Source organism: Liolophura sinensis, chromosome 12, assembly GCF_032854445.1.
Source record: "Liolophura sinensis isolate JHLJ2023 chromosome 12, CUHK_Ljap_v2, whole genome shotgun sequence".
NCBI classification, from domain to species: Eukaryota; Metazoa; Mollusca; class Polyplacophora; order Chitonida; family Chitonidae; genus Liolophura; species Liolophura sinensis.
The window spans coordinates 152,850-219,410 of NC_088306.1; the positions used below are offsets into that span (position 1 = coordinate 152,850).

The 66,561-nt window shown below is 41.7% G+C and overlaps 2 protein-coding genes across 2 annotated transcripts; both read right to left on the bottom strand.

Annotated features, from left to right (window-relative positions):
• Positions 1 to 666: 666 nt before the first annotated feature.
• On the bottom strand, positions 667 to 3,992 carry LOC135479252 (E3 ubiquitin-protein ligase MSL2-like). Its single transcript, XM_064759065.1, has one exon. It carries the CDS (start codon positions 3,890 to 3,892, stop codon positions 2,771 to 2,773), a length of 1,122 nt encoding a protein of 373 aa, XP_064615135.1. The 5' UTR covers positions 3,893 to 3,992; the 3' UTR covers positions 667 to 2,770.
• A 1,690-nt stretch (positions 3,993 to 5,682) lies between these two features.
• On the bottom strand, positions 5,683 to 36,316 carry LOC135479297 (ATP-binding cassette sub-family C member 5-like). Its single transcript, XM_064759118.1, has 30 exons — positions 35,940 to 36,316; positions 34,500 to 34,647; positions 32,707 to 32,854; positions 32,317 to 32,402; positions 31,409 to 31,579; positions 30,925 to 30,987; positions 30,419 to 30,503; positions 28,670 to 28,818; positions 26,303 to 26,410; positions 25,862 to 26,003; positions 24,608 to 24,735; positions 24,347 to 24,350; positions 24,105 to 24,193; positions 23,409 to 23,533; positions 23,178 to 23,250; positions 22,650 to 22,853; positions 21,652 to 21,847; positions 20,579 to 20,734; positions 19,490 to 19,683; positions 18,560 to 18,706; positions 18,146 to 18,275; positions 17,688 to 17,970; positions 17,081 to 17,267; positions 16,647 to 16,736; positions 14,720 to 14,909; positions 13,763 to 13,922; positions 13,194 to 13,272; positions 12,072 to 12,185; positions 11,556 to 11,720; positions 5,683 to 8,263 (listed from the first exon to the last, which is right to left on the bottom strand). The coding sequence occupies exons 1-30, from the start codon at positions 36,023 to 36,025 to the stop codon at positions 8,171 to 8,173; spliced, it is 3,993 nt and encodes a 1,330-aa protein (XP_064615188.1). The 5' UTR covers positions 36,026 to 36,316; the 3' UTR covers positions 5,683 to 8,170.
• Positions 36,317 to 66,561: the final 30,245 nt, after the last annotated feature.

A 66,561-nucleotide genomic window follows, 5' to 3' on the forward strand; every position in this document is an offset into this window, starting at 1 on the left:
GTAACCTCTCGGTGCTAAACGCCAAGTGAGGCAGCAACAAATGCTATTTTCAGTCTTTGGTATGACCTCTGACCTGGGCCATGAAAATGATATTGTAGTACCTGTCAAATATTCTTGACTACAGTGCTAAACACCTAAACACCAGTGAACTGCTAAACACCAGTTGATGGACTTACTGATGTATTTGTTTTCCATTCACCCTGGCGCGATCATGTGAATAAAACAGCTTGCTCTGAAAGCTAAGTGATAAAGTAATTCAGAAAAATCCAGAGTAGGGGGAGATAATCCATACTGCGCTACTTCTCAAGTGAGTGAGTGCTTGGTGTTTAACGTCGTAATTAACAATATTTCAGTCATATGACAACAGTGTATTTAATATGCCTCCTTGTTGCAGAACGGATGTCCACCGCTCTTTTGTCTAGTGGTACTTCACTGAGACGACTTAACAAAGGCAAGTAAGCCTCCCCGCCCGAGCCATTACACTGATACCATGAAGTTTCTATCATGTTGTCTTAGTGTCATAAATCGTGGCAGTCAGTGTAATTTGTGCCAGTAAAAATTAACGAATACAGTGAAGGACAAACATTAGATGGAAGTTAAGAGTTTATTTTCCACATGGGATAACTACAGAACAAGTAACCAACAATACAGAAAATATAACTCTGTATCTACAATAATGTACACATATCTTACAGCAAATGTAAACTGTCTGCACACAAGATATTTCAACAGATAACCATTCATATAATACACATATATACAGATTTACAGCAATCCTGTACAATATAAAAGTATAAGAGGCAGTTCTAACGATATCATATTTTCCAAAAATTTTAAAAATAAATTCATGGGATAAAAACTAAAAATCAGACATCAGCTAAAGCAGCAGAGGAATTTGAATTACTTGGTAGATTTGACATGTTTGGCCAGTAGCTTCACTCTGTACTTTGTCCTTGAATGTGTGACACCAGTAAAATGTTTTTCATCATAATCACACTTGATAATCAGTTTTCCATATTGCTAAAGACCATTATCATAATCCCACGCTGCTGTGGCAGACCAACATTCCCTGGCTTACTCTGATCTGGTTCTGTATCTAGGAGGTCACTTTATGGTACACCTACTGTATCTTTCTGTTTAATCAATGGATCTAAATTTAGACAGTATGACTGCAGGGTTTCTACCTTGTATAGGTTGTAAAAGATAGTCACAGATTCTAACAATCTTCAATTTAGGCTCTTTCATTATTCTACAATACACAGATAAATTTCAATACAAAAGGGTCTTGTATTTTAACATTCATACACTGAAAAAACTTGATCTGACTGCTAATTACTTACTGTTTACATCTGCCTTGGTTTGACACCACTGCCCTGCAAGGTTTCTATCAAATCATGTCATATATACTGATAAGTTAACACTTGTTTCAGACAGTTACAAAGCCAGCTCTCAGACTCCACTTCAACCCAGAGAGGCATAACAAAGACATACTATTTCCCTCAATCTTCAGAGAAATTTAAAACTAAGTCAATTGACAACCTTTTATACTACTTCTAATCATCCTTTAAAGCTATAAAGATCACTTCTCTTTTTCAACTTTCATTCTGCTCATAAATGGTTCTTTTTTTCCGGTAATCATCCCACCATGTTAATTACCTCCCCATCACGTTCTGATGGATCTGTCGTCCATTGCCTCCCTGAGAGGGACATAATTACCTCCCCATCACGTTCTGATGGATCTGTCGTCCATCGCCTCCCTGAGAGGGACATAATTATCTCCCCATCACGTTCTGATGGATCTGTCGTCCATCGCCTCCCTGAGAGGGACATAATTACCTCCCCATCACGTTCTGATGGATCTGTTGTCCATTGCCTCCCTGAGAGGGACATAATTACCTCCCGATCATGTCCCAAGAGTCTAATATGACTTAGCCAATAACACTTGATTCTCCACTTCCCGTTAGAATATATTGTAAAATTGGTGAAGGAGACAGAACAACTTTTATTTTGTATTGTTATTACTGTGGTAATTTTTGGCAAAAACACTGAACAATGACTTCTGATACAAGGATTAAAATAACATATGCATGTATGCTGGGTTTTAAGTCTTAACTATTTTTCAGACAAATGACAACGACGAGCCATTACGTGTGTGTACATATAATGTGTTGTCTTTTGGCAGGGCGATGCTGCCAAACTGCTACTGCCACTGAGACAAACTACAGACACCAGACATGACAACCCGAGTCCTACTTCCTTCATCTAACCTCTAAGTGTTGAGCGCCAAGCAATGCAGTAACAAATACCATTTTCAAAATCCTTAGTATGACATTACCCAGGTTTGATCCCAGGTTTCTCAACTTTGAGGCGGACCCTTTAACCATTAGGCCACCGTAAAATAACGCGTTGGGATGGTGGGAAACAATGAATCAAATGTGACATGCCTTATACTCATACAGTGAAAAGATAGGGACTTTGAACAGCCAAACCATGATTCTAAGCAAGAGAAAAAAATGTGCTCAAGTCAGATCATATCTAACTGAAAAAAAAATTCAACTTCAAAATAAATATTGTAGCACTTTTCAATTCACACTGGCAAAATTAAAAATTCTAAATAAGCCACTGAGACTAGTTCCATTTATGTGTATAGAGTGTATTGAAAATCTAGATCGTAAATTGTATGCTGAAGTTGTATATACATGCCCTTAACTAATATCAACGAACAGAAATTCTATATTAAAGAAAATTTCAAAACCGCACAAGCTAGCATTTAGGTTTCAACATTCACTTCCTGCAAAGTTGAACTGTCAGCTGGTACAGCGGGTTTCTTCTTGTTGTATGGGTTTCTACACCCTCGACACTTGCACCCAAAACACCCTTGGCGCTGACTGTAGCACGGACAACGTTGACAGTAACACGTCAGTTTGTTTGGGATGTTCGCTGTCCCACAACGGCAGCCTTTTCGCATTGGTTCTGAAGCGTGTTTCACTCGCTTGGTTTGATTATTTGAATTCTGAGCTTTTTTCATATGACTGTCACCCATTTTTGCATCTTCGCTTTCTAACACTACAACACTTTTGAATTCACTACTTGTAAGGGTATCATTTTCACTCGGTTCAGTAGGATTTTTCACTTTTTTAAGACAAAGATTTTGATTGGTTGAATCTGGGTCGTTCTTAAACAATCTTTGAGGAAAATCAGGAGCCGATACGCGCCGTGACTTGTGCACTGGTTCGCAGGAAACGTCTGATGTGGACAAAGAACTGGACACGTCCCTGTCTTCAGACTCACTTTGTTTGCTGTCTGCCAAATCAGACTCATTAACAGATGTTTCTGCATCTACCTGTTTCCCTGAGCAAACACTCGCACGATTTGAACTGCTGATGGTAGACGAACTAGTTGACAGGAATGTGAAATGAGGGAGTGGCCAATTTGATATGTTTGCAAATTTGTTTTTAGCAGGATACTTGTAGTCTTCAATATTCAACCCATCTTGGAGGATTGTGGAAATCTTGAACTTTTCTCCAAGATGCGATGTCGTTAATGCATTATATATAGGCGACTCTGACAGATGACTACACAGCTCCTTAAAACACTGGAGCAAAATTCGCAGCTGGATATTTTCCACGAATTGGTCCCATTCTTTACACCAGCTGCACGATGGTCGTACCTTCATCTTTCCACCGATACAGTTTTTACAGACATGATGCTGGCAAGATTTCACATTGACGGGGCTTGTGGGTTGTCGCAAAATCCCACCACACACACAGCACGTCAGTGCTTGGCGAAGATAAGGTAAAAACCGGTAAAGGTCGACCCAGCTATCTTCATCTTCTAGTCGCATCTGCATCACGTAACGGCAGGTGGACAGGTAGATGTTTAAAGCATTCATGGCGGACAGATTCGGAAGAAAAGAGCGACCGTCAACTGTCAAAATGACCCTGTTATCGATCGGTCGCCCAAGATTTCTTCCTCTTTTTCGCCATGTGTACACAAATACACAACAACTGATGACATCATCAGAACACGCGCCAGTATACAGCGGCCTCTACATTTTCTAGCGGAGGTAACTCTCAGCGCCAAATGACACGAGGCGAAATTAGGAATATTTTCTTCAATGCGCAAGTATTCATGTTTAGCAATCACTTCATTTACCTAACGTATCCGGTTTCCTCATAAGACTGACCGCCAACGTATAAGTGATACATTCCCAAATGAGTATGCCATTAAACAACATTGAGATAATTAAATTAAACTATTTCTTTTAGCCAGTCGCCTGTGTTCAGCTGTTTGTAAAATCCGCCACTGGCAATGGTTGTTTCTTACGTAGGCCTAGTGCAGTTATCGAGACTTTGCGCTTGTTCTGTCTGCTTGAGGTTTAATTTCGCTTTATTTCTGGCACATCGTTAACAGTAGCAGAATCTTCCCAGTGCTGACAGACACTTTTAAAGCCTAACTTTAACCACTTTACATTATATTAATGCAGAATACTATAAGGAAATAGCCTATTAATAGGAAGAGTTCGTGGGAAGGTCTACCAGCAACCTGCTGATGGTCGTGGGTTTCCTCTGGGCTCTCTTCGATTTCCTCCCAACATAATGCTGGCCGCCGTCGTATAAGTGAAATATTCTTGAGTACCGCATTAAACACCAAGCAAATAAATAAATAAACAATAGGAAATTGGAAAACTGCGAATCGAGCTAGGTCGAATCCATGTATGTTTCTGGCCTTAGGACGTGCATTTTCGCTGTTGTTGTTAGGGTCATGCTCAAGAGTGCTATGTAGGCTAGGCCTAGGCCTTGCACAAGTAACGTGTGTATAATTACGGGTGGAAGAAAACGGAGTGCTCTGGGTACCGGTATCGGTATACTGTGTAGGCCCTACAGAAGTAAGGCGGCCTGTGTGTAATTACGGGTGGAGGAAACCGGAATGCTCCCAGTACCGGCATCGGTATACTATCTAGGCCATACCTAAGTACAAGACGGCCTGTGTATAATTACGGGTGGAAGAAACTGGAGGGCTTCAGGTATCGGTATCGGATTACTGTGTAGGCCCTACAGAAGTAAGGCGGCCTGTGTATAATTACGGGCGGAAGAAACTGGAGTGCTCCGGGTACCGGTATCGATAAACTATGTAGGCCCCACATAAGTAAGGCGGCTTGTGTATAATTATGGGCGGAAGAAACCAGAGTCCTCCGAGTACCGGTATCTGCTTACTACGGAACTTTTCTACGTGTAACACGTGATTTTGCATGATGGAAGAAAAATGGTATTTAACGACCTTCAAGTTTGAGTACACGAGACAGCACACAAATGATTCGGTGCATCACTGACGTACGCATCATCATGATGCCGAGGACACCATACATGACACCCCACCCAGTCACGTTATGCTGACACCAGGTCATCCAGTTCTGTTTCCCTGCTCTAACCTCTGAGTGCCGAGTGCCATGCTAGGCAACAAGAAACATTTCCAAAGACTTTGATCGCAGGTCTCCCAACTTTGAGACGGAGGGTCCCACCATTAGGCACCTGATGTGGTCTTATTGCATGCTAAGCAATACCATATTTTCACCTCCTTCACTGATCAGGTGTTCACTCTGACTAGTGCACACAGCCGCACAATGATGAACCAGAAAAAATACCACATCTGTGTAGAAAATATTTTTTTCTTTTTGTCACAAGTAGTACAGATGTATAATACCATACTCATTACATACAGCCTAAAACTCATAAGACCTGTACAAAAAATCCATAGACCTTTTCCAAGGATGTAAAGGGTATAACTAAAATAGTCATTTATTTTCGGTAAAAAAAAAAAACGCTGCAAATAGCAGCTGAGGTACAGTACAAGGCTGTAAGATTCTCAAATTCCACCAAGAAAACACATATGTACTAAAATAGCCTATCATTTGAATTCAATGATCACCAAAGTTAAGGAGTCTCATCTGACATTTTACCTGTTTCAAACTTTCTTCTGAGCAAGCCATGAAAGATTACAAGCAGCTTGAGAATGTCTATTCCAACTGTTTTGATTAAAAATAATATTAAAATTTAAAAGACATGATGGATTGGAATGATTCTTTTGGTACCATGATCGGTGTCTTCTTGTCTACAGAGCTATCTACAATTTAGTTACACCTGAATGTAGTGTAGACTCAACGAAATATTACCCCTCACAACTGACACCTCATAAGATGCTGGATATGACACCTAGTCACTGATTAAAGATAATCTTAAATTTAAACGATGATGTGACTATGGTCGAGTTGAACAATTTTTGTTTACACCATCACTTCATCTTGTTCTTGTCAACAGAACTACTCGCACTTGACTGTTCTAATGAATCGCTGAAAAATTCTTCCACACAGAACACCTGACATTACAATGACCTGGCACCAGATTTAGTCACATCTGAATATTGTGCCGAATCAGTGAGGCATTATTCCTAATATGACACCCGATATGACATCCAACAGAACACCCGATATGACATCCAACAAAACACCAAACATGATACCAAGTCATGGCATAATGGCACAGCACCAAAAAGTCCTTCCATTTTCATAAAAATAAGAAATAAAAATTGAATAAATCATTTATCTAGCATTCGGTTTATGAATGCAGCCAGGAACAAAAATTAATACACTGTACAATCAGGAAAAATCACACAATATATGAGTTCTGGTTCTTGATTATTTTAAAACAGACCAATTGCACACCATAAGCTAAGACTGACTGAGGGGAGATCACTGACATGCGGTTTCATCAGTAGTTCCAGGACATTATCAAGTCAACCTTTGTAACAGTAACTCCTACAACAGGTGATATTACACCAACAATCTCCTGGAAATGTTACTATGGCACAAGTTTTATTACACCTGTAACAAGAATTCATGTACTAGTAACACATTCTCATTCTACTTCCAAGTAATGTTTTCAACTGTGAACAAATTCTGGCCTTTCCATTAATATAACAGAAAGCAGTGAACTATAAGATCTTTAGTTCAAATATAAGTGTGCAGACTACACGTATGTATGAGGAAACTCTGCTCAATTTAATTATTCCATTCATATTTCATTTCATTGTAATACACTGAAACTCCCATTCACTCCAATAAAATAACAAGAGGAGCCATTGCTTTACAGAGCTATATGAATGATCCTCGCCACACCTTATTACAGTGCTGTGAACACTCCACTGGTCATGTCTTTTCCGTATACACATCATGGCAAACCTCTGAACACATAGTATTGTATACATTATAGGAATCACAGCAATATCACTACATGATCACACAATTGTTTTCATTTGTTACAAAAAACTGGAATTTGTCATAAACTATGCATCTACATATTCCCGTGGGATGACATCTACAGTATGTACCTTTTAGGTACATCCAATATATATATATATATCAATTTTCTTTCTGCATTAAAACATCCAAAGTTTAAAATTAACTCACAGCAGGAAAAAAAGAAATAACATTAACATTTATTCACAGTACATGATACACAAAATATTATATTCATTCATCATATTGTGATAAAATTACAATCAATACAAGAATCTCAAAAATTTAGAACTATAACTACATTTTTATCATAGGGCAGGTACTCTTATTCAATACTAGGCAAGGAGGTTTATGGGGCCTTGCATTGAGAACAATACACTGATATTACTAAAAATATGTAAAGAAAAGATTTTTATATTTAACATAAAGACAGGTGTATCCTTACTGGAAGTTAACTATAGCCGTGCGGTTACTGGGCCACTGACGAACTGAACAGGTAGATTTATACATATTACTTTGCTCATTATTTCATGGCGTACTTAAAGAGTATTCTAACAGGTAGAGATGAGTGTTGACATATATATATGATTTGAAATGGAAGATACAGATGTTGAGAATTAAATGTTGACAAACATATTGTAGTGACAGAGATAAATGTGACTTCATACAGTATCTTTGAACAAGCAAAACTCACTACAGAGATCACAGAATGTAGTAAATATAATATTACATCTATGGTAAACTGTAAACTTTAATTAATGCTTAAATAATTAATTCCAATATTCCTTCCAATATTTCACTCAGAAGACTTTGTTTGCTCATAAACATCAAACTCCTGTACTTTTTCATCAGTTGTTCAGTCAAATTCAAGAAATTTTAACCCTCCGTGGACTCTGAAGCATCCATCATGTTTTTGAAAACGGAATCGGCTTTGGACAGCAGAATGGATGGTTTGTCAAACTCTGCCGCCTGTAAAATGAAAATAAATGGCACGGAGTTTTAAAATGGTTGCAACTTTATATGGTTAGTTATTCCTAACAACAATGAAGAACCTTCAGTTATGGAATGGCAGAATGGATTACTGGTGGAGGGAAGCAGAGTGACCTGGGTATATGGGCAGTTCTGTTGTAGCACAAGTATGTTACAGGATTGTTAGTGAGTGATCTCCACCCACAAAACTTACCATGCTGTCGTCCATGACCAGGATGCGGTCACATGTCACGACGGTGTTGAGACGGAATTACTGGTGGAGGGAAGCAGAGTGACCTGGGTATATGGGCAGTTCTGTTGTAGCACAAGTATGTTACAGGATTGTTAGTGAGTGATCTCCACCCACAAAACTTACCATGCCGTCGTCCATGACCAGGATGCGGTCACATGTCACGACGGTGTTGAGACGGGATTACTGGTGGAGGGAAGCAGAGTGACCTGGGTATATGGGCAGTTCTGTTGTAGCACAAGTATGTTACAGGATTGTTAGTGAGTGATCTCCACCCACAAAACTTACCATGCCGTCATCCATGACCAGGATGCGGTCACATGTCACGACGGTGTTGAGACGGGATTACTGGTGGAGGGAAGCAGAGTGACCTGGGTATATGGGCAGTTCTGTTATAGCACAAGTATGTTACAGGATTGTTAGTGAGTGATCTCCACCCACAAAACTTACCATGCTGTCGTCCATGACCAGGATGCGGTCACATGTCACGACGGTGTTGAGACGGGATTACTGGTGGAGGGAAGCAGAGTGCCCTGGGTATATGGGCAGTTCTGTTGTAGCACAAGTATGTTACAGGATTGTTAGTGAGTGATCTCCACCCACAAAACTTACTATGCCGTCGTCCACGACCAGGATGCGGTCACATGTCACGACGGTGTTGAGACGGGATTACTGGTGGAGGGAAGCAGAGTGACCTGGGTATATGGGCAGTTCTGTTATAGCACAAGTATGTTACAGGATTGTTAGTGAGTGATCTCCACCCACAAAACTTACCATGCTGTCGTCCATGACCAGGATGCGGTCACATGTCACGACGGTGTTGAGACGGAATTACTGGTGGAGGGAAGCAGAGTGACCTGGGTATATGGGCAGTTCTGTTATAGCACAAGTATGTTACAGGATTGTTAGTGAGTGATCTCCACCCACAAAACTTACCATGCCGTCATCCATGACCAGGATGCGGTCACATGTCACGACGGTGTTGAGACGGGATTACTGGTGGAGGGAAGCAGAGTGCCCTGGGTATATGGGCAGTTCTGTTATAGCACAAGTATGTTACAGGATTGTTAGTGAGTGATCTCCACCCACAAAACTTACCATGCCGTCGTCCATGACCAGGATGCGGTCACATGTCACGACGGTGTTGAGACGGGATTACTGGTGGAGGGAAGCAGAGTGCCCTGGGTATATGGGCAGTTCTGTTATAGCACAAGTATGTTACAGGATTGTTAGTGAGTGATCTCCACCCACAAAACTTACCATGCTGTCGTCCATGACCAGGATGCGGTCACATGTCACGACGGTGTTGAGACGGAATTACTGGTGGAGGGAAGCAGAGTGCCCTGGGTATATGGGCAGTTCTGTTGTAGCACAAGTATGTTACAGGATTGTTAGTGAGTGATCTCCACCCACAAAACTTACCATGCTGTCGTCCATGACCAGGATGCGGTCACATGTCACGACAGTGTTGAGACGGAATTACTGGTGGAGGGAAGCAGAGTGCCCTGGGTATATGGGCAGTTCTGTTGTAGCACAAGTATGTTACAGGATTGTTAGTGAGTGATCTCCACCCACAAAACTTACCATGCCGTCGTCCATGACCAGGATGCGGTCACATGTCACGACGGTGTTGAGACGGAATTACTGGTGGAGGGAAGCAGAGTGCCCTGGGTATATGGGCAGTTCTGTTGTAGCACAAGTATGTTACAGGATTGTTAGTGAGTGATCTCCACCCACAAAACTTACCATGCCGTCATCCATGACCAGGATGCGGTCACATGTCACGACGGTGTTGAGACGGAATTACTGGTGGAGGGAAGCAGAGTGCCCTGGGTATATGGGCAGTTCTGTTGTAGCACAAGTATGTTACAGGATTGTTAGTGAGTGATCTCCACCCACAAAACTTACCATGCCGTCGTCCATGACCAGGATGCGGTCACATGTCACGACGGTGTTGAGACGGGATTACTGGTGGAGGGAAGCAGAGTGCCCTGGGTATATGGGCAGTTCTGTTATAGCACAAGTATGTTACAGGATTGTTAGTGAGTGATCTCCACCCACAAAACTTACCATGCCGTCATCCATGACCAGGATGCGGTCACATGTCACGACGGTGTTGAGACGGAATTACTGGTGGAGGGAAGCAGAGTGCCCTGGGTATATGGGCAGTTCTGTTATAGCACAAGTATGTTACAGGATTGTTAGTGAGTGATCTCCACCCACAAAACTTACCATGCTGTCGTCCATGACCAGGATGCGGTCACATGTCACGACGGTGTTGAGACGGGATTACTGGTGGAGGGAAGCAGAGTGCCCTGGGTATATGGGCAGTTCTGTTGTAGCACAAGTATGTTACAGGATTGTTAGTGAGTGATCTCCACCCACAAAACTTACCATGCCGTCATCCATGACCAGGATGCGGTCACATGTCACGACGGTGTTGAGACGGGATTACTGGTGGAGGGAAGCAGAGTGCCCTGGGTATATGGGCAGTTCTGTTGTAGCACAAGTATGTTACAGGATTGTTAGTGAGTGATCTCCACCCACAAAACTTACCATGCTGTCGTCCATGACCAGGATGCGGTCACATGTCACGACGGTGTTGAGACGGGATTATTGGTGGAGGGAAGCAGAGTGCCCTGGGTATATGGGCAGTTCTGTTATAGCACAAGTATGTTACAGGATTGTTAGTGAGTGATCTCCACCCACAAAACTTACCATGCCGTCGTCCATGACCAGGATGCGGTCACATGTCACGACGGTGTTGAGACGGAATTACTGGTGGAGGGAAGCAGAGTGCCCTGGGTATATGGGCAGTTCTGTTGTAGCACAAGTATGTTACAGGATTTTTAGTGAGTGATCTCCACCCACAAAACTTACCATGCTGTCGTCCATGACCAGGACGCGGTCACATGTCACGACGGTGTTGAGACGGAATTACTGGTGGAGGGAAGCAGAGTGCCCTGGGTATATGGGCAGTTCTGTTATAGCACAAGTATGTTACAGGATTGTTAGTGAGTGATCTCCATCCACAAAACTTACCATGCCGTCATCCATGACCAGGATGCGGTCACATGTCACGACGGTGTTGAGACGGTGGGCTATTGTTAGCATGGTGCAGTCAGAGAAGGCGTCCTTAATCGTGGCCTGGATTAGAGAATCTGTCTCTGTATCAATGGCGGCTGTGGCTTCATCCAGCACAAGGATCTGCAAAGTGAAAGTTAGAGGTCAAGGTCACACAAATTAAAATGAAAGTGATTGTGAGAAATTTGGGCTGAATGGAGAAAGTATAGCTATATGACTTGTGCCAGAAATCATACAGCAAAGAGCACATAAATAAAAAAAGACTGTCACACAGAAAAGAAAGTGAAAGTCATTCACAGAAGCTAAAGATACGGAAATAAAATTTAAAGGGCACAGAATTGATGCTAATAATGAATCAATAATAAATCAATAATCAATAATAAATCAGTTCACATTACGTGATTATTCTTCACATTTCAATTTAAATTGAACACCTAAATTCTACATTTGAACTCCACAATGTTCTGTACTTGCCTTGCTATGTCTAAGGAGAGCTCTGGCCATACACAGAAGCTGCCTCTCCCCCACGGAGAAATTCTCTCCATTCTCCACGACAGGGGCAAGTAACTGCTGATCCAACGCCTGGATCTGAGAAAAAACAGCACAATTCATCGCTACCCTCACACTGCATACTCAACCATAACAACTGCAATAGTACAGCTTACAAGAGATACATGTAAGTCATGCACACTGCTGACCTGCTTATTTACTGTGGGTACATGTGTTTATGCGTATTTAGGCCATATCATGCCTGGGTATCCTTATGGAAGGCAAATCTCCATTTCAATAGATTCATTTATTTTATCTGCTTCTTGTTTCCCACATATACACTGGCATTCAGCATTACGGGTGGAGGAAATTGGAGTGCCTGGGGTAAGCCACTGGACAGTGAAAGTTAGCAGGTTTTACATAGTGCTGTCTGACTGGAAGGATATCCTGAAGACATGACACAGGAATGGAGGATGTTCTGTACACAGTACTGGGACTCAAGCTTTCTTCTTATGAGGTACATGCTCTGATCACCTGACCACTCCAGTTGTACATACAATGTAAAAGGGACTTGGATTTGGTATCGTTTAATGGCAACACCATTCATACAGTCTGTGATATCATGTATAAGTTTGTGATGAACAGGAATATATCTTCACTGAATTATTTCATTAAAACTATACACAGAGAATAAAGAGACTCGAGCCAGATAATTCCATCTTGGCCTTTACGTCCTAAACAAACTAAAACTTTGTCAAAATGATAAAGTACACATAATCTTGACAATGGATATGCTGAACAATCAAACTGAAAAAACTTTTACTGCATTACTATTAATTCAGAAGAACACAACAGAAAAATCAAAGATAACTAGAGCCTCACCACAGGTAAACTTCTGGCAGGCTAGTGGCTCATTACACGTAAACCGCTGGCAGGCTAGTGGCTCACCACAAGTAAACCGCTGGCAGGCTAGAGGTTCACCACAGGTAAACCGCTGGCAGGCTAGAGGCTCACCACAGGTAAACCGCTGACCTTGTAGGGTTTTCAGCACAGGCAATACATGCATGTTCAAAAAGAATGCACACGTTAATTGACTGGGTGACTTACCGTTGGTTTAACATGACATTTCTCTAATGCAGTCCACAGTTCCTCGTCATTGTGCTTCCCAAATGGATCCAAATTATACCTGTGTCAGATATATAAAGATATTTTAAATCAAATAATTAAGATTTTTCAGTGCTGAATAATTTATAAATTAACCCAGTATGGTGGTGGTTAAGAATGGCTAACAGATTTAAACAGTGGCTTAAACTCTAAGAACAATGTTATAAATACATAATTTTAACTTCGCTACTTCCTAGCTACATGATAGATATATTAAACTATAAGTGAGCAATATGCTCCAGGAGCAAACAGACTCATGGGATATATATAAATGAACATAATTAGAAAATGAAAGTAACAGTGCACAAACAAGCAAAGAAGCAGGTCCATGAATGTGTACATGCACCAAGAGTCGTGGCTGAGGTAGCTGACTTGAATACAGCTATTGTTTGCTCAGCTGTGGTCTTGATTTAGTCAGGAGATTTGTCAACAGCCTGACAACAGGCCACTGTTTATTCAGCCCCTCCACCCCTTAGCCTGACCACATTCATACACTCAGGTAAGCAAATCACCTGACAGTTCCGACAAAGAGCACAGGATCTTGTGGAATGATGGCAAGCTTTGAGCGGAGATCATCCAGGCCTATCTGTGTGATATCTGTGTCATCAATGAGTATTGTCCCAGAGTAAGGCTCTACCAGGCGAAACAAAGCCACAGCCAATGAGGACTTCCCTGAGAACACAAAAAAAAAGCTATCAGATTTATTTATTTCACTGGTTTTCATGCTAACCCTAAAGTTAGCGCTTCTACATATGATCTAATGAAAGCAATAACCTATCACAACTAACTGATAAACCGATAACCCATCACAAGTAACTGATAATCCGACAACCCATCACAAGTAACTGACAAACTCACAACCCATCAAAAGTAACTGACAATCTGATAACCCATCAGAAGTAACTAACAAACTGATAACCCATCACAAGTAACTGACAAACTGATAACCCATCACAAGTAACTGACTAAAAGATAACCCATCACAAGTAACTGACAAACAGATAACTCATTACAAGTAATTGACAAACCAATAACCCATCAAAAGTAACTGACAAACTGATAACTCATCACAAGTAACTGACTAACAGATAACCCATCACAAGTAACTGACAAACTGATAACCCATCACAAGTAACTGACAAACTGATAACTCATCACAGGTAACTGACAAACAGATAACCCGTCACAGGTAACTGACAAACTGATAACCCATCACAAGTAACTGATAATCACAGAACTCATCACAAACCCGCAGCCATCTGCCGGTTGATGACAGACCTTCGCACGTTCAGCCGAAGAGAAAGCCAACATGAGCTGGACTTGAACACTACATTACATGGGTTCCTTGTGGCTTCATTGCTGGCATCAAAGAATAGCCATTTTGTGTTCTATACAAATGGAACTGATTAGTTTTATTTTTCTTAAAGTCTGTTTTTAAGGGGCATGGCAACCAATACTCTTGCACGTACCAGACCCTGTTCTTCCCACAATGCCGATCTTCTCACAGGCTTTGATTGATAGGTTGAGTCCCTTCAGGACCAATGGTAAGTTCTCTCGATATTTCATCTTGTAATTCTTAAATGTTATCTCCCCTCTTTTTGGCCAGTCTTCACTGGGACGTTTGTCCTTTACAACAGGTGGCGCTTCTGTTGTTACGTTCTGAAATAAAACAATAAATGATAAACTGGTAACATGCATACCGGTGGAAACCATTCAATAGTTGATATCATGATAACAATATGAAATTAGTTTGAATACATGTACTTTGCACTTAACATACAAATATGTGCATTCATTCATTGATCTAATTGGTGTATTACATACTCAAGCTGTGGTAAACCCACGACCATCCGCTGGTTGCCAGCCATATGATGGGAGGAAACCAAGCACAAGCTGGGGTAAACCCACGACCATCCGCTGGTTGCCAGCCATGATGGGAGGAAACCAAGCACAAGCTATGGTAAACCCACGACCATCCGCTGGTTGCCAGCCATGATGGGAGGAAACCAAGCACAAGCTAGGGTAAACCCACGACCATCCGCTGGTTGCCAGCCATGATGGGAGGAAACCAAGCACAAGCTGGGGTAAACCCACGACCATCCGCTGGTTGCCAGCCATGATGGGAGGAAACCAAGCACAAGCTGGGGTAAACCCACGACCATCCGCTGGTTGCCAGCCATGATGGGAGGAAACCAAGCACAAGCTATGGTAAACCCACGACCATCCGCTGATTGCCAGCCATCATGGGAGGAAACCAAGCACAAGCTATGGTAAACCCACGACCATCCGCTGGTTGCCAGCCATGATGGGAGGAAACCAAGCACAAGCTGGAGTAAACCCACGACCATCCGCTGGTTGCCAGCCATGATGGGAGGAAACCAAGCACAAGCTATGGTAAACCCACGACCATCCGCTGGTTGCCAGCCATGATGGGAGGAAACCAAGCACAAGCTGGAGTAAACCCACGACCATCCGCTGGTTGCCAGCCATGATGGGAGGAAACCAAGCACAAGCTATGGTAAACCCACGACCATCCGCTGGTTGCCAGCCATGATGGGAGGAAATCAAGCACAAGCTGGGGTAAACCCACGACCATCCGCAGGTTGCCAGCCATATGGTGAGAGGAAACCAAGCACAAGCTGGGGTAAACCAACGACCATCCGCAGGTTGCCAGCCATATGGTGGGAGGAAACCAAGCACAAGCTGGGGTAAACCCACGACCATCTGCTGGTTGCCAGCCGTATGATGGGAGGAAACCAAGCAGAAGCTGGGGTAAACCCACGACCATCCGCTGGTTGCCAGCCGTATGGTGGGAGGAAACCAAGCACAAGCTGGGGTAAACCCACGACCATCTGCAGGTTGCCAGCAATATGGTGGGAGGAAACCAAGCACAAACTGGGGTAAACCCATGACCATCCGCTGGTTGCCAGCATTATGGTGGAAGGAAACCAAGCTTGGTCTCCAATAAATCCCCTCAGTTTATACAATACTTGCACTGTATAAAATTATGACATGAATAATAAAAGAACATCTATTATAAGCAAGACAATGATGGCCTAAAACATCCAGTAAAAGTGATGCCCTTGTCCCAAGAAGGAGCACAGTACAGGTCTTGTACGCAGATAGGCCAGTGAAAAGATTTGTGAGAGAAATAAAAGAAAATTTCAAATGAGCCGGCCTGATAGCAAATTCTGGATAAATCTATCTTAGGCAGTCTTGCGGCTGGGCAGAAAGGCAGTTATGTGGCGGTAATGTGGTTGGGTGGTAATGTGGTTGGGCAGTCAGGAGGTTGGGCAATTGGGCAGAAAGGTGGAGAAGATGGACAAACAGATAACATAAGTGATATCATGCAATCTTAAGGTATCTGTAGGATATAAATCAAGGGAGATAACTCACGTCTATGTAGTACTGTATCCTTTCCACGGATGTGAATCTAGCCTCTGTCTCTATGGCCATTCTGATTGTGAACTGGAAGAGCCCTGTGATCTAAACAACAACAACAGCAGCCACCTTATATATGAGCTGTATATATCATCACGTCATAATAGCGAGAAACAAAACCATGCCATGGTCACAGAAATAGGTTTATTCAAATTTGAGTCACAGACAACAGAGGAGTAGTGTCAGGCAAGGGCAGTATCCTGCCAATTTTAACCTGGTGCAGTACATAAAACATATAAAGCTCATTTCACAGGATTAGATGAAGCTACTGAATTGTGTTTGAGACTGGTTGTTAAATATTGGAAAACTAACGATATTCTGTGGGTAGTTATATGTAAACACAATTGCTTTGACATTATTTACATCCTATACTGAAAATGAAGGTGTACCTGAATAGCAAAGGCGAGAGCAAGCCCTGCCATGGCAGGTGGGATACTTTCGTGGGTGAATACACACAGGAAGCCTGTAATCCCCGTCACACAAATTGTGATCATGTCCAGACGAACAGACAACCACCGATTGGCCAGATTAAACAGGTAAAATGGGACAGTGTTCGTATCCAAGAGGTCAAAAAACCTGAAAGATAACATCACAAACATATTAGCTGCATGAAGCTGGGAAAGATAACATCATGAACATATTAGCCGCATAATGCTGGGAAAAATAACATCACGAATACATCAGCCACATGAAGCTGGGAAAGATAACATCATAAACATATTAGCCGCATGATGCTGGGAAAGATAACATCATGAACATATCAGCCATATAAAGCAGTTTCTTTCTTAAGTCTATTAGAACTCGATTAACCAGCGATGTGTACAGCAAAGGATACTGGCCATCTCCTTGACTTTTTTGTTCATTTTTATACAGGATTTTTATGGGAAAGTACTGGCCAATTCTGCAATGTCATGCAAAACTAAATGCAGGAACAAGCTGAGCATTCACTAGTCGAGTAATTATCAGTTGCATAAAAAACAAAGAAATGCAAGTTACTTTTCTGTAAAAGCTGCAGTCTTGCCGTAAGCATGTATGGTGGTGATGCCCATGACGGACGCGCTGATATGGCTGATGAGCGGGGAGCGTGTAACATTGTCGCTCCTCTTCAGTTCCCGGATTCCCGTAGAGAAAAGCTGCTTCAGGACTCCGAAGACGATGCTGAGGGGGACGAGGGCGATGAGGAACCAGAGAGAGACGTAAGCGATGATCAGAAGTGAGCCAATCACCACCAGGCTGTTCTGTAAAAACGATTCGGCTCGGAACGGCAACAACGTATCCACTGTGCAACAAAGAAAATAGAAAATCACTAACAAATTAAAACAGTTAACTGGAGCTTTTCATTGTAAATCCCCTTGAACCAATGGGGTACTCAGTTCCACTGGGTTTCCTTTACATCATTTTGAGATTTCCACCCAGTTTCTGTTGGAATTGCAGTAGCACATAATACATCTTACCATCGTCTAAATCTTTGGAGAACCTATTGAGTATCCTTCCTGTCGGAGTAGTGTCAAAAAACTTCATAGGACTTCGCATGATTTTGATGAACACCTGATCGTGAAGCCTGCTTGAAGCCAGCAGAGTAATCTGCGAAATGGAACCAAAAAGTGGCCAGGCATTCAGCCAACCACAATGCATAAATCACTACAAGTTCAGTTCTGAAAATTGGCTATTCTGAGATATTTGTAGCACAAAATTTCATCCAAATATCTCCAAAAAATTCTTTAACCTAAATGAATGCACTTTCAATTTCACACAATACAAAGAGAGGACAAATAAATTCAAATTATTCTTCTGATTGATCCATGAGGCACAACATACAATCATTTTATAATGGGTAATAAAACAAATGTACAGATTTGAAGTCTGACCTTCATGAAGACGAATCCCTTGATGGCCATGGTGACAAAGATGACTCCAACGAGGCCTCCATACACCGCGATGTAGAAGGCAAGGTCAGGGTTGTCTGTCACGCTGGTGCTCACACGCGTCACATTGCCGTCTGTCACATTAGAGTTCTGCGGGGGATAAAACAAGGGGAAATGCTCACAGTCTGATATACGCACCATGTAGCTAAGTCTCCACTTACCCCATTTCATTATGACAGCCAGATGGAATTGTTCAGGTAAGACTACATATCTAGGAACCCCCACAGGTTTCCACTTACCCCACTTCCTGGTGACAGCCAGTTGGAACTGTTCAGGTAAGAGTACATATCTAGGAACCCCCAAAAGTCTCCACTTACCCCAATTCCTGGTGACAGCCAGTTGGAATTGTTCAGGTAAGAGTACATATCTAGGAACCCCCACAGGTTTCCACTTACCCCACTTCCTGGTGACAGCCAGTTGGAACTGTTCAGGTAAGAGTATATATCTAGGAACCCCCACAGGTCTCCACTTACCCCACTTCCTGGTGACAGCCAGTTGGAACTGTTCAGGTAAGAGTACATATCTAGGAACCCCCAAAAGTCTCCACTTACCCCAATTCCTGGTGACAGCCAGTTGGAATTGTTCAGGTAAGAGTACATATCTAGGAACCCCCACAGGTTTCCACTTACCCCACTTCCTGGTGACAGCCAGTTGGAACTGTTCAGGTAAGAGTACATATCTAGGAACCCCCAAAAGTCTCCACTTACCCCAATTCCTGGTGACAGCCAGTTGGAATTGTTCAGGTAAGAGTACATATCTAGGAACCCTGACAGGTTCCCACTTATCCCACTTCCTGGTGACAGCCAGTTTTAATTGTTCAGTTAAGACTACATATCTGGGAACCCCCACAGGTTCCCACAGGTCTCCACTTACCCCACTTCCTTGTGACAGCCAGTTGGACAGCCACCAGCTGGTGACCATTTGGGAGCCGATGGCCATGAAAAAGATGAGAATGACGAAGAGGAGGACAAACCAGCCACCAGCAGCTCTGATGTAATACCAGTACGACTTCCATGTGACATTCCCCTCTTCTATGTTTTCTGCCTCCACTAGCTGGCCAACGTTCTCTAACCAAATGAAGACAAAAGGATTTCATGAAATGCTAAAGACAGAAAAAAAATCTTGCAGGACCATATCTAGAAAACAGAAATTGGATAAAATTCATGTGATGCAAAATCTGGCCTTTCTAACTGATATAGAGACCAATTGACTGACTAACACTTGAATACAAGAATACCTGACAACATGCCAATCTTGTTCTAAGACCCCATTTCACCGTGCACATGACTTTCATGTTACAGTGTGTAAAGCTTGTTTTAAAAATGCAAATCAAATGATAGCTTTAAATTCTGTGAAAGAAAGAAATTTGAAAGAAAACCAACAAATCACATTTTCGTTTAAGCTATTTGTAGTTTTTATACATATTGACCAGTTTGGATGTCAACTAGTTTGGGATCCAAACTTGATTAGGCATTAAAATGGTTCTAGATACTGCTCTCTCTTGATATACGACAAACTTCAATTCACTGTTTTTCTTATGTCTGTCTCAAATTCCCCCACACATTAAATTTCTTAAATTTGAGAACATTCAGTTGTACCTTTCATGATCCTTCATCAGTAAAAATACTTATGTTTTCCACTGTCATGTGGGAGCAACGGTCACGTGGGGAGACATATATTCCATAGACTGTAGCCAATGTCATGTGCCTGACGACTTGGTTATCCCTATTTATTCGGTTGTGAAAATAATCGTACATAACTGCAGCAATTTGCCTACATACACATGTAATATGACGGCTGGCCTCTTATGAGGGATGCTGATGCCGTATATTTTCATATCCTATCACTGAGTAACCATATACCTAATAATATTTAGTCTAAAATTTAAATACAGTATCATAAAAATTATTTAGATCTACTATTATTATTATACTTGCTGACAAAAATATCTGAGTTATATACCTTGATCTGTTTCTACGTCAGTAGAGATGCTGGATGCTGACTTAGCACTGAGGGCATTTTTCTCGCTGTGTTGAGACCCACTCTTCAGACTGACCTCACGGCAGACACTGGAGACCCTGGACAAGACAGACTTCTGCTTCTCCAAGCTGAGCCGTACTGTGGGCAAGACGGATGAAGTGTGAACATGAACAAAGTTAAAAGAATGCTGCCACAGTTTTAAACAAATTACAGAATACAAAAAAGTACTACACGTATCTTTTCAACATGATAGAAAGACAATTACAGACAATTTTTAGGGTGAACAGCTATGATGAAACGGAACATAAGTACATGTATGCACAAAGACAAATGATAAACAGTTGGGCTGCGACTGGATTAAGAACCCATGGATCCTAGCCAATCAAAGACAACCATCTTTATTAACTTATCATGTCAACTAGCCAATCAAAGACAACCATCTTTATTAACTTGTCATTAAAAGACAATCATGTCAACTAGCTATTAAAAGACAACCATCTTAACTAGATATTATATTTATTTGATTGGTGTTTTACGCCTTACTCAAGAATATTTCACTTATAGTACTAGCATTACAGTAGGAGGCAACCAGGCAGAGCCCGGGGGAAACCTACAACCATCCGAAGCCAGCATGCGCTGGACTTGAACTCACAGCGACGGCACTGGTGAGATGCTCCAGGATCATTACGCTGCACTAGCATGGTAACCAACTAACTGTAGCTATTATAAGGAACCACCTTAACTAGCCATTGAAAGACACCCATCTTAACTAGCCATTAAAACAACCATCTTAACCAGTGTGTTGAGCCTTTTTCAAGTTAAGCCTTTTTCGAGCCTTTTTCTAGTGAAATATTTGGATGGATTCATACTGCTTACAGGGCAACTCAGGAGTTTTGTGAAGTTTAATCCATTTCTTATCTGTAAAACTTAAATGTTGGCATCAAAGTTATTCTTACTGAAAATGCATATTTATGGACCAAACTTCAAATAAATGATAGTACTCAGCCAAGACCCACTACCTCCGTCCTGTCTAAGAACAGTGTAAAGTTTTGTACCATCGCCAATGGAGTCCGGAAGCCCGTCCCCCTCCCCCTCCTCCTCTTCTGTTGTCACGTCCTCCTCGTGCTCAGTGTAGAAGATCCTGATCAGTGAGGCATAGTCCTTGTCAGCAGCCATTAGCTGGTCATGTGACCCACTCTCCACAAACTGTCCATCCTTCATCACAAGGATCTGATCACAGCTCTTCAGGTACTGGAGGTGAGAAAGGTCTATACATTGATACAGCGAAAGAGAAAATCATACCATTCATGTACTTAAGGTACTGAAGGTGAGAAGGTTTTGCAAACGAAATAAATGTCTCCAGTACACAAATAAGTGTAACAACTAGTTACATTACAAAAATGTTTAAAATCTTATAAATCATTAAAGGTCGCCATTAGATAGCTTGCACAACAATTTGAGGGAGTGAGTGCTTACGTCGTACTTTTGTTAAGGTAAGGATAAGGTTTAACGTCGTACTTAACAATTTTTCAGTCCTGTGACAAGGGAATCCTTAGAGTGCATACAATGTGCCTCCATGTAATTTCCATCGCTCTTTTATCTGGCGCTGCTTCACTGAGGTGATCTACTGAAGGTAAGTAAGCCACCTCACCCGAGCCATATACTGATACATGTCGACCAGTAGATAACCCCTTAATGTGGAATGCCAAACGAGGAAGCTACAACTTCCTCTTTTAAGGTTTTAGGTGCAATTCAGCACTGACCCTGGATCTACCACCCACACAGCAGACGCTCCATTAAGTGAGTCATCCGGGCCAGTCTAAATTTGATTACATGTTTTTGAGAGTTCAGCAGATATATTGGAGACAGGTGGTAGGCTAACACTTAAATAAACATTTCCAGTACTAGCCTAGGTTAAAATGCAATAAAGCAACATGATTTTTAGCAGATAGTTATTTTGCAAATCTCCTTGCCTTAAATGGAACTAAAAACAGCACCACTTCTGAGAACATTTACACCATGTACATTACTAAGAACAAGATGGTTTTCACACCTGTAACTGATGAGTGATGAAGATGACAGTTTTCCCCTTGAGAGCCTCTAGCAGACAGCGGTTGAAGATGTGTCTGCCCACATGGATGTCCACTGCTGACAGCGGATCGTCCAGGAGGTAGATATCTGCGTTGCTGTAGACGGCACGCGCCAAACTGATCCGCTGCTTTTGACCTCCAGACAAATTAAGGCCTCGTTCACCTATCTGTGTGGAAACGCAAAAGTGAGTTCTGCTGAGTAAAATGTTCTGACTTCCAGATATGTTAGCCTCACACACATATCTGTGTGGAAACACAAAAATGAGTTCTGCTAAGTAAATTGAGTACTGTATTTCACCTTACAGATTTTCATTGTCAATATGGTGCCTACTAACAGTTACAGCATTGGAATCGTCTACAAATTCCCTTTTCAGTGTGAACAAACGACACCTCATGTCTAATTATCACCATGAGGATGGATTTCAGGTACGCTTATGTACAAGATCAGTGTAGTAAACAAGATCAGACTGGTTAGGCCTTACTCCACCCACCTCTGTTTGATCTCCCGCTATCAAAGATTCAATGTCAGGTAACAGTCCACAGGCCTCTATCACTAAGGCATACCTGAAACAGGTAACAACGCAAACATTTATTAACATCAATTACAGACAGTAGAGACAAGAAAAATACACCTCAGCCTTAGTAAATGCTGGAAAATGAATTAAGATATGAAAATGTATATGAATAAGGTTTTGAATATATCATACAAGTCTGTGTCTTACTTGTCTTCATCATAGGGGAATCCAAACAGGACGTTGTCACGCAGAGTCCCGCTCATAATCCAGGCCTGCTGGGATACATACGCCACTTTACCATTAACAGCAATGCTGCCAGTCATCGTGATCATCTGTAAAATGACAAAGAGTGAGACATTGACTGAAGCCGGGTTCTTGTCTTTCGATTCTCTAGTACCATAGCAAAGGTATTCAACAAAGACTTTTATTCACAGGTTCATAAGTATAGCAACATGATAAAAGGTGAAGGACAAAAGATTCACCTCGTGAGCTTGTGTTTAGGTTAAGGTTTTTTCGGTAGGAATCCTAAAAAGAAATGTGAATATTCATGTGATAAATCTGCTTTAGTTCTAAGTGGGATAATTACTCTCTGGGGGAGTGGGAGAAAGTCAAATGCCGAGAGAGTTACTCTCTGGGGGAGTGGGAGAATGTCAAATGCCCAGAGAGTTACTCTCTGGGGGAGTGGGAGAATGTCAAATGCCGAGAGAGTCAGACACTGAAAAAGTCATACGCTGAGAAAGTTGTATGCTGAGGCAGTCAAAATGTCAGAAATCACCAAATAACTTCATGCAGCAACGACACAACTGGACATTCCTCAACATCGGTGATCATCAGCATGCGTGACTTTTGTGTCTCTGTCTTACCCCAGCTGCACACTTTGCACACGTTAGCTCACTGACTTACCCTGCCTAATATAGCGGACACCAAAGAGCTCTTCCCCGAACCCACACTCCCACACACCCCGACAAGCTGGCCCTGAAAAACAGGTAAATCTCAGAAAACATGCAATTACATCACCCAGAAAAAACTGGGAGATATTTTATGTGAGATACATAGATGTTACAGAAGAACACAGACTGAATAGAGTGGTCTTTTTTACTGAAGGTTCAACTGGAATGTATGGTTGAGGCTTCATTAGTGCTCACATAGCTTTACCATTTAAAAGATTTACACGTTAAACAATTTCACAAAGGTACTGTATTTAATCTATGCATTTGTCGACAACTTAACTACATTTTAAGTGCCTCATTTTGTGGGATTCTGAGAATTCTAATCACCTTAAAAAGGAGTTTTTATAGTAAAATGATACCTTAAATTTTTGACACCCAAAATAACCTTTTTTGCTTCCTGAAATGCCCCTTTTTTCACATGAATTTTCAGTGCAGTACTCCGTCAGATTTATTCACCTTTTCTACAACAAGGCTGAGGTCAGATAATGTTGCAACTGGTTCGTTCTCGTCGGTTTTAATCCCCAAAGGGCGCTTTTCTTCTGGTAGACTTGCTGATTTACCACCGTTCTGTTCCACTGGCCCATCTGGCAGAAACAAACACTTACTAATGTATACAGTCATTAAATTAGCAGATCTAAATACACACACACAAACACTAAACAAACACATAAACACAAAAAATGACAGTTTGGACATTAATAATTATCATCAGTTAGGAAGTTTCACTCACCAATGATGACACTGACGTTGTAAAAAACGTATTTATTGCCGCTTAAGATCATCTCCTGAAAGCGATATCACTGGCCTATGTTCACCAGTATGTCATTATTACTCACTTACCAACCACATTTTCAAATCAAGAAACTAATGTAAGATCATACTTAATTTGCAAAACATGATTCAGACTTTGCTGGTCACATTTCTGTAAGTGCGGAAGATAAATGCACAAATTCACATTCTTTGTCCAAATTATGTTAAAGCCCACAAATAAAAACACTTACTCTTTGCAGTTTTATTTTAGATGGCCACAAGAAATATACTCTACATTATTATGTGTAAGTAGTCGAAATGTTATGCTCTGATAAAAACATTCGCTTTCATTGTTACATTTTGATACTTCAAATCCAGATGGCATGATATCCAACAGGAAACACTGTTTTATGACGTTTTTCAGCGGAATGACATCATCATACAAGTTCTGTCACCTTTAACATTTCTACATCACACAGCAAGACACAACATTCTACAAAAGGTCATGTACAACCTCATGTTATATACACAAGTCTGTGAAGGCCAACAGCTATAAACACTGCTTAACCTGTTCAAATGCACAAAATTACAGTCTTGTCAAAACATAAATAATATAGAGGATATTGCCCAGTGAAGTTTCAATGCCATAAAAAAATTTTCTACCTTTCACTAGAACAATATTCATGATGTTTAAGCTCCACTAAGCAAAGTCCTCCATTTATCTTCTTAAAATGATGCCATTTTCCATTCAATATTTCAGAATTTGTAATATTATCCTATTCTTACTTGAATATTATTCCATTCTTACTTTAATATTCTCAAAATACAGCTCATCACAGAATAATAAAATGGAAAAATATTTAAATGTTTCCACTTTTCTAAATAAAATTCCTTGTGTTTCTTTCTTGTAGAAATATTTCCTATGTTATCATGCCAGGATTATCCACCAATGTGGCCTACTTTTCAAAGACTTAGTCTTGTCATTCTGGTTTTCAGCTGTCGTCGTGTCCCAGGCCATTGAGGCCCTATCCAGGACCAGGGCTTGGTTCTTGTTGGTTACCGTTCCAAAATGAGGGGACATCTCTTCCATGAGTAAAACACCCTGAGAGTAGAAATAGAACAAATTGTGCAAGTAAAGCAAAACTATCAGTCAGAGAGTAAAACATATGGATAACAGTTTCCTTTGCTGCTTGAGGTTTAACTCTGCTTCCACAGATAGTATATGTACATCCATCTCCCAAGTTCAGTGCAGATGTCAAATTTACAAGAACTACATGTACATTTCCAGAGCAAATTTTCACAGCTTCAAAACAGTGAAGCAGATTTACTGTTACATTTTCAGTTATTTCCAATATAACCCTTGACCTTTCACCTCACATTCTGACATCTAGACTTTCTCACCTGGAATCTGCCAATGGTAACGAGAACTTCAGCGAATGCCCGGATACAGAACGGCAGGATACCAAGCGACATTCTCATAGAGTTGAGCACTGCCAGCACTGTGAAGGCCTGAAAGGGATATAATCATGTACCCATTTAAGAGAAATAACAATAGCCAGGCAGCTCAGTTTTTACTCCAGTGAGGTGGCGCTAGTGTGAAGCAGGAGCTTGTGTCATTGTTGTGTCATTCAGATATAGATTGTGGTGCAACCTATATAATGTTAAAATGTATCATTTTTCTCAGGTGGTGTTCTGTCTTAAATGCAACGTGATGAAAATGAGCTGGAGAAAATGTTTGACAGGACAGGGTACTGCAATGGGGTGTTTGACTAGTCCCAACACTGCAGTGGGGTGTTTGACCAGTCCCAACATTGCAGTGGGGTGTTTGACAAGTCCCAACATTGCAGTGGGGTGTTTGACAAGTCCCAACAATGCAGTGGGATGTTTAACTAGTCTCAACACTGCAGTGGGGAGTTTGACCAGTCCCAACACTGCAGTGGGGCCTTTGACCAATCCCAACACTGCAGCTGGGTGTTGAACCAGTCATAACAATACAGTGGGGCATTTGACCAGTCCCAATACTGCAGTGGGGTGTTTGACTACTCCCAATACTGCAGTGGGGTGTTTGACCAGTCCCAACACTGCAGTGGGACATTTGACCAGTCCCAACGCTGCAGTGGGGCGTTTGACCAGTCCCAACACTGTAGTGAGACATTTGACCAGTCCCAACACTGCAGTGGGGAGTTTGACCAGTCCCATCACTGCAGTGGGGAGTTTGACCAGTCACAACACTGCAGTGGGGTGTTTGACCGGTCCCACCACTGTAGTGGGGAGTTTGACCAGTCCCATCACTGCAGTGGGGTGTTTGACCAGTCCCAACACTGCAGTGGGGAGTTTGACCAGTCCCATCACTGCAGTGGGGAGTTTGACCAGTCCCAACACTGCAGTGGGGCGTTACAGCACTCCCAACACTAGACATGCAGAAGTCCCATCTAAGAACTAAATTCTTAAACAAAATTTGTCAACACGTATCCAAGGCCCCATAGTGATATCATGTGGTCAGTTCTCCATAGACATTACTCACACTTCTGATGTTTGGTAGACCAGACTGTAGACAATGACTAACATATAAGATGGATAGATGCCAATGAGAAGCAGGTGTGACCTATACAGGTATCAGCACCAACCACAAGTAAGAGAGAAGACAATGAGATGACTTACCTGTGCTGGTGTAAGGTCATTACCAGTGCCAGTGAGACCTAAAGGGGTAACGGCAGCACAAACCAAAGGTAAGAGAGGAGATAATGAGATGACTTACCTGTGCTGGCTAAGGTTGTTACCAGTGCCAGTGTGACCTATAAAGGTAACGGCAGCACAAACCACAGGTAAGAGATGAGATAATGAGATGACTTACCTGTGCTGGGTAAGGTCATTACCGGTGCCATTGTGACCTATACAGGTGATGGCAGCATTCACCACAGGTAAGAGAAAAGATAATGATTTATTTATTTATTTGATTGGTGTTTTACAGATGATGGCAGCACACACCACAGGTAAGAGAGGAGATAATGATATGACTTACCTGAGCTGGGTAAGGTCATTACCAGTGCCAGTGTGACCTATACAGGTAATGGCAGCATACACCACAGGTAAGAGAGAAGATACTGATTTATTTATTTATTTGATTGGTGTTATACAAGTGATGGCAGCACACACCACAGGTAAGAGAGGAGATAATGATATGACTTACCTGTGCTGGGTAAGGTCGTTACCAGTGCCAGTGTGACCTATAAAGGTAACAGGAGCACAAACCACAGGTAAGAGAGGAGATAATGATATGACTTACCTGTGCTGGGTAAGGTCGTTACAAGTGCCAGTGTGACCTATAAAGGTAACGGCAGCACAAACCACAGGTAAGAGAGGAGATAATGATATGACTTACCTGTGCTGGGTAAGGTCGTTACAAGTGCCAGTGTGACCTATAAAGGTAACGGCAGCACAAACCACAGGTAAGAGAGGAGATAATGATATGACTTACCTGTGCTGGGTAAGGTCGTTACAAGTGCCAGTGTGACCTATAAAGGTAACGGCAGCACAAACCACAGGTAAGAGAGGAGATAATGAGATGACTTACCTGTGCTGGTGTAAGGTCGTTACCAGTGCCAGGGTGACCTATAAAGGTAACGGCAGCACAAACCACAGGTAAGAGAGGAGATAATGGGATGACTTACCTGTGCTGGTGTAAGGTCGTTACCAGTGCCAGTGTGACCTATAAAGGTAACAGTAGCATAAACCACAGGTAAGAGAGGAGATAATGGGATGACTTACCTGTGCTGGTGTAAGGTCGTTACCAGTGCCAGTGTGACCTATAAAGGTAACGGCAGCACAAACCACAGGTAAGAGAGGAGATAATGACAGGCTAAAGCTCTGAGCATATGCTGCCTTTTCCAACACAACTCTCTCTTCATTACGGATCTCTGCAAAGTTGAAAGCAGAAATATAGACCCAAAATTTCATCACAGTAACTTACTTATATCATAATAACTAGTCAATATCTTCTAAGGGCAAAAATAAAAGAAATTAGAAACAACTTCAAAATGTTCACTTGAAAATTCACATTTAACTGTAATAGTACAAAAGTAGAACTAGTATTATCAGTTTATTTCCTGTACCTACCAAACCTACTAACTTCAGTGACAAAGTACCTATGAATCCTAACTCTAAGTGACAAAGTACCTACCAAACTTTCTAGCTTTAAGTGACAAAGTACCTACCAAACTTTCTAGCTTTAAGTGACAAAGTACTTTCTAGCTTTAAGTGACAAAGTACCTACCAAACTTTCTAGCTGTAAGTGACCAAGTACCTACCACACGTACGAACTTCAAGTGACAAAGTACGTACTACACGTAGGAACTTCTAGTGACAAAGTACCTACCACATTTACGAACTTCAAGTGACAAAGTACCTACCAAACTTTCTAGCTTTAAGTGACCAAGTACCTACCACACGTACGAACTTCAAGTGACAAAGTACGTACTACACGTAGGAACTTCTAGTGACAAAGTACCTACCACATTTACGAACTTCAAGTGACAAAGTACCTACCAAACTTTCTAGCTTTAAGTGACAAAGTAACTCCCAAACCTAAGGACATTAAGTGACAAAGTACCTACCACACGTAGGAACTTCAAGTGACAAAGTACCTACCAAACTTTCTAGCTTTAAGTGACAAAGTACCACCCACACGTAGGAACTTCTAGTGACAAAGTACCTACCACATGTACGAACTTCAAGTGACAAAGTACCTACCAAACTTTCTAGCTTTAAGTGACAAAGTACCTACCACACGTACGAACTTCAAGTGACAAAGTACGTACTACACGTGGGAACTTCTAGTGACAAAGTACCTACCACATGTACGAACTTCAAGTGACAAAGTACCTATCAAACTTTCTAGCTTTAAGTTACAAAATAACTACCACACGTACGAACTTCAAGTGACAAAGTACGTACTACACGTGGGAACTTCTAGTGACAAAGTACCTACCAAACTTTCTAGCTTTAAGTGACAAAGTACCACCCACACGTAGGAACTTCAAGTGAAAAAGTACCTACCAAACTTTCTGGCTTTAAGTGACAAAGTACATACCAAATCTAAGAGCTTTAAGTGACAAAGTCCCTACCACATGTAGGAACTTCAAGTGACAAAGTCACTACCAAACCTACTAACTTTAAGTGACAAAGTACATACAAATCCTACTAAGTTTAAATGGAAAAGTACCTACCCAACCTTTAAGAGCTTTAAGTGAAAAATTACCTACATGTACCAACGTGACAATCAAAGTAATAACTCAGTTTGTCTTGGCAACCTTATTGGCCGCGAACCACCTGCACAGCTGACCTCTACCAGTTAAAATTTCCAGTGAACTGGTCTAGCATCAATCACATAAATTAATCAAATAAAAAATTTCTAAACTTGACTTGAGTAGACACTGTTTTCCCATTTGATTTCATTTCAAAGTTCTTAAGTAAGATTTCATGACAACTTATTTTGAAAAAATTATTTAATTCACTCACTTGATATTGATTCTGCAAATGACTGCTCCCAGGCATACATTTTTATCAATTTTACACAATTCAATAGTTCACTCATTAAACGAACCTGCAAAAGAAATAAATTATATAATTCTGACAAGACCAACTTGTCAAGTAATAGAGGCCATTGCTGGCAGAGCAGTCTGAAGAGTTCAGGCTGAAGTTCACTATAACCTTCACGCCAATGTCATAGGTACAAATCAGGGACCTGTTGGTTTGACTGTGACGTTATAGGATATGTAAAAAGGAATTCTAAACTGAAGTTTAAGGTTTTTATGGGAAAAGAAACAAGGTATACATGTTTTCTGTATTTTTGAGGCATAGTTTATATCTCTCAATGACCCTTCTATTTCCTGCATATTTTCTGTCAAGGGTGGGAAATGTTTGGAACTGACATTGCTGGCAGCACTGCCAGCTTTCCCACAGAACATTTTCTTGGTCTGCTTTTTCACAATCTCACATGGGATCTTAAAAAAATCAACACTTACCCGTTTATCAGTAACTTTGATAGCTTTATGTCTGTAATGAGTTGTAATGCGTGAGATGAGTACCTGGGAGAAAAAAAAATTCAGGAAATGAATGTCACCATATTTTGAGAATTACAAATGTTCTTACTCTAAATATCTGGACAGATATTACACAAGTTTTTCTCTGTAAATTTAGAAAAGTTTAATCTTTTATAATTGCAAGTAATCCCTTAAGGTGATAAAAAAATCTTACTGTACCATGTGATCAGTTAGACATTTCTTTCACTTATTTTTTATTACATTTGCCATATATTCCAAACACATCCATCATACTCTAAATACCTTTTTATAATATTTTTTCCAGACACCCTTGTTATAGTAAAAGTAATCAAAAATATTTGCCCATTTTTATTCTGGTCACATGGAACTTTTTAACCGTCAATGATAAAAGAGCATGACTTGGGAACTCCAATACTTTAGACCACTGCCTGGAACTGGCTCTTACCATGATTGGATAGAAGATAAGATAGATGAATGTTCCCAGGACTGCCCAGGCTCCCATCAGACAGATGACATAAATTACCCCCAAGGCAAGGCAAAGCACTGTGGCAGGCAGGAAAGGGATGATGAGGGCCTCGTACAGACGCTGGCTGTCATTGGTGCACATGTTGATCAGCTGAGAAATGAGATTGGATGAAATCATATGAAAGCATGATGACAATGCCAACACCGCTGTGAGTATCCTGGTAATTCAAACTTGTTTTCCTTATCTTTTCTAGGAATCATAGTTGAGTTCCTATTTCTCAAAGTAGAGTACACCTGCTTTTTGTTTTTGAATCAACTGTCTGATAAAAGATGAATCATTCATGTCTATAAGTTTAGAATACTTCAGGTCTAACACACAGCAGTCCAACAACAACCCAAAGCAGCTCAAGACCACCACACTGCAGTTCAACACCTCCCAGCAGTTCAGGATCACCATACTGTAGTTCAGGATCGCCATACTGCAGTTCAGGATCGCCATACTGCAGTTCAGGATCGCCACACTGCAGTTCAGGATCGCCATACTGCAGTTCAGGATCACCACAATGCAGTTCAGGATCGCCACAATGCAGTTCAGGATCGCCACAATGCAGTTCAGGATCGCCACAATGCAGTTCGGGATCACCACACTGCAGCTCGGGATCCCCACACTGCAGTTCGGGATCCCCACACTGCAGTTCAGGATCCCCACACTGCAGTTCAGGATCACCACACTGCAGTTCAGGATCACCTCACTGCAGTTCAGGTCAAGTTCTAGTTACATCAGAATTCAATTACAAATGGGAAAATTAAAACTGGGAAAAAAATGTACTACCAACATCCAAACTGCATTTTGGTTCTTTCATTCGTCTGACTCAGCAGTCTACTTACCGAGCCCATAGTGGTGTCTTTTAATGTCCTCAGGCGTAAAATCTTTTGAAATAGTAGAGACATTGCCCCTGAACGAAGCCTAACACCTGCAGGTCAGAAGAAAAGCAACATTTCACCTTTTGCAATGTCAATATTAAAAGATGTCAAAGAGGAAATAGATGCCATATACTCTATTACCACAATCATAACAGAGATGGATTCGTTACATCTGACAGTCTTTTCAAAAATTATTGACTTGACTTTATTCCAGTACGAAAGTTTGGTGATGAGACATTACAACATCTTGTGACTGTGGGGCAAACTGCTGCATTTTAACATGGGCAGATATACACAAAAGAGGGCTTTCATTTCCTGACTTACTTTGCAAATCTTACAAAGTCATAGACTCACCTCCCTGGTACTGCACAAACCACCACATCCCCATGAAGACAGACCGCCCCACCTCCATGAGAATAAGGGCCACCACCAGCCCAACGCCATGACCCACATGGATCTCCCTCCGTGACAGATATTCCAGTAACATCCGCACTACTATAGCCTGGGGAGGAAATTGTACAGATAAAAACAATCTTAACTGTTTAGCATTTGAACAGTAAAAATGCCCTTTCAGAAGCACATATAGGGCTTTAAATGACACTTGAAATTAATCAAACTTTACAAAATAGCTCTGATGTGGCCCTTAAACTGAACCAGTATCAGAATGCCCACACAGAACTCATATATAGACCAGAAAGAACGCACAGAACTGGTCATACACGGACCAAAGCACCTGCACAGAACTAGTCATACATGGACTAGAACGCCCCCACAGAACTGGTCATAAATGCACCAGAACGCCCCCACAGAACTGGTCATAAATGGACCAGAACGCCCCCACAGAACTGGTCATACATGGACCAGAACGCCCCCCACAGAACTGGTCATACATGGACCAGAACGCCCCCCACAGGACTGGTCATGCATGGACCAGAACGCCCCCACAGAACTGGTCATACACGGACCAGAACCACCCCCCCCCCCCCCCCCCCACACACACAGAACTGGTCATAAATGGACCAGAACGCCCCCACAGAATTGGTCATACACGGACCAGAACCCCCCCACAGAACTGGTTATAAATGGACCAGAACCCCCCCACAGAACTGGTCATACACGGACCAAAACCCCCGCACAGAACTGGTCATACATGGACCAGAGCACCTGCACAGAACTGGTCGTACACGGACCAAAGCACCTGCATAGAACTGGTCATACACGGACCAGTACGAGCGCACAAAACTGGTCATACATGGACCAGAACGCCCACACAGAACTGGTCCTACATGGACCAGAACGCCCGCATAGAACTGGTCATACACGGACCAGAACACCTGCACAGAACTGGTCATACACGGACCAGAACGCCTGCAAAGAACTGGTCATACATGGATCAGAACGCCCCCACAGAACTGGTCATACAGTTTATTTGTTTAACCGTAGTTTAACTATTACTTCAGTCATATCATGACCATGTCTCCTCGTTTCTGGCTGAATCCAACATCAACACATTGATAGTGCAGCCTCACTGAAACGCCTACTAACCTGGTAGTATCAGCTCCGACAGCACAGCTGGTAGAGTGTCCGCTTCGGGAGCTGCAGATCCTGGATCAATCCTGGGTCAAGTCACACCTAAGGCTATAAAAGAGGAAGTTTTAACTTCCTCGCTTGGTGTTCAGCTCGAAGGGGACAGTGCAACCACTGGTTGAACTATGTCCAAATAATGGCTCAGGCGGGGTGGCTTACTTGCATTCGGTAAGGTATCTCAGTGAAGCAGCACTAAATAGAAGAGCAGTGGAAATGCGTCCTGCCACAAGGAGGCACATTACATGCACTCTAATGATTTCTACATCATCAAATGACTGAAATATTGTTAAGTGCGACGTTAAACCCCAAGCACTCACTCACTCATCCGGTCGTATGTGTGGAGTGGCAATAACCTGCAGATGGTCATGGGCTTTCCCCAGGTCTGGCTTCAGGCATGAAAGTGATGTACTCTTGAGTACGGTGTAGAACACCCATCAAATAAATACATCATAGGCACGCCATGTCAAAGACACCAGACCTGCACCCTCAGCCAGTTACACATGTCACCAAGTGAGACAGTCTTATGCATAACTTGTTTTAGAAGCACAAAGAGAACTCACAGGCCCCAGGAAGGAGCAGAGGACAGAGAGGATAGCCAGGATGAACCCCAAGAACAGGCGGGTTTTGTACAAGCTGAATATCACCCGGCCCAGTGAAACCTTGTCTCGTGGCTTTGTCTTCAGCTCCTCCAGCCAGGCCCTCTCAAATCTGCGGAGGAAAGAAAAGTCAGTGATGAATGAACTCATGACGACAATGATGATCAAGATTGACACAGACGATGCAAATGAACAGCGCCTCTCAACATGTCTGAAGGTAAGAAAAAAGTCAGTGATGGACGATCTGATGAAGGCAATGATAAAGATGTTACAGATGATGCTAATCAACATCCCCTCTCAAATCTGAGGAGAATAAAGTCAGTGATGGACGAGCTGAAGAGGGCAATGGTGATAACGATGTTAGAGATGATGCCAATCAACAGCCATTCTCAAATCTGATGAGGAGAAAAAAGTCAGTGATGGGCGAGCTGATGAGGGCAATGGTGATAACGATGTTAGAGATGATGCCAATCAACAGCCATTCTCAAATCTGATGAGGAGAAAAAAGTCAGTGATGGGCGAGCTGATGAGGGCAATGGTGATAACGATGTTAGAGATGATGCCAATCAACAGCCATTCTCAAATCTGATGAGGAGAAAAAAGTCAGTAATGGGCGAGCTGATGAGGGCAATGGTGATAAAGATGATACAGACGATGCAAATCAACAGCCATCCTCAAGGAGGAGAAAACAGTCAGTTATGGATGATCTAGTGATGAGACCATACAGATGATGCCAACCAACAGTCACTCTTAAATCTGAGGAGAAAAGTCAGTGATGGACAGTCAGTGAAGCTGATGATTTATTTATTTATTTATTTGATTGGTGTTTGACGCCGTACTCAAGAATATTTCACTTATACGAAGGCAGTCAGCATTATGGTGGGTGGAAACCGGGCAGAGCCCATGGGAAACCCACGACCATCTGCAGGTTGCTGAAGGACCTTCCCACGTACGGCCGGAGAAGAAGCCAGCATGAGCTGAGCTCACAGAGACCGAATTGGTGAGAGACTTCTGGGTCATTACGCTGCACTAGCGCGCTAACCAACGACGATCTGATGAGAGCAATGGTGATAAAGACGATACAGATGATGCCAATCAACAGCCACTCTCAAATCTGAGGTCATGGATGAGCTAATATGGGCAATGTCATTGAAGATGACACAGATAAGGCCAATCAAGCCCCACTACAATAACGCAGTGTGTACTTTATTTCACTTAGCGGACTGATGTTTTATCCTGTACTCACTGAGAATGATTCACTTATATGACAGCAGTTTGCTTCCCTGTTTCCTCCCACCATAATGCTGGCTGCTGTCGTGTAGGTGAAATATTCTGGAGCACGGTGTAAAACACCAATCAAATAGATATAATTGACCTTAAAGTTTACACCTGATTCTGACTGACCTCTTAACGTTGACCCTCGAACTCTCTGTTGCGGGGCATTTCCACATCTGTACTGATGCCATTCCTTTACGGTAGATCTTCCACATCAAGCCTGTGAGCCAGGAGTAGGTGATAACAGAAAACAGGCCTGCATGGTCCAGTGGGAAATCCTCTTTGCTGGCCGGTCTGAAAATGGTATCATTTAAACGACAACTGAAGAATTTCACCTGTTTTTAGTAGAAAATTCTGTTGAAAACTCCTTATGATCAGTAATCGCTGCATTTCACTCAAACAGCATTTTTCAAATCCCACATTTTGCTTGAATCTCATTGATCCATCCACCTTAAGGAGTTTGATTTAAGTTTGATTATTTTCTTATCCCAAAACTTAAGTACAGAAGTATCATTTCAAGGCTTTTATGAGCTCCACAAAGTACCTTTTTACAGTTTAAACTTTAGGTGACATACAGTAAGTGAAAATCATTTTCTGACAGAATCATACCATGCATAATAAGAGTGAGACCAGTGAGTGCACAGTCCAGTCCTGGACAGATCAGGTTCAAAAACTTTGCTAACACCTTTGCACAGAACCTTTCCAAAGTATGGTTATAAATACAAAGTCCAATAGTGAAAGAAAAATTCCTATCTTACTTCGAGAATCTGACAGGCTTGAGCATATTTTTGGCTGCCCTGTAGCGATCGCGTGTCCCGTAACTCCCATCCTTAGATAAGCCTGCCTCTGCTTCTGTCTCTAGGTCTAGGTAACTGTAAATACACGTAAATAGTGAGCTGTAAACACATGTAAATAGTGAGCTGAACATATATGTAAATAGTGAGCTGAACATATATGTAAAAAGTGAGCTGTAAATACATGTAAAAAGTGAGCTGTAAATACATGTAAAAAGTGAGCTGTAAATACATGTAAAAAGTGAGCTGTAAATACATGTAAAAAACGAGCTGTAAATACATGTACATAGTGAGATGTAAATACATGTACATTGTGAGCTGTAAATACATGTAAAAAGTGAGCTGTAAATACATGCACAGGCATATCTGCAAGTATGTAGATGAGTTAGCCACGACAATCTCTGGTCTGACAGAACATAACAGGATAAAATACACTTTACTTTGATCAGTTTTTAACAGATGAACAAAAGCTCACAAATGTACCACACACTCATACAATGAACAAAGTTAACTTGTTTCATGTGAAAGAATAAATGATGAAAACATTAAATATCAAAGTTTGCATGTTTCTCTCAAAACCTCTTTCAGTGTGCCTTTACATATAACTATAAACATGTGTATCATTAGTGAGTACTGGCGAGTAAGGCCAACCAGGCGTTTTACATGTGTTCATGACAGGTCATGCATAAACTCTGTATTAGGGCAGTATAATTCTATCCACTAAAGCGTGGAAAAAAGGAAAACAACACCATGTAGGTGACTACTATTACAGCCTAAGTGTAAAATACATTTTATATTCCTTTCAGCAACTCACCTTAACATCAAAGCATTGTCAAAGGAGTCAAAGTAGCCATCGTTGGACACGTAGCTGTCTCTGTTAGGGCGCGACACCATCTTGGCGTTCACCTGTAAAGAAAAGCCAAGATTTATAACTGGTGATCACGACTTCACAGACTTTTAGGTCTAAAACAGAGAAAAACAACACATTAATTATCCAGTGAAATGAAAACCTTATCTGACACTATTTAAGTTCTATAATGTTTTCCAGAGAGTATTACGCAGACAAATACTTCTGTTCAACACTGGGCTCTGTGGACCTCAATGGCATTGATAATGTAGACATGATAGAATGCCAGTTCTTATGAGGCAACCATTAAAGTGTTCAGTATCAAGTCACACTGTCAGTCAGTCACCTATAGGTAAGTCTAATCTATATCCTACACAAATCTTTTTAAGTATGCTACTGACTCAGCTTGGGGTCTGAGTGCAGAACAACTTCAACTTTTCTTGCAGGATGTTGCAGTTGTTGCAAATTGTCTTAAGTTCTGATATTCTTGTGAAGTCTACTCATGTAATGTGTATATATACAGTCCAGCCAGATCCTAACTATCAATCCTATGCCCACTGTGGTCTGATGGTCCGTGTATCATACGGCTCACAGTCTGCCAACAGTCCTTGTAGGGTAACACCATGGTCCGTGTATCATACGCCCGCTATACAAAGACCCTGGCCGGGCCCTGATCAAATACGCCGTCGTCCTCCTTCTACCACTGGTGTAGGGTCGGCTCACAGTCTGCCAACAGTCCTTGTATGGTGACGCCATGGTCCGTGTATCATACGCCCGCTATACAAAGACCCTGACCGGGCCCTGATCAAATACGCCGTCATCCTCCTCCTACCACTGGTGTAGCTTCGGCCCACAGTCCGCCAACAGTCCTTGTCCATGGTGACGCCATGGTCAGCTTATCATTTTACGATTTTTATTCACTTGCTTAAGTTTTATGTTATGACATGGGACAATAGATTTTTTTTACCAGTGCCAAAAATCTATGGTCTCTCTGATTTTTACTTTCTTTGGTGTATTTTCATAATGTATACAGGAATAGGTAGAGGAATCTTCTCAACATATACAACTCATTTTATAGCCTGGTTTTATACAAAATTTAGGATGCATATACATATGTATATATGTAGCCTGGGGCCTCAAGCCTATAAAAAGGCTACATATGATTGCGCTCATGTTATTATAAACATGTCTTTGTGCTAAATACATGTAAATGATCAACTGTGAAATTGGGGATACAACTTAGACTCGGGATTAAAGGGAAAGACAATAACATGCTGGCCTCTAAACGTGTCCCCGGTGGGAATTTTATAACCTGTAGGCCTTGTGGGATGTACTGATATGACTCATTACAAATACATTGTCAATAGACGTTCTTAAGAGTATATAAAGGTGACAAACATCACATAATAATGTCAAATATTCCTGTGTAATTTTGTTTCCAAATTTTGAATCACCGCCACAGTTGTATAGAGCCGTCATGTACAGCACCGACTTAAGAGAAAGCAATGTGTTTCACACACATATATTTGTCGGCACATAGCTCTGCCATAAATGCCTCTAAGTAGGCTTGTTCTCTGACCATGGGCTGACCATCAGCGTATCCTCCTGACACAGTGGGCGCAGGATTGATGGTTAGGATCTGGATGTACTGTAGTTTCATAAAAAAAAATTGTTCCTTGATTACTGAATGCCGGGATAATGGTAAAAAAGAAGTACATACATTACTGATATCAAAACTGGACAATACAGCCCCCAATACAATCTGAATATTTGGCTACATTTAATCCTTTTAAAAAAATAATATAATAAGGTAGAATCAGATACATGACCTCCATTGGTTTCTGTGGTGTTGCTTAGTTCATTTGTTTGCTTTTTTCCCCTCCTAACCAAGTAATAAATTAAACTCACTGAATGAGGTGTAAGACAAAAAATCATAATTCACTCAGGAAGGTTTCCCTCATGGTGGTCAGTTTCATGGCTGGAGCAAACTGTAGTGTCTAGTTGTAAGCTATCTGCAAACCTTTAGCAAGTAAGTGGCAGCCTTTCCCACATGTGACATACAGATATGCACAACACATTGGTACTGAGAAGAAAAGTGGTTACAACAAATGTTGCTGACCATTTATCATTTGTCACCATGTACGGCCTTATGACAATGAGAGCAGGAGAAATATGTCATTAGTAGTTGTGTTAATAAAACTCATCAAATGAATTACCTTGGTTATGTCTATGGACAACAGTTATTAGCAGCTTTGATCAAGTCGGGGGTCTGGTTACAGGTACATGCAAAATGCAGAATACATCGTCTTAGTCACTGAAGTACAAGTACATGTATGTGCTCACGGAAACACCACGGTCACATGGAAGTACGATATTACTAGCATTTCAGACCTAACAAGCACCCAAGGTATTGTATGACCAGGCAGTGACCAGTCTCAGTCCTAACTGACCACTGCTAAGGTGGCTGTATTTATATATACCATTTTACAACAGTCCAGTATCTTTTGTGGCAGGAAACAACCCTGTGAGGTCAAAACTGTGCCCTGTTGGGGGTATCAAGTTTACATGCCGGTGTAACAATCAAGGCACTGTCTGTAGTAACTTGTCCTCTCTGAGGTAACTCTGAGGCCCTGTTGGGGGTATCAGGTTCACATGCATGCCAAACACCAACCTCCCCATGAGGTCTATAAGCTACCACCTGGAGCACCACACAGGGGGTAAATTAATGAATATAGGGATTAAAACAGGATTACATAATTACAACATTAAAGCCCATAAGTGACAATTATCAAAGTGTTTTCAGCAGGCCCATATAGTTAGTCTATATATCCGTGCCAGTCACCTAGGTTACATTGACACACAGAATGGCATTACATATTTAGAGGTGTATCTAATTGATTCAGCAGCGATGTTCATACACTTTGGATAAAACAATTATTACCAAAACCACTTCCAAGTCAACCCCAGCTGTAAGTTTTCTTTGTCCAATAACACCTCTTGCAAATTATGACTATATATGTATGTATGTGTCAATCCCCTAAAAGTGCAGAGTGATGTCAAAAGTAATTCCGGTATGTATAAAGCAGGAATTGCACTGAAAAGGCTTGATGATAAAAAGTCCACAATCCCTGTCCTGAAGTGGAAATACTCAGTGACTTGGAATATAACGTGGGAAGTACTATATGTAACAAAAACGTGGGAAGTACTCTATGTAACAAAAACGTGGGAAGTACGATATGTAACAAAAACGTGGGAAGTACTATATGTAACAAAAACGTGGGAAATACTGTATGTAACAAAAACGTGGGAAGTACGATATGTAACAAAAACGTGGGAAGTACTATATGTAACAAAAACGTGGGAAGTACTATATGTAACAAAAATGTGGGAAGTACTATATGTAACAAAAACGTGGGAAGTACTCTATGTAACAAAAACGTGGGAAGTACTATATGTAACAAAAATGTGGGAAGTACGATATGTAACAAAAACGTGGGAAGTACTGTATGTAACAAAAACGTGGGAAGTATGATATGTAACAAAAATGTGGGAAGTACTATATGTAACAAAAACGGGAGAAGTACTATATGTAACAAAAATGTGGGAAGTACGATATGTAACAAAAACATGGGAAGTACGATATGTAACAAAAATGTGGGAAGTACGATATGTAACAAAAACGTGGGAAATACTGTATGTAACAAAAATGTGGGAAGTACTATATGTAACAAAAATGTGGGAAGTACTATATGTAACAAAAACGTGGGAAGTACTCTATGTAACAAAGACGTGGGAAGTACTATGTGTAACAAAAACGTGGGAAGTACTGTATGTAACAAAAACAGTGGAAGTATGATATGTAACAAAAATGTGGGAAGTACTATATGTAACAAAAACGGGAGAAGTACTATATGTAACAAAAATGTGGGAAGTACGATATGTAACAAAAACATGGGAAGTACGATATGTAACAAAAACGGGAGAAGTACTATATGTAATAAAAACGTGGGAAGTACGATATGTAACAAAAACGTGGGAAGTACGATATGTAACAAAAACGTGGGAAGTACTATATGTAACAAAAACGTGGGAAGTACGATATGTAACAAAAACGTGGGAAGTACGATATGTAACAAAAACGTGGGAAGTACTATGTGTAACAAAAACCTGGGAAGTACTGTATGTAACAAAAACGTGGGAAGTATGATATGTAACAAAAATGTGGGAAGTACTATATGTAACAAAAACGGGAGAAGTACTATATGTAACAAAAATGTGGGAAGTACTCTATGTAACAAAAACGTGGGAAGTACGATATGTAACAAAAACGGGAGAAGTACTATATGTAATAAAAACGTGGGAAGTACGATATGTAACAAAAACGTGGGAAGTACGATATGTAACAAACATGTGGGAAGTACTATATGTAACAAAAATGTAGGAAGTACTATATGTAATAAAAACGTGGGAAGTACTACATGTAACAAAAAGAACACGTACATCTACCATTATCATCTGCACTTTGAGAAAAGTCTGGACAAAGACCAAATTCCAACTTACTAAATTCATAATCTGGAAACTTATTCACAGTTTCGGGCAAACTGGGTTCCTCGCCAGGACCAGCAGGGGATAAATAGCATGGAGTTATACAGGTGAATGACTGATTTTTGCTGATTCCTAAAGTCTTACTTACTACAGCATGCTGCAACTGCTAGACACATTCTGATTAATATTTCTTCAGAAAAAATTCCTTATCTACAAGCTGTATTTTTCATTTTTTATTTTGTAATGTTATTTAAGGCCAATCCCACCTGGGTTAAATTGACTTTGTTTCTTGCCTCCCAGTACTCTAGTCAAAAGACCAAACAGTGTCCTGATGATTAGGTCAAAGCAGTTATGGCATCACTTTAAAACAATGAATTCCTGGAATGCCACCAAAATAAATCAGATGGTCAACACAACACTTGTAGGTAAGGTTTCCTTAACAAGAAATGTTTATGGACAGATGGCTGAAAAGCTGAACATACATGTACAGCACATGAATAATGTATTCACACAAAAGTCAAACCATGCAACCAGATCACGGGTTGATGAAAATGTCTCACCCTACCCAACACAAAGGTCAAACCAGACAGTTTATTGGTTGATTTAGAGCAAAAAAGTCTAATCCAGTCCCTAGGATGTACCATGTTCAGATGTTTAACAGACACTTTCATGTAAAGAGGCACACCTACCTGTAAAACTAATGAGATGTACTAGGCACACCGACCTGTAAAGCTAATGAGATGTACCAGGCACACCTACCTGTACAACTACTGATATCAATTCCTGACTAGAAGTTTGGGCCCATATAATACATGTACATGTACCCAGGTGAGTTGCCCTGAGTACTTTAAGGGACTTAGTTCTTCCTCTGTCCAGCTGCTTATCTCTGGGGGATTCCATTAGCCTCACAGGTGTGAGAGCCCTAAAGGCGAACCAGGAGATAATCCCACCTCCTGTGGTTCCCTGTTTGAAGGACCATACTTTCCTATGTGACAGTATCTGGCTTGTCTGGCTATTGTCTTTCTTGGCACCTGGTGTCAAGGTGTTTTCTTTCTGTTTTTGCCAAATCAAGCATGGGCACATACCCATGTATAATGTATGGTTGCAAGGCCAAGCTGATCTTCCTTGGCTCAACCATTCTGCTGTTGTTTCTGCAATAATCACTAATGGCAGATATGACTGTGTCTAATTTCATACAATTACTCTGAAAACCTTCTGCTTAATTCCAAAATAATCTTGACCCTGGTGCAAATATTGTTTTGTGACACAACCTAGACAAATTGGAATTATCCACAGGTACTGCCAGGTTGATGCCTAAGTGCCTGACGTTGTTTACAAGTATCATGATATTGAAGTAGGACGTTATTTACCTTTAGTAATCACAAAACTCCTATAATACAGGATAACAAAGCCTTTTTACCTCACTCCCATATTTGTCTTATTTTAAGAAGATATGTTTTAGGTACATGTATGTGTGTAATATATATATATATATAGATAGATAGATAGATAGAGCTTTGGAGGTCAGACGTGTTGTCAGATCGCTCCATCTGTCAGACTTGATTTCTCTGAATTTCCAGTGATTTCTTGTGTGTTTGTGATACTCACAGATTTCTCTTGTTACGAGCTATCCATTGATATACTTTGTAGTCAGAAATTCTTTATTTTTGACTAGTTTTTTGACGTTTTGCTGTTTGGCCAGCGTGGCCGGTGGGCCAGCCCGCGCGGCTTGGCTCAGGCACCAGTTGTCGTGGCCTGTGTTGGAGGCCTATACGGCTTACAGCATAGGACAGTGAACAAGGTCAGCTTGCCCGGTAGAGCTCCATTCATCCCGGGCTAGCAGGGCACACAAAGGCTTTTGTAACTAACTTGCAGCAAATTGGTGCACTCTTGCACGAAGTTTATTCGCCACTGTCACTAGACAGTTGATCGGTGAAGGGGTTGAGCACGTAGTGCAGTACCTGACTGACCGTCCACACAGTTGGACGTGTCAGTCGGGTAGCGCCTTTGGGCGAGGGTTTTTTTTTTTTTTTTTTTTTTTTTTTTTTTTTTTTTTTTTTTCACCACCAGAATGGCTTTCCGCATTAAAAGGCCTCTTAGCCTTAAATTGCGGATTAAAGGCAATATAAAAGCCATTGAAGTTTACCATGGGTTGCAGGAACGTATCGGCAGCGGACCCAAAGTGTTGAGGGGTTTGGTCCACGTTACTGGCGATCTGTGGAATGTCACTGTTGCCAATGAGGAGGTCAAGCAAAAATTACTTAATGAAGATCTGGTACTTAATGGAGTAAACTGTCCGGTTTATGAAGTTGAGCAATCCAGAACTTTGGTGAAGGTGAAGAGCCCTTATGAGATTCCGGATGAACGGATAGGGGCTGTTCTCAAACAGTTTGGAACGGTGCACTCTGTTGAACGAGAATGCTACCTGTTCGACAGAACCTTGCAAAATGGGGTTAGGAGAGTATGGATGAGCAACATTTCGTCCACCATTCCTGAAGCCATATGGGTGGGAGCATCTTTTCGGTTACCAGTCTGGTACAGAGGGCAGGTGCGAGCTTGTCACCTGTGCCAGGCGACAGACCACCTAAAAAATGACTGCCCACTGAAAAACAAATGTTTGATTTGCAAGCAAGAAGGTCATTTCCAAAAGAATTGTCCTCAAGATCTGGACACTGAGAGTAGCGATAATCTGACAAGTAGTGGAGATGAAGATGACATCGCAGTTGCGATGGATCATAATGGTAATAAGGACGACGAGGATATGAATAATGATGATCATGACAATGAGCAGGGAGATAATGACGGAAAGGATGACAGTGATGATGACACGGATGATAGTAATGAGGCTGAGGATGATTGTGAAATGGTTAATGGGGATACGAATGGTGGACAGGAGAGTAGCAATGATGTAGTGGGTAATGATGATAAAAATGAGGTGAATGAGGTAGAGGACGGGAATGATAAAGATGCTATGGATAATGGTAAGGATGGGCTGGAGGGAGGTAGCAATGAAGGAGGTAAAGAGGAGGAAAATGATGTGGACAAAAATGCAGATGATGGTATTTCATCAGTTTCTAGCCAGGTCCAACAGGAGGAAGTATCGTTGAGTTTCACTGAACCGTTGGTTCCGTACAGCTCGACCGGTCAGTCTCCCGAGCAAGACTCTTCACAAGACTTGTGGAGTCAGTCATTTACCTTTTCCCAGCCAGTTGCAAAACAAGATATAAATGAGTCCTTATGGAGCACCGCTTCAGAGGCCATTTTTGTAGACACCTCAAAAGACCAAGTTAGCGGCATTGAAGCCTCTGGATCGGTTATCCCCATGGACGACACGACGTCGGAAATGGAGGATTCCGTTCCGGGAGAAGACCTAGACGAGTCAATGCCGGCATACGCAAACGATCAAGGCGAGGTTTTAGTCCCTGTCTCCACTTCTTTAGGAGTCCATTATCGGACCATGCGCCGCGACTCAAAAATTGAGAAAGTCAGGAAACAGAGGAAAGTCATTTACCTGTCCCAGGAGGACTTCGCTGCACGCAAGGCTGCCCTGTACAAGAAGTCGAGAAAAACAAAACTTAAATAGATCCATAATGGCTCTAAATGTTGTCACACTAAATTGTCAGGGTTTGCTTTCGGACTGGAAGCAATTTTCCCTTGGCCATACCTTCAGGTCATTAAAAGCAGATGTTGCTTTTCTACAAGAGACGCATTTTACTGACGTCAATGACGTAACCCGGTTTGAAACAGCTGTGAAAGGGAAAGTCTTTTCCTCTTCCGGCTCGAATCATAGAGCGGGCACGGCTATTGTGTTTCTTGCTTCTTTCCTCGCCTCGGGGACCATAGTGTCATCTGTCACTGATCCTGGTGGTCGTTGGGTCAAGGTTGAGGCGGAGTATTCAGGCTTTGATTTTACGTTTGTCGCCGTACATGCACCAACATATGTTCCTGACCGTCGTCGGTTTTTCCAAGGTCTAGAAAGAGTTCTGGGTGATTCAAACACCAACGTCTTCCTGGCCGGAGATTTCAATTGCGTCTTAAATCCTCTAATAGATAGGCGAAGCACGGCCGCGGTAGCTTCTGATTCGTCTACTGCTCCCTTGGCAACTTTGATTAAAACATATTCTCTGTCGGATACTTTTAGGTTCCTTCATCCTGATGCCCATGAATACACTTGGACCTCGCCAACTGGTGCGCACTCTTCGCGTCTGGATAGAGTGTATTGTAGCAAGGATCTCCTTGGACATCTGGTTCATGCAGGTCATGAACCCACTGCCATGTCTGATCATACTATGGTCACAGCCAAATTTGACTCAGGGGATTGGGTAGAGAAAGGTCCGGGGTTCTGGAAGCTCAACGTCAGCCTTTTGAATGACGAAGAGTTTCACAAGAACATGCGAGATTATTTTGCCGCTTGGATGTCAGAGAGGGATTCTTTTAGGTCTGCTGCTGAATTCTGGGAGGAGGGCAAATCTGGGCTTAAGCGGGTGGCACTGTCGTACAGTAAAGCTAGGGCACGTCGCCGTAAACGGGCTCAACGTAAACTCCTAAAGGATTACAACAAGGTCTCTAAAAGAGTTAGTGATGGGGAGACCCATCTAGTTGACCTGTTGGAAGGTCTAAAACGTAAAGTGCGGGCTGGTGAGCAACAGGCTTATAAAGCAGCCGCCGTTCGTGCCAGAGTCAAGTGGCAGGTGGAAGGCGAGAACCCCACTCGCTATTTCTGTTCTTTGGAGAAGTCGCGTGCTACAGAAAAACTTATCCGCGAAGTAGCAACTCGTGATGGCCGTTCAGTCCGGTCCACCGAGGATTTATTGCAAGCCACATGCGATTTCTACCAGAGCCTCTTCACCTCAGAGGGAGTTGAGAGAAATTGCATGGAGGAGTTGATCTCCCAGATCTCCCAGATCTTGCCACCTCAGGAGTCCGCGATTTGTGAACAGCCGTTCACTTTGGAAGAGCTGCACTCTGCAGCAAAGTCCATGACGCTGAACAAGTCCCCAGGTATCGATGGTCTTCCCGTCGAACTGTATTTGGCTTTCTGGGATGTCCTAGGCCCTATCCTGCTGGACGTTGCCAACGAGGCTTTTGAGCAGGGTGAGTTAACCGATTCAATGCAGCAGGCTCTTGTCAGGCTCGTTCACAAGCGGGGGCCAAAAGAGGACCTGCGGAATTGGAGGCCGATTTCACTCTTGTGTGCCGATTATAAGATCATCACGAAGGCACTAACCCGCAGACTTGGATCCGTGATGGGCCTTGTTGTTCACAGTGATCAGACCTGTTCTGTGCCAGGAAGGTCAATCCTCACCAATAGCTTCCTTGTTCGGGACCTTATAGAGCTGGTCGAAGACGAGGATATCGAGGCGGCAATCATAAGCCTTGATAACGAGAAGGCTTTTGATCGTTTGGAATGGGCTTTTATGCACAAAGTGTTGGAGCGGATGGGGTTCGGGCCTGTTTTTTGTAAATGGATTCGGCTTCTTTACAAGTCTCCTGTAAGTCGTGTAATGGTGAATGGTTTTATTGGTGACCCTGTTCTCCTCGAGCGTGGAGTTCGCCAGGGCTGTCCTCTGTCTCCCCTGCTTTACGTTCTGGCCGCAGAGGTTCTTGGGGTGGTTGTGAGGTCTTCTGACATGAAGGGAGTGAGAGTCCCTGATGTCGAAGAACCGATCAAAATCTCCCAGTATGCCGACGACGCATCTCTCTTCGTTGGAGATGATGAAGACTTCCACATTGCTGAGACGGTCTTGAACAAGTACCAGAAAGCGTCTGGCTGCAAAGTCAACAGATCCAAGTCAAAAGGGTTATTCTTGGGTGCTTGGAGGGGTCGTGCTGATACTCCTTTGGGTATTGAATGGTCACAAGATCACGTCAAACTCTTGGGGGTAAAACAAGGTGCAAAAAACGCGGCTTCTGTTAACTGGAATGACCGCATCCAGAAGGTCGGCAGCACCCTCAAGGGGTGGAGCAAGAGAGGCCTAAGCATTGTTGGGCGAGTCCTTGTGTTAAACTTGCTGGCAATGTCGAAATTGTGGTATGTTGCCTCAGTTTTTGACTTGCCGGCGGATAAGGAGAACACATTAGTTGGGATGTGTCGGGATTTTTTGTGGAAGAGTAAAAAGCCTCTGGTCTCTTCCAAAGTTTGTACCCTCCCCAAGGCAAGTGGAGGTCTAGGCCTCGTAGATATCCCCAAGAAGGTTCAGTCCTTAAAGCTGGCCTTTTTGGAGCGGCTTATGTTGAGTTCGTCTCGGTGGGCTCAGGTAGGCCGGAGGCTTGTGGCGTCGAAAAGTGAACCCCACGCGGTGGTTGATTTTTTCCGGCTGCTTAAAGCTCCAACGCGTTTCAGTTCTCTTCCTCGGTGGTACTTCGACCATCTGAAGACCTTCTTTAAGCTGAAACGGACTGAGGCTGATCCGGTTTCGTGGCAGGAAGCTCTGGATCAGCCTTTGTATGGAAATCCCCTAATTTTAGGAGAGGGTGGAAGACCCTTGATTCCTGGTAAGACGGCCACGCCCAGTTTCCGGCGATTGTTGAATATTGTGGATGGAGGCACCAGAGTGTGGCTGGTCTTGGAGTCGGTCAATTGGCGTCACCTAGCAGCTGTGCGAAGGGCAATACCGAAGGCATGGTTCAGTCTGCCGGATACTGTAACGAATCCCAGCCGGACGAGGTATCAGGTTAACCAACAGGACCTTTCTCAGCTTTCCTCCAGGAGATGGTATCAGATCCTTCTGGTGGACAACGACGTAACCCCTGCCGGAGTCCAGAAGTGGCAACAGTTGGGTTCGGTGCCATCGTCCTGGAGGAACTTGTTTTTATCGCTCTGGAAGTCTGGGGTAGACAACCGAGTTAAGGAGGCAGTTTGGCTGCTGTGGCACAGACAATGGTGGGTCGGGCATAAGTTAGTCCGAGCAGGACTGTCTGCATCTGCCGACTGTCCTTTGTGCTCGTCTCAAGACGAGACCGTAGAACACCTTGTGTGGCATTGCCCGGTTGCGTCCAGCATGTGGCAGATGTTGGAACGGACAATTGGGCGCGTCCTTGGACGAGGGTTCTCGTTCAGCCTGGAAGATGTGTTGTGGGGCGACTTGAGACAAGTGCCGCCTTCATTGAAACCGGTCGTCAGAGATCAGGTGTTTCTTTGTATCTGGTCAATTTGGAGGCATCGGTGCTACGTGGTAGCACACAATCACGTGATCGACCATCTTAAGGTGGTGCCCAGCCTTTTCCACAGGGACCTCCAGTACCACTTGCTGACTGTTTTTGAACGACATCGCAGGCTGGGAAAGTTGGCGACATTCAAGACCACCTGGTGTCGCAATTCTATTCTTTGCGTTCTGCGGAACGGCAGGCCCGTTGTCCAATTTTAATTTCGCAATTGTTCGTGACCTGGTGTCATAACTTCACGTTTTCAGCAGTTCCGCCTATTCTGAGGCGGAAGTTTTACTGTAAATTTTAATGGATATTTGTTTCTTGTGTCTGTCCTGGCTCTATCTGTCTGCCGGTTGTGACGTTTTAGTCATATAATGATGGGCTGGTCCTGTTAGTAAGGATGTAGGTATGTTTTACATACCGCGGACAGACTTGGTTCTGTTTTCCCACAGCCTAGATTGCTGTGGCGTACAAAAAAAAAAAAAAAAAAAAAAGATAGATAGATAGATAGATAGATAGATAGATAGATATATACATATATCAACACACAGAAGAGAGCTAATTTGCTAACCCTAAATATCTACATGTATATCCATTCATCTGTTTAAGTTAAATGTATGGCAAATGACCTAAACCTTGACTAAAAACAGTCCATTTCAGCGGCAAAATATATGTCATTCAATATTACCTTTTTGCTGAAACTTACATTTTTCTAGTCAAAAATTATCATTCTACCTTCCAAACAAATTTTGTAGATCATGTGATTTGTAAATGATTTAGATCCTGTATGTACATACATGCATAGCTATACCCTTATCAGGTTCAACTGAGACATGTTTGCAGGTGTACTGGAGCCAGTGAGGTACACGTATAGCTGAGGTTTACAGGTTCAACTGAGACATGTCTGCAGGGGTACTGGAGCCAGTAAGGTACACGTATAGCTGAGGTTTACAGGTTCAACCAGATATGTCTGCAGGGGTACTGGAGCCAGTGAGGTACATGTATGGCTATACCCTTATCAGGTTCAACTGAGACATGTCTGCAGGGGTACTGGAGCCAGTGAGGTACACGTATAGCTGAGGTTTACAGGTTCAACTGACACATGTCTGCAGGGGTACTGGAGCCAGTGAGGTACACATATAGCTGAGGTTTACAGGTTCAACCAGATATGTCTGCAGGGGTACTGGAGCCAGTGAGGTACATGTATAGCTGAGGCTAACAGGTTCAACTGAGACATGTCTGCAGGTGTACTGGAGCCAGTTAGGTACATGTATAGCTGAGGTTCAACTGAGATATGTCTGCAGGTGTACTTGAGCCAGTGAGGCACATGTATAGCTGAGGTTTACAGGTTCAACTGAGATATTTCTGCAGGTGTACTGGAGCCAGTGAGGTACATGTATAGCTGAAGTTCACAGGTTCAACTGAGATATGTCTGCAGGTGTACTTGAGCCAGTGAGGTACATGTATACATGTAGCTGAGGTTAACAGGTTCAACAGAGATATGTCTGCTGGTGTACTGCAGCCAGTGAGGTATGTGTATACCTGAGGTTCAACTAAGATATTCTGCAGGTGTACTTGAGCCAGTGAGGTATGTGTATAGCTGACGTTCAACTGAGATATGTCTGCAGGTGTACTTGAGCCAGTGAGGCACATGTATAGCTGAGGTTCAACTGAGATATGTCTGCAGCTGTACTTGAGCCAGTGAGGTATGTGTATAGCTGAGATTCAACTGAGATATGTCTGCAAGTGTACTGGAGCCATGAAGTACATGTATAGCTGAGGTTTACTGGTTCAACTGGGACATGTCTGCAGGTGTACTGGAGCCAGTGAGGTACACATATAGCTGAGGTTTACAGGTTCAACTGAGGTATGTCTGCAGGTGTACTTGAGCCAGTGAGGTATGTGTATAGCTGAGGTTTACAGGTTCAACAGAGATATGTCTGCAAGTGTACTGGAGCCATGAAGTACATGTATAGCTGAGGTTTACTGGTTCAACTGAGATATGTCTGCAGGTGTACTTGAGCCAGTGAGGTACATGTATAGCTGAAGTTAACAGGTTCAACTGAGATATGTCTGCAGGTGTATTGGAGCCAGTGAGGTACATGTATAGCTGAGGTTTACAGGTTCAACTGAGATATGTCTGCAGGTGTATTGGAGCCAGTGAGGTACATGTATAGCTGAGGTTCAACTGAGACATGTCTGCAGGTGTGCTGGAGACAGTGAGGTACATGTATAGCTGAGGTTTATTTACAAGCAAGGAGTACATCACATACATGTATTTGAATGTATCTTACATTTATTACACTGTGCTATTTTGATAAAAGAAAAAACAAGCTCAGAACAATATGAATTCTATAACGAGCTGCAAGTTTCTATAATCTGCTTTTTGTTTGAAAATCTCATTTGTTGGTGTGATTAATATGTAGTACAGCTTCCTTTTCTGATTTATACCATTTATATTTATGCCATTTATACCCATACATGTTGTACATGTCTAAAAATTTCATAAATTCCTCCAAGAAACTTAGTAAAAAAATACAGTACGGCTCTGTCTTAGTGATATATTTTGCACAGATGTGGACTGGAACATTTGCATAGGAAAGGCGTAACATCAGAGGAAGATGTTCACATCATACACTGATCATACAGCCAAGATGGGTGTACTGTCCGCGTAGGATGGGCGTAGGGTCCAGCCATCATCTGTGTAGGAGGCTGTAGCATATACTCTAGCCTATACACATACACTCATCTAATTTCAAACAAATTTCGCTTTATTCAACACTCTCCTTGTTTGCTCTCTCTGAATAATAAAAAAAAATTCGCAAACAGCAGAGGCTGGTAACCTGTGTGGGTTACTAGTTACGAATTCCCAGCTTTGATTTCAAGGTAACTGAGGTATATTCATAATCTGTAGTATATCTTGTCACATTCACAACTATTCAAAGTTTCTGAAATGTAGTTGAGGTATATCATCGCATGTTATTTCATTCTTTATTTTCGTTTTCGTTGTTGCTGAGAAGCATGTGAAACATTATACACATTAAGGATTGATATGATTAAGGTGTACTCGGGATACATTACTGCACAGTACGATCTGACATTCACGATGGCATCCACACCTCATCTATACCTCAAACTTAGCAGTACACCTCATCTATACCTCAAACTTAGCAGTATATCTCAAACTTAGGAGTACACCTCATCTATACCTCAAACTTAGCAGTACACCTCATCTGTACCTCAAACTTAGCAGTAAACCTCATCCACACGTATACCTCTAACATAAGAGTAAACCTCATCCACATGCATACCTCAAACTTAGGAGTACACCTCATCCACATGTATACCTCAATCTTAGGAGTACATCTCATCCACAGGTATACCTCAAACTTAGGAGTACACCTCATCTATACCTCAAAGGAGTACACCTCATCTATAACTAAAACTTAGGAGTACACCTCATCCACATGTATACCTCAAACTTAAGAGTACACCTCATCCACATGAATACCTCAAACTTAGGAGTACACCTCATCTATACCTCAAAGGAGCACACCTCATCTATACCTCAAACTCAGGAGTACACCTCATCATGTCTGCATGGGATGATGGGCATCCAGGAAAATTAATCACAGCAACAGGTCTCCTCTCAAAACTGCATGCTTGCCAAACAGTTCCTCCTTTTCACCGGTCTTTATTATTACAACAAAAAAGGGGCTGGTAATTACAGTCATGGGTTCTATCATTACATTGTTGTCAGTTTCATGCTAATTTGAAAGAAACCATGGCAACATCTCTGGACTTTTATTGCTCTCTAGTCATATATATATATATATATATATATATATATATATATATATATATATATACCACAATCAGTTATAATTACTCACAAGCTAAAGAAGTGGGCCAAACCTATAAAAAAAAGCCCAGGTGCAATTTAACAGGTATATGTATATCATATCCTAGCTCCCTGTGCACTGTGCAGTGAATACATGTATGTTTGGGTGACAACCTATTTGTATTCTCAGTCAGATGAACACACATTTAACACTGTAATGCTGGTAACTGACATTCAGTATGTTCTAGGAAAAGATTACAGCAAGTTTGAACAAACATGCAGATGTATCTAAAGAGAATGTAGTAGGAATTCAATTTAACTAAGGGCACAATGGGTCTACAGGAAATTGTAAACGGGAGGGAATCTATTCCTTCAAAATCAGTTAAAATTTCATCTACTAGTTCAAATCACCCCCTTCTCATTAAAAACAATAATGAATGTCAGTCTATATACATGTTATTATTCAATCTTACAAGTACAGGTTAAAAGTTTGTGTGAATGTGTAAGTGAGAGTGCCTCAGGGAAAAACAACTACTGCACTGACTGAGTGTATTACAACCCTCAGTAAATAAAATTTATTATTATTATCTCTGAATGGAGTGAGTAAGTGATTGGGGCTTAACGTTGTACTTAACAATTTTTCCCTCATATGACGATGAAGGAATCCTTAGAATGTATGTAATGTGCCTCCTTGATGCAAGACGGATTTCCACCACTCTTTTATCTAGTGTTGCTTCACTGAGATGCCTTACTGAACGCAAGTAAGCTGCCCTGCCTGAGCCATTATGCTGATATGGGTCAACCAGTCGCACTATCCCCTTCATGTTGAATGCCAAGCCAGGAAGTTACAACTTCCTCTTTTAAGGTCTTAGGTGTGACTCGACCCAGGATTGACCCTGGATCTACTCATATTATGATCTTATTCATATCCCAACAGTGAACATCAGACTATACTATACTTCACATCCCTACACTGAACACCAGACTATGCTATTATTCACGTCCCAATACTGAACACCAGACTATGCTATTATTCACATCCCTACACTGAACACCAGACTATGCTATTATTCACGTCCCAATACTGAACACCAGACTATGCTATTATTCACGTCCCAATACTGAGCACCAATTATAGTCTTTAACAGCTTTTTCCTTTCAGGAGAAAAGGGTATCTGAAGGGTATTTTTGTATGAGTTTTTGGAACCACCTCTTGGTATATAAAGTCTTTTCATAATACAGTGTAAACAATGATGTGATACACGTGTTAATCCAGGCTCAACACAAATTGTTATCTAGTGCAAATGTATTTATCAAACATGTGCTTTATCCTTTATGTCGTTCTTAAACACAGACAAAACATGTACACACCAAGAGCTGGTCCCAAATACACACCATAACCAAATTATGTCCTTTTCTCATGAAAGAAAAATCAAAAAAAGGAAGTCCACATTTACAACCAACTTCTAGCACTTTTTCATTTCAACTTTATGGGATTTTTATATTTTCTCGACATTTAATGAGAAAATTTGTCAATTTTGCCAGTCATGGATGAATGTAGATCAGGCTAGAGGGTAAACAGGTTTTAAGCTAAATCAACATGGGAATTCACGGCTTCTTGACCTAGTGTTATGTATTATGAGTCAGCAGAATTAAAGTCAACTCATCGTCTCTTCTTACATTTATTTATGCGTCTGATTGCTGTTTACAGTCATGTACTGTCAATTTATTTATCTATTTGGTTGAAGTTTTACAATGTAGTGAAAAAAATTTCACTATTACAATGGAAACCAGCGATATTGGTCAAAGGAACAAATCCACAGGTTGATACCACAACATCTACAATCAAGAATTTTTTTTCACTTATACGATGGCAGTCAGTTTTATGGGTGGAGGAAACCAGAGTGAACGGAATAAAATACTAACCTCTGGCAAGTCAATGACTTACTTTCCAGCATGTAATGTACAGATACTGTACAGGTATGCACAACAGACAAATGACATGTTGGAGGACGTCGAGTGATCTCTGATGAACAGGAATTGCTTTGTGGCCTAATGGTTAGAGTGTCCATCTCAAAGTCGGGAGACCTGGGATCAAACCCAGGTTAGGTCATACCAGACTTTACAGTATGTGACGTACAAACAGCTAATGACTGACTGAAAAACAGTGACCTACGAAGTAACTCACCAAGCATATATATTTACATATATATTACTTGCTTTAAAAGCCAATACAAATCATACATTTCTGTGCAAAAACTTCATCACTGACATTTACATGTATCTTTGTACACAAATACTGTACACACATGACCTGTAGTGTCTGATGAATACAGTACACACATGACCTATATTGTTTGATGAATACTGTACATACATGAATTGCATTGTTTGATAAATACTGTACATACATGGCCTGTATTGTTTGATGAATACTTCACATACATGTCATGTATTGTCTGATGAATAATGTCCATACATGCATGACCTGTATTGTCTGATGAAAACTGTACATACATGGCCTATGCTTTCTGATGAATACTGTACATACATGATCTGTATTGTTTGATCAATACTGTACATACATAACCAGTGTTGCCTGATGAATACTGTACATACATGGCCTTTACTGTTTGACGAATACTGTACATACATGGCCTGTATTGTCTGATGAATACTGTACATACATGGCCTATATTGTCTGATGAATACTGTACATACATGGCCTGTTTTGTCTGATGAATACTGAACACACATGGCCTATACTGTCTGATGAATACTGTACATACATGGCCTGTATTGTCTGATGAATACTGTAAGTACATAACCAGTGTTGCCTGATGAATACTGTACATACATGGCCTTTACTGTTTGACGAATACTGTACATACATGGCCTGTATTGTCTGATGAATACTGTACATACATGGCCTATATTGTCTGATGAATACTGTACATACATGGCCTGTTTTGTCTGATGAATACTGAACACACATGGCCTATACTGTCTGATGAATACTGTACATACATGGCCTGTATTGTCTGATGAATACTGTAAGTACGTAACCAGTGTTGCCTGATGAATACTGTAGATACATGGCCTTTACTGTTTGACGAATACTGTACATACATGGCTTGCATTGTCTTACGAATACTGTACTTACATGGCCTATACTGTCTGATGAATACTGTACATACATGCCCTATATTGTCTGATGAATACTGTAGATACATGGCCTATAGGGTCTGATGAATACTGTACATCCATGGCCTGTATTGTCTGATGAATACTGTAGATACATGGCCTGTATTGTCTGATGAATACTGTAGATACATGGCCTATAGTGTCTGATGAATACTGTACATACACGGCCTGCATTGTCTGATGAATACTGTAGATACATGGCCTATAGTGTCTGATGAATACTGTACATACACGGCCTGCATTGTCTGATGAATACTGTAGATAAATGGCCTGTATTGTCTGATAAATACTGTAGATACATTGCCTGTATTGTCTGATGAATACTGTACATACATGGCCTGTATTGTCTGATGAATACTGTACACATGGCCTATAGTGTCTGATGAATACTGTACATACATGGCCTGTATCGTCTGATGAATACTGTACATACATGGCATGTATCGTCTGATGAATACTGTACATACATGGCCTGTATTGTCTGATGAATACTGTACATACATGGCCTGCATTGTCTGATGAATACTGTACATACATGGCCTGTATTGTCTGATGAATACTGTAGATACATGGCCTGTAGTGTCTGATGAATACTGTAGATACATTGCCTGTATTGTCTGATAAATACTGTACATACATGGCCTGTATTGTCTGATGAATACTGTACACATGGCCTATAGTGTCGGATGAATACTGTACATATATGGCCTGTATTGTCTGATAAATACTGTAGATACATTGCCTGTATTGTCTGATGAATACTGTAGATACATGGCCTATAGTGTCTGATGAATACAGTAGATACATGGCCTATAGTGTCTGATGAATACTGTACATACACGGCCTGTATTGTCTGATGAATACTGTACATACATGGCCTGTATTGTCTGATAAATACTGTAGATACATTGCCTGTATTGTCTGATGAATACTGTACATACATGGCCTGTATTGTCTGATGAATACTGTAGATACATTGCCTGTATTGTCTGATGAATACTGTAGATACACGGCCTATAGTGTCTGATGAATACTGTAGATACATGGCCTATAGTGTCTGATGAATACTGTACATACACGGCCTGCATTGTCTGATGAATACTGTAGATACATGGCCTATAGTGTCTGATGAATACTGTGCATACACGGCCTGCATTGTCTGATGAATACTGTACATACATGGCCTATAGTGTCTGATGAATACTGTACATCCATGGCCTGTATTGTCTGATGAATACTGTACATACATGGCCTGTATTGTCTGATGAATACTGTACATACATGGCCTGTATTGTCTGATGAATACTGTACACACATGATCTGTATTGTTTGATGAAAAATGTACATACATGGCCTGTATTGTCTGATGAATACTGTACATACATGGCCTGTATTGTCTGATGAATACTATACATACATGCCCTGTATTGTCTGATGAATACTGTACACACATGGCCTGTATTGTCTGATGAAAAATGTACATACCCGGCCTGTATTGTCTGATGAATACTGTACATACATGGGCTATATTGTCTGATGAATACTGTACATACATGGCCTGTATTGTCTGATGAATACTGTACATACTTGGCCTATAGTGTCTGATGCACAAAATCAGACAAACGCCTGTCATAAGGAAACACTAGTAGTTCTACTTGTGTTCAATGGCTAAAAAGGTTACCTTTTTTACTGTTCATCAACAGACGAAATATGAATCCACTAACACATACATGTAGAATAGTTGCTATACACATTTTCACGGTCATTATTGATAGGACTTTTTAATTCATGTACAATCACTTTTAATCCAAGATCAAAAATGTTGCACTGTGAATAAACATTGCATCAAATTTCACCAAGGTTCTGTTTTATACCAACATAAGCAGAACAGTGGCTTCCTCCACAGACCCATGTCTGACCTTTTTGGTCAAACCTCACCACAATGCTCTTCTACTAGTGTTAGAACTGGAAATTTTATACATATGTTATGATAAACTTGGATGAAGTGGTAAAAATTTCTAGGGTCCAAAGTTCAGCTCTAAATCACATTTCACATTTTAACTTAAATAGTCAGAATTGGCTGCGTGGAATTGGTCCCTTATGTACTCATTCTGTTAAACATAATAGGTGAAATATAACTCATTATAAAGAAGAATCATGGCCATCAATCCAATACATATACAGGTACATCAACCTTTGGATGCATGAAACTACTGATCCTGTCTATTACACCCCTACAACCAAATAAAAAAAAGTAAAGGTAAAAAGTGGGAAAAAAAACAGACAGTTCATGAGCAATATCCTTATCCTATAAACATTACATTTGCAGAGTCCTCTCACCTGGAAACTTCACAACAAGCAGCAACTCGTTAGCAGCACCTCGTTAGCAGCACGTGTGTACTAGCAACTACCATGCAGAGATGAGAGTAAGAGCCAGGTTGCTCAGGTGTCGTATCCAAACATGGTAAGTCAAGCGCTCACCTCAGCCATGTCCCAATATTCAACCTCAGGAGGGACAAAGCACAGCTGGGGAGAGCATAATCTGGGGTTGGAACAGCTTCCCCAGTAACAATGAGGTCACGTGAAGTGTCTAGTCAATGACACGACCTGAAATAGCCACGCTGAGCAGTTATTACCATGTACTACCATGTAGTGAATGCATCCGAAATCATGTACACAAACATGACAAAATAATAACACACATGTACATGCATGTACCATGTAGAGTGAGTCAAAAATGCCGGGTATATCTAAACACCAGTTAACACCAGCATGTGTACTTGTACAACTCAATGACTATTATCCTTTTTACCGATAACTTCCTCAATTTTCGTGCATTTTTCCCCCATTTGAATTTTTGACATGCGCAAGTAGTGATTACTTTTTTTCTCTGCTTTACTATTTCCTGTTCTTCATTTTTGGTACGTGTATTTATACTCTTTTGTTAGTGGAAAAGCTCAGCTTTTCTTGAAGATGTACACAACAAAATCTCTGCTCAATTATTACATGTACAGTACTTTGCAATTTTCTTGTGCTCTTGGCTTACACATCAAAATGGAATACTAAATGATGATATAATTTGATTAAAGAACTACTCAATTATCAACACATGTAGATCTTAATAAGGATCGATATCAAGACTGAATTGCTTTTCTAAACTGTACAAAAGTTACATTGCATTAAACCAAGATTATCTGCTCTGACAGTCCAGCTCTGAATCACTTCCCTTGACGCGACCATGACGTAAAGTGAGGTTATTTTTTGAGGCGAGAAACTACGAGAAGTGGGACCTGGCCTGTTGCTGTATGCAGTGTGAAACTACGAGAAGTGGGACCTCGCCTCTTACTGTATGCAGCGTGACACTACGAGAAGTGGGACCTGGCCTCTTACTGCATGCAGTGTGACACTATGAGAAGTGGGACCTCGCCTCTTACTGCATGCAGCGTGACACTACGAGAAGTGGGACCTCGCCTCTTACTACATGCAGCGTGAAACTACGAGAAGTGGGACCTCGCCTCTTACTACATGCAGTGTGACACTATGAGAAGTGGGATCTTGCCTCTTACTGCATGCAGTGTGACACTACGAGAAGTGGGACCTCGCCTCTTACTGCATGCAGTGTGACACTATGAGAAGTGGGACCTCGCCTCTTACTGCATGCAGCGTGACACTACGAGAAGTGGGACCTCGCCTCTTACTACATGCAGTGTGACACTACGAGAAGTGGGACCTCGCCTCTTACTACATGCAGTGTGACACTATGAGAAGTGGGATCTTGCCTCTTACTGCATGCAGCGTGAAACTACGAGAAGTGGGACCTTGCCTCTTATTGCATGCAGCGTGACACTACGAGAAGTAGGACCTCACCTCTTGCAGTGTGACACTACGAGAAGTGGGACCTGGCCTCTTACTGCATGCAGTGTGACACTATGAGAAGTGGGACCTCGCCTCTTACTGCATGCAGCGTGACACTACGAGAAGTGGGACCTCGCCTCTTACTACATGCAGTGTGACACTATGAGAAGTGGGATCTTGCCTCTTACTGCATGCAGTGTGACACTACGAGAAGTGGGACCTGGCCTCTTACTGCGTGCAGTGTGACACTATGAGAAGTGGGACCTCGCCTCTTACTGCATGCAGTGTGACACTACGAGAAGTGGGATCTTGCCTCTTACTGCATGCAGTGTGACACTATGAGAAGTGGGACCTCGCCTCTTACTGCATGCAGTGTGACACTATGAGAAGTGGGATCTTGCCTCTTACTGCATGCAGCGTGAAACTACGAGAAGTGGGACCTTGCCTCTTACTGCATGCAGCGTGAAACTACGAGAAGTGGGACCTCACCTCTTGCAGTGTGACACTACAAGAAGTGGGACCTTGCCTCTTACTGCATGCAGCGTGAAACTACGAGAAGTGGGACCTTGCCTCTTACTGCATGCAGCGTGAAACTATGAGAAGTGGGACCTCACCTCTTGCAGTGTGACACTACAAGAAGTGGGACCTTGCCTCTTACTGCATGCAGTGTGACACTACGAAAAGTGGGACCTTGCCTCTTACTACATGCAGAGTGAAACTACGAGAAGTGGGACCTTGCCTCTTACTACATGCAGAGTGAAACTACAAGAAGTGGGACCTTGCCTCTTACTGCATGCAGTGTGACACTATGAGAAGTGGGATCTTGCCTCTTACTGCATGCAGCGTGAAACTACACGAAGTGGGACCTTGCCTCTTACTGCATGCAAGGTGACACTATGAGAAGTGGGATCTTGCCTCTTACTGCATGAAGCGTGAAACTACGAGAAGTGGACCTGGCCTCTTATTGCATGCAGCGTGAAACTACGAGAAGTGGGACCTCACCTCTTACTGCATGCAGTGTGACACTTCAAGAAGTGGGATCTTGCCTCTTACTGCATGCAGTGTGACACTACGAGAAGTGGGACCTCGCCTCTTACTGCATGCAGAGTGAAACTACGAGAAGTGGGACCTTGCCTCTTACTGCATGCAGCGTGAAACTACGAGAAGTGGGACCTCACCTCTTGCAGTGTGACACTACAAGAAGTGGGACCTTGCCTCTTACTGCATGCAGTGTGACACTACGAGAAGTGGGACCTTGCCTCTTACTGCATGCAGCGTGACACTTCAAGAAGTGGGACCTCGCCTCTTACTGCATGCAAGGTGACACTACGAGAAGTGGGACCTCGCCTATTAATGCAGGGGGTATGTACATATGTTGGTCATGTCACAACAGTGACAAATATTTTCTGGGCAACAGAATGCAGAAAAACAGGACATCAGCCTTTCACAGTGATAGAAATTTTGACGAATCTTAAATATAGCTGATGTCTTTCAGCTTACGCAGAATATATCTATTTGACAGAGTTTGTTGAGACTGTCTTTTTCTACATGTATGTTATTAGGGCCAGGATTTTTAGATTACCTCCAAATGGAGTAAAAACTGCTTAACGTTTACCTTCGGCTTTCCACATAAGGTTACAAAATTTACAAATCTGTCTTAAAACTTGACATTGGTCCTTTTCTGAAGTCCAACGTAACCACAACTTGCTTCTTAAAACGTACCTTTTAAAGAGGAGATTGACCTCAAGAGATGTAATTCAGTGTGACCCTACTGTCAATAGGCTTCGCACAAAACTTGATCAAATTTGACCCTGCAGTTTAATTATGCATATATAGCATGCCTTACAAGGGTGAGATTACTGTATTACACTTAAGGTTAAGCATTTTTAAGCCACAAATTTTGCTTAATTCTAATTGGGTATGGGTACAGGCATAACTATCACAAGTGCTACAACACATCTGTAATTGTAAGGTACATGTATACACATGTATATAAACACTACACAACTGCTATGGTCCTATCAAAATGCAGTTAAACTCACTTAAATGTATGTACACTGCCAGTGTGTAAGTACATGGGGCTCCTAACATTCAATTTCAGACATGTACGTATACTAAACTCACTTAAATGTATGTACACTGCCAGTGTGTAAGTATATGGGGCTCCTAACATTCAAGTTCAGACTTGTACATGTACTAAACTGTACTTCACAAAGAAATTCATAGCTTTAATGAAACTCACACCTTTATACATGTAATACATGCCTTCCAATCGCTCGCACACGAGGTGGTTCTTCAGCTTTGGACATGTTTCATCTTTAAGGTGGGTTAATAAAACCTACATGTGCGTCGCAGTTTGTTATCAGTCTCACTGTTGTTTAAAACCATGCTCAAAACTTTATACAATGTCAGTCAGTTTTACGAGCGGAAGATTCCTGAGGGCCTGGCGTAAAGTTAGTGATGAACCCTTACACGTGTGTCATACAGATATCTCAGATGTATGAATATCAGAAATTGGTGGAACCAAGTGCTCTTCAATAGCCAGATACATGTGCATGTTGGCATTTTTGATCGATTCTCTGCCAGGCCGCATAAACGCTGTGAACGGGCTGCAGGCTGTGAACACATAGATGAATAATTTGTCGCAATTTGACCCGATTGTCTGCCAGGCTGCATGAATACGGTGAGTAGACTGCAGGCTATGAACACATCGATAAATAACGTGTTGTCACATGGGTTAACATTGTCACACGTCAGCTGCATAAACTAACTTTATTAGCAGCAGTTGTCTTGGTAGAAAAAACAATCGTCTGCAGAAGGACACACCAGGTGATAAAAAACAATCGTCTGTAGAAGGACACACTAGGTGACACCATGTCGTACATTAACCGCTTTGTCAATTTTTCTGACTATTAGTCAAAGTGTTTTTTTTTCCACATCAGCATATGATCAAACGAGAGAATGATCATACGTGCATGGAAAACCAAACACATCAGCTGAGCGCTTGCCAGACTGGTTACATACACATACATGTGACTCATGACAATGTCTTCCATAAATCATTTATTTAAAAAAACAAGAAATGTGATGATCGAACAGAACTCTTCCAAAAAATACTCTTAAAATCTCCTTTCTAGATTCACCAATCTGATACATTCGGCTCAGGCAGCTGTCATTTCTGATCATCAGAGGGGTAATGAAAGTTTGACTTCTGGTTTACATGTGCCTGTAACCTACCTTCTACATGTACTTTTGTGGGAGACTGTTGGACAAGGGGTCTAGACGGCTGACTTGTATTGATGGCGATTTGGTGCCTGTGGTCATGGCTTCAAAACCTGGAGTAGCCAATTTTCTGCTGTATCCGAATTACAATATCCCTAATAAGTATACTGCTGTTACCACTCTAACAAACGCCTGGCTAAGGGAATATTCTCTTATAAAAGAGCAGGCGCATCTGTCTCCCACAACAGTGTTGTCATGAGGGAGACGTGTACTGGGCATGAGAGTATTACCCCTGTGAGGTCAGACAGGACTGAACAGGTGGTGACCTCATGAGGTCAAAGGTCAAGGTTGTGCTAATAGGCCAAGACCACCTTGGGTACCGCACTAGTCTCAAATGGGGGTTAAAGAATACAGGGATTAACAAAAAGGGCATAATTAGTTAAAGCCTGCAAGCCTAAGAGCTTTGTAAAGTGCTATACTAAAGTGTTCTTAGCAGGTTCGTTTACCTGTGTGCAAGTCACATACGAACATCTTAGTTATGTTATCTGTAGTGCGAGCCAATTATCAACACTCTCTTTGGTCATGTGGTACTAAAAAAAGGAACTTCACCCAACAGAGATACATGTATACCTAAGCCTTGAATAAGATTTTATAATCATCAAAATAAATTAAAATTAAAGCTTTGGGTGAGAAACTCATTTCAACCATTTAGTCTCACGTTATCACCTCCTGCTTCTTGATGGCAAAATGGACTCTCAGAACTAATACCCTCCAAGTAATCAAGTGTTAGTGGAGCATCAGAAACACAGACTAGGACATGTATAACAATGATAGCTCCCTTACTGTATATACTCCCTCTAATCTGATTGGCTGCTCAAGCAAAGTTACGAAATACACACAAAGAGATGCTGGTGCATTATGGGAACAACTGTTTTGTGTTGACACATGAACTTCAACTTGCCAGGTTGTCCTTGGTACAGGATAAATGTTATTAAGTTTCAGCAATGTCTGGCATTTGCTGCATTCAACAGGAAAAGATGACAATCAGCTAAATTTATGCAACACTTCTTCTCACATTCAGCCATTTCAATACAAAATTTTTTACCAGAATACATTGTGGTGTCTTCATCTATAAACAGAAACACAAGAAACTGTATGCACCGATCACCTCTCACTGGAAGAATAAAGATGGGGAATCAGTCATATGCCATATACTTCTCTTTTAATGTAACCCTGATAACACAGTTGCAGTGGTAAATCTGAGGTTGCTGTAGGCATCACATGGCAGAAGGTATGACGGCAGTTCAAAAAATGTATCAGCATCTCAGATCTAGAATCTGAGAAACTGGTCAATGAGAAACACTGGACAGCAATCTCAACTTTACAACTGAGAGAACTCCCCTCTGATGTACTGAAGCCAGCATAAAGCTATAGGGTTACAGATAACACCTCTGGAACTACAGGCATGCAACCCTTTATGCAACAGGAGAGCTACAGGTCTTTACTACCAGATGCTATTTACACAGTAATGTCCCCCAGAGGTGACTGCTGACCTCTGACAGGGTATATTTACCCTTTACCCTGTAACAGGATATCTGACCTCTGACACTGTATTTGTACACTTTGTTACTGAGAGAAGAGGGGATCTAGGCAAACTGACAGAAAAAGTTGCATGGTATTGTGAGATTGTTCTGAGCATGTATGGTGAGCACAATGGGCAGACTGACAAAGAATTGGTACACTGGACACATCATTGTTTTATATATAACTTGACCAGTGCAGGAAGGTCAATTTTGGGGGGAGTTAGTCAAACGGTATCAGAAAAAAATAGAGCATGTATGCGGAAATTTTTTTTTCTTGTCAGTAAAGGTAAAGATAGAGAGAAATTAACATTGAGAGAAAAAATTTGAGAAAGAAATCTCAACAAAAGCTCAATAAAAACTTTTTATTTTCGAGCCCTTTTTGGAGGTGAGAGGTGAAAGAATCTATTGGACTTTTAAGCTGAACAGATGTTAAAACTATAAGCTGAATTGAAACAAGTGACCCCACTGACCAGTGAGTGTGTCAATGAATATACTCTGTTGACCTTTACACAGGCTATAGCAGCTAACGCCCCTGTACATTCACATTTTGGACCAAGACTAGTTGTGGAATGTAACTCTCTGCATGGACCAATACAAAGTGTTGGGAAACTTAAGTGAGAATAACTGCTTCTAATGTGATGGGTCCGATGATGTCACATTTACCGCATCTTCATGCGCCCATTAAATCTTCCCTAGCACAAATCAATGTCAACCAAGTTATCCCCATAATCAACTAACCTGGTCTGCATCTCCCAGAAACAAAAATGATCCTTAACAAGCGCACAAATTTACAAAATAAATACCACTGTGGCCGTAAGCCATCTGTTACCATTTTAATCTCTTGCGAGAACGAACAAGGCTGAAGCGATTAGCGCCTCTGACAACAGGGGGAGTGAACCAGACATATGGACGACTCTGCTTGCCTAGTGTTACAATGATTTCCATAGGTATTATCTCCCTTTAATGACCTTATTTCTCATTTCTGTGCTCACATTAATCGCTGACTTGTATGTACGACTATCAGAACGAGATGTGGGTGGGGGGGCCCTCCGTGGCTCATTTGGTAGGTGGGCTAGCGCAGCGTAATGACCCAGGAGCCTCCCACCAATGCAGTCACTGTGAGTTCAAGTCCAGCTCATGCTAGCTTCCTCTCTTGCCGTACGTAAGAAGGTCCGTCAGCAACTTGTGGAGTCGTGGGTTTACCCCGGGCTCTGCCAGGTTTCGTCTACTGTAATGCTGCCACTGTCGTATAAGTGAAATATTCTTCAGTACGGCGTAAAACACAAATCAAATAAATAAATAAGCAGAACGAGATGGCAGCAACAGTGGGTGTAGTGTCTGAAAATGTATTCACTTTGTGAATTTGTGTGGCTGTCATGGATCGTTTTGGGTTCTACGAGACTCAGAACAGGTTAGTTGATTACTGGGACCACTTGGCTGACATTGACTTACTCCAGGGTTAGATTTAATGTCCATGTGAAGATGCAGTAAATCTGGCTTATCATCGATCAGACACATTAGAAGCACTTATTCTCCGTGGCTCTCCCGACACTTCGTGTGGGTCGATATAGAAAATTACATTCCGCAACTCGACAAAGACTTGTTTAATTTATACAGAACTATAATAACTGTCATGAAACATTTCTTCTCCAAGTTTTTACTCCAAACTTCTGCGCATCTGAGATAAATAAACTTGACACACTTGTCAGCA

Bases quoted from the DNA above. Each gene is read 5' to 3' on its own strand.
- LOC135479252 (XM_064759065.1), bottom strand. From the start codon at position 3,892: ATGAATGCTTTAAACATCTACCTGTCCACCTGCCGTTACGTGATGCAG.
- LOC135479297 (XM_064759118.1), bottom strand. From the start codon at position 36,025: ATGTGGAAGATCTACCGTAAAGGAATGGCATCAGTACAGATGTGGAAA. The intron at 34,648-35,939 runs GTCAGTCAGAAT...TTTCCTCCGCAG, and splicing joins TCGAGGGTCAACGTTAAGAG to ATTTGAGAGGGCCTGGCTGG. The intron at 26,411-28,669 runs GTAAGTCATCCC...TATCCCTTTCAG, and splicing joins ACGACCTTACACCAGCACAG to GCCTTCACAGTGCTGGCAGT.